This window comes from Sorex fumeus, unplaced genomic scaffold, assembly GCF_029834395.1.
Source record: "Sorex fumeus unplaced genomic scaffold, SorFum_2.1 ptg000098l, whole genome shotgun sequence".
Classification (NCBI taxonomy): domain Eukaryota; kingdom Metazoa; phylum Chordata; class Mammalia; order Eulipotyphla; family Soricidae; genus Sorex; species Sorex fumeus.
In genome coordinates this window covers 38,207,812-38,279,900 of record NW_026606155.1, presented here as the reverse complement: position 1 = coordinate 38,279,900, position 72,089 = coordinate 38,207,812, and the positions used below count along the sequence as shown (strand labels likewise).

Below are 72,089 nucleotides of genomic sequence, written 5' to 3'. Positions count from 1 at the left end.
ATAGTGATCAAACATCCATCCCTCCACCACTGTACATTTTCTACCACCAATGTCCCCGGTATCCCTAACCCCCGCCCTCGTCCCACCACTCCCCCTGCCTCTATGGCAGTTTCCCTTTTACTCTATCTTTCTACGTATGGACATAGTTTGCAATATGAATACTGAGAGGCCATCATGTTTGTTCCTTTATCTATTTTCAGCAAACATCTCCCATCCCAAACTATCCCCCCAACCATCATTAATTTAGTGATCCCTTCTATATCACAGCTGTCTTCTCCTCCCAGCTCATAAGGCAGGCTTCCAACCATGGAGCAATCTTCCCGGCCCTTGTCTATACCATTCTTGGGTGTTAGTCTTATATTATGATATTTTATATTCCACAATTGAGTGTAATCATTCTATGTCTGTCCCTGTCTTTCTGACACATTTCACTTAGCTGATACTCTACATGATCACCCACTTATAAGCAAATTTCATGACTTCATCTTTCCTAACAGCTGCATAGTATTCCATTGTGTAGACATAACAAAGTTTCTTTATCAGTTGTCTGTTCATGGGCACTCAGGTTGTTTCCAAATTCTGGCTATTGTGAACAGTGCTACAGTGAACATACGGGTGCAGATGTCATTTCTACTGTGCTTTATTGCACTCTCAGGATATATTCCCAGAACTGCTATTGCTGGGTCGTATGGAAGCTCAAGTTTTAGTTTTTGAAGGAATGCCCATATTGTTTTCCAACAAGGTTGGATCAGTCGGCATTCCCACCAAGAGTGGAAGAGAGTCCCTTTCTCCCCATATCCACACCAGCACTGGTTGTTCTTGTTCTTTTTGATGTGTGCCAGTCTCTGGTGTGAGATGACATCATTGCTGTTTTGATTTGCATCTTCCTGATGAGTAATGATGTAGAGCATTTTTCATATATCTTTGGCAATTTGTATTTCTTTTTTGAGGAAGCTTCTGTTCATTTCTTATCTCATTTTTTGATGGGGTTGGAGGAACTTTTTCTTGTACAATTCTACTAGTATCTTGTGTATATATATATCTGTATCTCTTGTAAATATTCTTTCCCATTCCATGGGATCTCCATTTTGTTCAGTTTCTTTTGAGATCAGAAGTTTCTTAATTTAATATAGTCCCATTTGTTTATGTTTATTTCCACTTGTTTGATTAGTGGTGTTTCACCCTTTAAGATGCTTTTAGCTTCAATATCATGGAGGGTTTTGTCTACATTTTCCTCCATGTACCTTATAGATTCAGGTCTGATATTGAGGTTCTTATTTCACTTTGATCTGACTTGTGCCTGGCACTGGCATTAGACAGAGGTCAGAATTCATTTTTTTGCAGGTAACTATCCAGTTTTTCCAGCACCACTTGTTAAAGAGGCTTCCTTGTTCCACTTCACATTTCTTGCTCCTTTATCAAGATTAAGTGATCATATATTTGAGAGTTTGTGACAGAATATTCATCTCTTTTTCAATGGTCTGAGGTTCTAGTCCAAAACTATGCCGTTTTAATTACTACTGCTTCGTAGTACAGTTTGAAGTTGGGGAAGGTAATGCCACCCATATTCTTTTTTCCAAGGATTGCTTTAAGCAATTTGTGGGAGTTTATTGTTCCATGTGAATTTCAGGAGTGTTTTGTCTGTTTCCTTGAAGAATGTCATAGATATTCTTATTGAGACCATATTAATTCTGTATAGTGCTTTGGAGAGTATTTCCATTTTGATAATATTAATCCTCCCTATCCATAAGCAGAGGATGTGTCTCCATTTCTTATTGTCCTCTTTTATTTCTTGAAGTGATGTTTTATAGTTTTTTTTTTGTATACGTCCTTCACCTCTTTAGTTAAGCTGATTTCAAGGTACTTGATTTTTGAGGTACTACTGTGAATGAACAGGATTGTTTTTTTTTTTTAAATAATCTCTTTCTTTTCTTTCATTATTTGTATATCTGAAAGCATGGACCTTTGGGTATTGATTTTATAGCTTGCCACTTTACTATACAAATCTATTAGGAACTTTTTTGTAGAGTCTTTAGGATTTTCCAAGTATAGTATTATATCGTCCACAAATAGTGATAGCTTGATCTCTTCCTTTCCTGTCTGTATGCCCTCGATATCTTTTTCTTGTCTAACTGTTATGGCAAGAACTTCCAGTACTATATTGAATAGGAGTGATGAGAGTGGGCAACCTTGTCTTGTCCCCAATCTTAGAGGGACGGCTTTTAGTTTCTCTCCATTGAGGATGATACTTGCTGTGGGCTTGTGGTTGATGACTTTAAATATATTGAGGAAAGTTCCTCCAATGCCCATTTTTTCTGAGAGTTTTCATCATAAATGGGTGGTGTCAAATGTTTTCTCTGAGTCTATTGATATGAACATATGGTTTTTATCTTTTCTTTTATTGATATGATTGATAATGTTGATCGATTTTCAAATGTTAAACCATTCTTGCATCCCCAGGATGAATCCTACTTGGTCATGGTATATGATCTTTTTGATGAGTTGTTGGGTTCTGTTTGCTAGGATTTTGTTGAGGATATTTGCATCTGTGTTCATTAGGGATATCAGTCTGTAATTCTCTTTGATATCTCTTCTCTGCTTTTGGTATCAGGGTGATATTTCACCATAGAAACTGAAAATGTTTCTGATTCTTCAATTTCCTGGAAAAGTTTTAAATGGATTAGGAGTAATCCTTTTTAAGGTTTGGAAGAATTCACTAGTGAATCCATCTGGGCCAGGACTTTTGTTTTTTGGGAGAATTTTATTACCATTTCAGTTTCCTTGGTGGTAATAGGTCTGTTCAGGTACTCCAGGTCTTCTTGGTTCAGCCTTAGGAGACGATAGGAATCCAGGAATTTATCCATATCCTCAAGGTTTTCGTGTTTCGTGGCATAAAGATTCTCAAAGTAATCTCTGAAGATCCTTTGAATTTCTGTAGTTTCTCTTGTGATGTCCCCCTTTTCATTTCTGATTTTGTTTATTAGGGTTTTCTCTCTCCCTTTCTTTGTGAGTCTTGCTAGATGTTTATTGACCTTGTTTATCTTCTCAAAGAACCGGCTCTTGGTTTCATTTATCTTTCAGATTGTTTTGGGGGCCTCCATCTCATTAATTTATGCTCTTGTTTTATTATTTACTTCCTCCTGCTTGGATTGGGCAACTTTTGCTGGTCATTCTTCAGGATCTTAAGCTATGAGGTTAGGTTACTTATATGGACTTGCTCTTCCTTTCTGAGGAAGAGGATAAGTGGTTATCCTCTCTTCATTGTAGAGCTATAAACTTTCCTCTTAACACAGCTTTTGCCATATACTGGGGGTCAAATTCTGACTGTCACTCAGATTTTGTGATGCTACAGAATTAGAGAGCTTTTCAGTTTCCTTTTGTGTAAAATAAAAGAGAATATTAATGGTCTTTGTTTTTCTAGGGAAATACAGATGGTTAAATGAAGCCATGTCAAGTGACGTAGAAGGACTTAACCACAGTTATTAATATAAGTAGTAGTAGTAAGCACAGTAGTAATGGAAAGTATCAGGACTCTTTGAAAAACAAAGTCTTGCTATTTTAATTTGAACATTTGAACATTATGATTCTAAGATGGGAATTTGTCTTTTTTTTTTTTCTTTTTGGGTCATACCCGGTGATGCTCAGGAGTTACTTCTGGCTCTGAACTCAGGAATCACTCTTGGCGGTGCTTGGGGGACCATATGGGATGCTGGGAATTGAACCTGGGTCGGCCGCATGCATGGCAAATGCCCTACTTACTGTGCTATTGCTTCAGCCCCTAAGATGGGAATTTGGCAAGCAAATCAAGGTCATCTTTGCAATGGATTCTTACCAAACAAACTATCAACAGTGCCTTCAGCTAAGTGGTTATCCTACACTCCACTGGAGATCTCTTGCCTGACAGGAAAGGCCACATTTCTTACTGGAGAGCTCAAAGGAGCTTGGATAATACCTTGCTCCACCTGGATTGAGTTACCAATGTTCCTTCCAGGGCTCTGTTCCTCAAGGAGAGATATTTACTAATCACTTATTTATGGAAATTAAATCTTTTCTTTTATATTTAATCCATCTTTCAGAGTTGGCACTTACCTAAAAACAAATGGATTGGCAATATCTTTAGAATTTAAATTTACAATTTACAAGGATGGGATAACTATACTTCTAAAGGCTCTTTAGTTTTGAATTACCTCAAATCTACAGAAAATTTGCAAAAGGTGGTACAGAGAACTGTTTACATTTCATCAAGATTTTCCAATTGTTAATGTCGGCACCTACCTAGGACCCCTACTCAGGAGTTGGTATAGTGATTATTTTTTTTTTCTTTTTGGGTCACACCCAGCGTTGCTCAAGGGTTACTCCTGGCTCTGCACTCAGGAATTACTCCTGGTGGTGCTCAGGGGACCATATGGGATGCTGGGATTCGAACCTGGGTCGGCCCGCATGCAAGGCAAATGCCCTACTTGCTATGCTATTGCTCCAGCCCCTAGTGATTATTTTTAAAATCAAGATATTTGAGACTCTATGAATGCAGAAAGAAGCCTTTTTAAACAATCTCCTTTCTGACAAAAAGCAGTAATTTGGGGGATATAATCCTGGCATAAATTTTCTCTTTGGAGCTGATCTGCTCCCAGAAGAGAGAAGACAAGTAAACCCAGTTCAGATTTCTTTCTGCAGGTGTTTTGTAGCTTGAAGGAGAAAGACACCCCATACCTCCCCCCAATACTGTACAGGCAAACATTATCACAAATTTTCTTATCTCACAATTGTTCTAAAAAAATTTAATCTTTTTTCCTGAAGAAATGTATTTATTCTTTCTTGAGTGATATTTTCCCCCTTTCATTTTCTCTAGATATGTAAACCTTTAATTTAGTTTATTAACAAAATTATTTTTTCTCCTATTGGTGCATTTTTTTGTCAGGTTAATTTATAGGCTTCAGGATTCAGGTGGAGAACATAGAGGATAGAGAACATGATTTCCTTCCTTGCCTTAACTTTTTTTGGTTTTGTTTTGAAGAAGGTACACTGGGCAGTGCTCAGGACTTACTCCTGTCTCTGTGCTCAGAAATCATTCCAGACAGAACTTGTGGGACCACATGTGGTTTTAAATCCCACATGGTGATTTAACTGCAAGACAAGTCCTTACCTGCTTTACTCTCTCTTTGGCTTCCTACATTAACATTTCTTTAGCTTTATCAACCATTCTCTCTATATTTACATATATATACATATATATGTATAGCACTGTAGCACTGTCCTCCCATTGCTCATCAATTTGCTCAAGTGGGAACCAGTAACGTCTCCATTGTGAGACTTGTTTTTACTGTTTTTGGCATATTGAATATGCCACGAGTAGCTTGCCAGGCTCTGCCGTGCAGGCAGGATACTCTTAGTAGCTTGCTGGGCTCTCCAAGAGGGATGGAGGAGTTGAACCCAGGTCGGCTGCATGCAAGGCAAACGCCCTACCCGCTGTGCAATTGCTCCAGCCCATATGCATGTGTGTATATATATATATATATATATATATATATATATATATTTGAAAACCCTTTGCATGTTGTGGGCAAAATAAGAATTGGCCCTTAATATTCAAAGTGTATTTCCTAAAATAGACTGTCTCTTACAAAACCACAAAATTTTATTTTGATCAATGTTATGTAACTCACTGACCTCCCCTTCCCCCCAAAAAGAAACAAAAATCTTACTGTTTTCTTAATAATGACCCATCAATATCCTTCATAGACTCAGGATCTAATCTGGGATCATGTGTCATATTTAGCAGGCATAATTTTTTGTCTCTTTCAATCCAGAATAGATTCCAAACTCTTCAAAGTCATTGGTAATTTTAAAAAAATTAATCTGCAAAATCTTCTGGGTTTGTCTTATAAACATTTATGGTGAGATTCAGATCATACATCACTGGCAGAAATACTACAGAATTAGCACAGTTCTCATCAAAAAAGCTGTGGGATCAATTAGGGATCAGCATTGCTAATCAGCATCAAAGGAATCTGGGTGCTTTAGGAAGCTTGAGAACTGAGTTGGTAAACTCAAGGTTGCTATTCAAACCACTAAGCCTTCAAGGATTATATTACAGAGGTAGTACCTCAAGTTAGAGCAGTGTTGAGATATACGGAACTGCTGAATTCCAAAATATTGGTTATAATTAAAAAGATTATAAGATTACAAGTCAGATTCCGAAAAGGATTCAGTACCATCGACCATATCCACACAATTACTAAGCTCATTGAGGTTTCTCGGGAGTTCAAGATGCCGCTGTGTCTAACGTTCATTGATTTAAAGAAGGCCTTTGATTCTGTTGAGACGGAAGCGGTCATGGAAGCCCTAGCCAATCAGGGCGTACAAACTCAATACATCAGGATCCTTCGTGAGCTCTATTGCGGATTCACTACCAAGATCTCACCATTCTACAAAGAAGTAATCACCCATATCAAGAGAGGGTTTCGGCAGGGTGATACCATTTCACCAAAACTCTTCAGTGCCACCCTCGAGAACATCATGCGACGACTGGAATGGGAAAGCATGGGAGTGAAGATAGATGGTCGGCAACTACACCACCTCCGCTTTGCTGATGTCATCGTTCTAATAACACCAAACATCAGCCAAGCGGCACAAATGCTGAACGACTTTGACCGTGAATGTGGAAACGTCGGACTACAGCTGAATCTTATGAAGACAATGTTTATGAGAAACAGCCTTGTTCCTGACGCTCCATTCGCTCTCAATGGAACCACCATCTCGGAATGCAACAGTTATATATACCTAGGTCGAGAAATCAACATGATGAATGACCTGGCACCTGAGTTGTGCAGGAGGAAGAGAGCGGCTTGGAATGCCTTCAAGAGCATTGAAGAAATAACTAAAAGGACAAAGAACCTCCAGCTACGAGCACATCTCTTTGATTCCACTGTTCTTCCTGCATTAACATATGCCTCAGAGACCTGGACCCTACAAAAACAGGATGAGAACGCTATTTGGGTCTCTCAAAGAGGAATTGAAAGAGCTATGCTTGGAATATCACGATTCACTCAAATGAGAGATAGAATCCGGAGTTCTGATCTTCGTCAACGCTCAAGAATCAGGGACGCTGTCTCATTTGCCAAGACATCAAAAATCAGATGGGCTGGACACGTAATGAGGTTTACAGACAACCGCTGGACTAGAGCCATTACTGATTGGATTCCACCGGACATCAAAAGATCACGTGGACGCCCACCTACAAGATGGTCAGACTTCTTCGTCAAGACCCTGAATGATCAGTTTGAGACTCTGCATGTTCCTAGAACGAACAGATACCATTGGGCTACGCTAGCACGCAACCGGGATGAATGGAGACGTTACTGGCACCTGCTCGAGTAAATCGATGAATGCTCGAGCGGGCCCAGTAACGTCTCCATTGGAGACTTTGTTGTTACTGTGTCTGGCATATCCAATACTCTCGGTAGCTTGCCGGGCTCTCCGAGAGGGGCAGAGGAATCGAACTCGGGTCGGCCATGTTGGCCGCTTGTAAGGCGAACGCCCTATCCGCTGTGCTAAATGGGGATTAAGTGATTAAGTGATTAATTAAAAAGAAATTGTTTAGAAATGAATGAATGAGTCAGAAAATCATGTAACTCATTTTTCCCATTGCTGTTGACTTTCTTCACTGGTTAGAGGGCATCTGCCTGGATACTCTATCATAAGGATAATAACTCTTATACTTATTAATAAGCAATGATAAGTATTTTCTGTAGAGAAACTATGAAATTATGTAAATATTCCTCTCATCAAATTTTTCACCTGTTAATTTTTATCATCAACTGATGATTCATGATTAAATAAAACTTTATCAAGACAGTTGCCAGTTGGTGATTCTCAATTCCATTATTCCCTCCAATCTCTCATTCTCATGTAAAGTATAACTTTGAATTTCTCATTAAGCAATATATTTATCCATTAATTTTTATAGCCTTATGGATTTCTCTTTTGCTTGACCTATTACTGTGATGTTTGTATCACTCAAGTTGTTCCTGTGCCGTTCTGACAGTGCCCCTCATTCTTTAAACACTGTCATACTTTTGGGCACAGCATAATATTCTAGACTTATTTTCTATTTCCTGCCACAGCTCTAGAATTTGTATTTTCTTTAAAGAGTCCTATTTTTTCTTAATGGAGAATATGGTTTAGAGACCTTTATTGTAGGGATCATTGGTGCTGGGATGTCATTAGGTTTACACCTACTCAGCTGACTAGGAAATGTATATATACGTACAGACTCATATATGCACAAGACTGCATCTGTTTGTCCATTTATTTGCCTGCTTAAATTAAAAACCATAAACTCACATTGATACTATCACTTTCAGTCTAATATCTCTTTGATCTGTTTGTAACTCTTCTGTTTGTAACTCTACACTGAAAACCTGGCTCCAGTTAGCTACAAGCTATGTACTTAGTTAGTCAGTTCTGCAGGAAACCAATGTCCCAACCATGCAGGCCACATTCAGTTGTTACAGCTAGTGATTGACTTGGCAAGTGATCTATTGTTCTTATGATTATTATTTGAGATTGAGGTAATGCCCAACTGAAGCCAATAAAATTAGCCCAAATTTTAAGATAATGGATAGATTTGTCCATTTCAGTATAAAATTAATATGCTTGATTCATGTAGGTAAAGATCCTGGAAACCAAACTTTGCCACCATTTTAATACTTCTCAGGCTTCACTTCTTTTAATCATAACTGCAATAAAAGAAAGCGATTTGGCTTTTTAATATACTTGAGTTTTTTTGTAAACATGGTTCTGAGGAGAGGTAGCATCTCAGCAGTTTGAATAACAACTATAGTTTACCTAATCAGTCTTCCAGCTCTCAAAAGCACCCAGATTCCTGTGGTACTGATTAACAGTGCTGATCCTTGGACCTGCCTTCAGAGCTTTTGATTCAGTTGCTCTGGGGAATACCTGTATTTTTATCAGGTTTATAGTAGGTGGCCCATAGGTCACCCCTTAAAAAACACTAGATTAGCATATACTCAGATTTAGGAGAGTGAAATCAGAAGATACAGTCAATCATTCTTAGTCATATGCATGGTCATTAGGATATATAGAATTTTTTATATGTTTTATTATAGTTTTGGTAATATGGTTATAAGAGTAACATTTTTAGTTATGATGTACAAAGTTACTGAATTATCACTGAAGTGCTCATGTCCTTCCACCACTTTTTTTCTTTTTAAAAGAAAAAGTAATGCTGGTACTGCAATATGTGTTAATTAATCCATATTCAAGTGTGAACCACTGGTGGCATTGGTCGGCATCAACATATTAATCAGCATGCCAACTAGTGTGTTGAAACTTGGCTGCCAATACCTGCAATGACAGGACACTTGTGTTGGGTTGTTCATCAACATTTATGGGAAAAGGCTTGCTAGTGTTTCTGGGAGAGGTGTCATTCAGGCCAGAAAGTCTGGCTGACCAGGCAGAGCTGTAGCCTCTGAGGGTGCTAACCAGGGACCAGCTTCAGGTCTAGGAGTCTGAGTGACTTGTATTCCTATTAAACGAGACTGACATGTGACTGAAGACAGATGGAGTACATGTGCTTAACAATCCCCAGCTAAAATATTGTATAATTTCTTCAGTATTCCTCAGAGAGCAAGGGCAGATGACTGAATGAAAAAAAAAAACCTTCAGCAATTTGAAAACAGCTGTTATTGAATCTTTAAGTCTGAGGGCTTTCACAGATAATGTTGCATTCAGTCACCATAAATCACCTAGATACCGGGTAAGTGACTTAATTCTCACAGTTCCACAGCTAGGAAAGGGAGATGCCAAGTGTAAAGTTTGCATAAGATCACACAGATAGCTAGGTCTTTCCCTCCCATAGGCCAGACCCAATTTTGTTGTGCAAATTGAAATCAAAGGCTATTTCAGAAAACGGCACTAATTTATAAACTTTCTTTTATCTGCATTTATGTGATGTCTTTTGGGTGATTTTATAAGGAAGGACTAGCAGTTATATTCATAACTTCAGGCCTGTATTAATTTTGATGTGTTTACTTCCACCAGCTTTTCCCCCCTCAAGATTCCAGCCCAGGTGTCCATTACTGGAGTAATGGGTCCTTGCTCCATGGACCGCAATAATAGCACTTGAGTATATTGACCCAGAAGCTTAAGTTGACTTATCTCTCTCGGCTCTTAAGAGCCAGAATCAGAACTCAAAACCAGATCACCTGATTTCAGATGATTCCCATTCCCTAAGACAGTAGGCAATGGGTGTGTGTGTGTGAAAGAACTGAGTAGTGAGTGGTATTAAAAGGTTAGATAGCATTCCTGGTCTTTACCAAATAGTCTGCCCACACTTGGTGTAAACTACTTAGGTTGGATCTTATTTTGGTTTGCTTATGTACCTCTTTCCTGGCACCTTACAACTGCAATCATTCATTTATTCATTCATTACTGACCTGGAAGCTCCACCTAAACAATGTTTTGGGTAGATACAAAAAGTCACATTAAAAATGTAATATGAACATTCATATTCATCATCAAATCTAGTCTGTGACCAAGTGTGTTAATTTACCCCTTTAGTATCTTTTGATGAGTCAACCTCAATCCCCAGTGACACCATTCTAGTATAAGAAACTGTTGTCTTCAAAAGGAGAGATGCAAGAACGTCCTACATCATTTCCCTCCCTAGTATAGTCTGGTACCTCTTTTAATACATTGAGTCTCAGTAAAATGTATAACCAGAGTATTAATATTTTCACAGTTTCTCTGAGCCTCAATTCAAACAAAGTAACACAAAGGTAGTCATAGGACTTTATAACATAATCAATTCATTAGAGGAATGGAACCCAGAGATTAGGAATTCCTAGTAGTCAGTACTGTGCTATAATTTTTCTTGTTCTTTGCCCAAGTGGAAGAAATTATTTCTTTCTTCCACCACATAAATAGCCTTGAAAAGATAATGCAGACAAAGAACAGTTAAAGCCTCTTCTCAAAAGACAGAAATGCAAACACAGTCCATGGAGAATTGTCTCCCAACAGCCTAATCAGCTGATCAATCTTAACTTCACTAAAAATAGAACATCATCTGTCTCCTGATGTGATGCAAGAAGTATACAGAACCACGTAGGAGTTCATGCCAAAGAAGGTGAATCTGAATCTAATCAAGACTAGCAATCTAGGTGCTCTTTGCAGGAAATACAGGGATAAAATTCAAAAACAGGTTGAACAAGGAGGTAATCAGCCAAATCTAGAAGACAGGAAATTATGTGGAATAATTTACCTAGCTTGTAAAAAAAAGTCATTTTAAAGATGGTAGAAAACAATTGCAGTTTGCCAGGGACTTGGTGAACAATACTACGTATGGAGCTTGTTATCCTACTCTAATCAGGTCAATTGTAGAACAATTTTTAGACTATGGGGATGACTTGAGCATGGAAAGATGAGGGTAATAATTAAAATTACATGAAAGTATTATTATCGAAGTTGGTAATGACATTAAAGTTGTGTTTTCAATAATTTTTGTCTTAGTTGCAGTACTTTTTTTTTGTAAAATAATATATCAGCATTTGGTTTAAATTACTTTACCATTGCTACCAAAAGGAGGAAGAGAGGGTTGGGGAGATAGCATAGAGAACTAGAGTGTGCTTTGTTTGCAGGTGGTCCAGTTTTGATGCCTGGAATCATGGTTTCCTGAGCATTTCAGGCAGTGAGAGCCTCCTAAGTACTGAGCAGAATGAGTCCCCAAGCATGATTGGGTGTGGCCTCCAAAACCAAAATTAAAAAAAAAAAGAGAGTAGAAAGACAAAGATGAAGCAACTTGGCAAAATGTTGGTAATTGTTTAATTGGATAATGAGTACATGAAAGTGCATAATAATATTTTCTTCCATGTAATTTTGAAATGTCAGAGAAATGAGTTACAAGCATCAAATGTTGTAAGGAACCATGAATGGGTTGTTTTAATTTAGACTTAAGTGGACCATCTTAGATTTATTGAAGTCTGTTCTTGTGGTCTCACTCAAATTGCAATTGCAATTTTCTCAAGTTTTGTTTTGTTTTGAGGCAACACCCAGCGATGCACAGGGCTTACTTCTGGCTCTGTGCCCAGGTTTCACTCCTGGAGGGGCTTGGGGGCAGCAATATGAGGTGCCAGAGATCAAACCCAAGTCAGTTGCATTTGAGTCAAGTACCTTAGTCATTCTACTATTTCTCCTGCTCCAAATTCCAAAATCTGAACAAATAGCTATCCAAATCCACTAATTTTTTATGCAGCAATAGAGAAGCACCATGGTAGATACTTGTTAAGAGGTAGCTAGCTCTATTATGTAATATTTTTCTGTATATATAACACTTAGATTAACTCTCTGAATGTGTAAAAGTTAAATTTATATATCTGACCAGAAACAGTGAATTTATGTTCAGGGTTCCATGAAAGATATTGACGGACAAGGATTTCTGTTCGTATCTTATATTTTAGACCAAGAAACTATGGCAGAGGCGTTAACCCACAATTCAAAGATTTCTGGCCCTGGCATTTAAGGGTCTGTATCTCCTACACTCTTCCTAGTCTTTGTTTTTGTGCCTCCATGTTGCTTTGTTAATGATCAGTCACATTATTATTATAATCAGTCTCCCTAGCCAGGTGTTCCTCTTAGAGGCCAATTTTCATTTTTCAAAAGAACCATCAGTCCTTTATATCTGTGCTAATCTATTTTAAATATGCTCTGTAGTAGATGAATTGATCACCATAGAAAAATGACAAGAAATTTCAAAAGTCCTTTGGCCCAATTTCCAGAAAAATGGGACAGATATTAAATTTTGTAATATGGTCAGGGATGATTCCAGTCTCCAGAGAAGAGACAGAGCAAGCCAACAGATTCTGAAAGGGTGTAAATATTAGAGCTGGAGTGAGGAAGTGAAGGTAAGTAGTGAGATAAATTCAGATTCAGAATTTGGGTGTGCAATGCATGTGGTGTGAACATGTTCACAGCTTATCACAGTTTCATAGGTGGGTGCGGGGATGACTTTCTCTGTCTGCCACTAGGAGCTTCCAATCTTAGAAACTGGGTAATTACTTGATATGACCTGTTGGCCATAATTTAAAAAAAGTACTGCCTCTAAAACACAAAATCAGAAAAGAAGTCATAAACTAGGTAATAGTAACTTTGTGAATATAAAAACTGAAGCTAGTTGAAGGAAAATGGAAGAGAAAGTCAAGGTCAGATCCTGGGCCTTCCATGAAAGGCAGTGAGGAATACCTAACAGGCAGCAGGTATATATCAAGATGTTAGAAGGGGTTGGCAGGAATGCAATATAGAATGTTAGATGGAAATCTGGAGGACTGGGATAAGGGAGTGGCACTGGGAATGGTAGAGGGAAGAAGACTTCTGGTGGAAGATATGGTGTTGGAACGTGCCATGCTTGAAACCCAATCAAGAACAGTATTGTAGGGGCTGCAGTGATAGACAGTGGGTAGGATGTTTGCCTTGCATGCAGCGACCCAGGTTCAATCCCCGGCATCCCACATGGTCTCCAAGCTCCACTAGTAATAATCCCTAGGTGCAGAGCCAGAAGTAACCCCTGAGCATTTCCAGGTGTGATTCCCCACCCTTCAAAAGAATAGTACTGTAATCACCATGTCACAAATAAAATATATAAATAAACAAAATAATTAAGTCTTCACTGTTCCAAATTTTCTGTAACTCAGTTTTTTTTTTCTTTCTTTTTTAAATTGAAGAGCACACATAATGAGAATGACCAGCAGAGGGCCTTCAGTGAATATGTACCCTATTTAATATTTGTGTGGCCTCTATTAGCCTTTTGGTTTTCTTCCCAATAGGATTTTTTTTAAAGAAAAATTTAAAAAATTCTTTACACTTTATTGAAAAATATCTGTAAAAAGCTGCACAGGCCTCTGTTAAGTCGCTGGCACTGATGGCTGGTGTTTCGTGGACAACAAGTATTTCAGCAAAAGGTCAGTAGATGGCAAACTTCTCCACCCCTTAGGCAGGTCTAACAGATCCATTCTAGAAAAATATGGGGAAAATTTGCTTCTTTGGCATGTGGTGTGTGTGTGTGTGTGTGTGTGTGTGTGTGTGTGTGTGTGTGTGTAGAGGTGGGGGATGCAGTCAGAGAGTGAGGTGGAATTCGGTGAGGTGGTATGTATCTGAGTGTCCTATACTATAAAGCATAATATGTTCCATTTCAAGTAATTTAAAAGTCACTTGTCAAGTCAGTCTGTATCACAATTAGTCAATAATGTTTGAAGACTGCTGTGTTGCTGTGGTTATCTCAGTTCCTTTGAGAGCCAGATTGGACAGAGGGTCCACTATTCCTGTTTAACTCTGTTGGTGTGTGGTTTGTGATACTCTGCCTTACTTTCCTCAATAAACTTATCTGTATTAATTAATTTGTGCCATGCTGGGGATCAAACCCAGGACCTCACATATACAAGGCAAGGCCATAGTTTAGCTCTACCACTAAACCACATCCGTAGCCTTTTGAACTAGAAGAAAGCTGCTATATTCTACAATGACACAGACTGCACTAAAATAGAGAATTACATAGGTTCATCTACTGCACAGCACGTACAACCACTCCTGCAGATCCCTTTAATGCCTTTTGGCATTTGGTATGCCTTCCTTTGGAGTGATGAACTCTCACTCCAAATGGTTCACACTTGAGAGTCTTTTACAGTAGACCTTAGGCTACTGAAGCTTATTGCCTTTGTGAGCAGAGGGCTGGAGAGGAATTCAGAGGAACTGGAGGCGATTCTCCACCAGGCTATCTCTGGTCAATCAACTAGAGATTGTGGAATATACCGATCTCAGAATTTGGTCTGGCAACTCCGATTCTAAGTTATCCTCTAGAGTTCCCTGCCACATATATTATGTTGCTTATGGGTCCGGAGAGATTGCTCAATAGATTGGGTGCATGCATTGTTTGAAAGAGCCCTGGGTTGGATCCTTGGCACCCCTGAGACTGACCCTTGAGCACAGAGCTGGGAGTAGCTTTGAAGTATTGCTGGATGTGGTCCAGAAACAAAAACAAAACTAGAAAAATAAGGAAGTATACAGAAAAAAAATACATGCTCCTCAAAATTTTCCCTGAAATTGCATTTTTTTCCTTTTCTTGTCCTGCTTCCCCTGGACCTCTGTGAATTTCTTTTGGGATCTCATCTTTAGTACACCACTTGAAATAAAGTCAACCCAGGGTCTGCTGCTGGGGAAGCTGCTCTCTAACACACTGAAACTTATTCTCCTATAAATATTGCTAATTTGGAGTGTGTTATATCATATTTTTCTCTTGCTTCCTCAATATATATGAAGATAAAAATTATATGTTATATATAATATCTTCTGATTTTTATTTTCAACTTAGTAAATATATCACGGATTAGAAAATATTCATTATATCATTGGACATATCCAAGTAAATATATAAAATTGATCTTAATTTTATTTAAAAAGTTCAACTTTGGGGCACCTTGGAGGGCGGCAAGTTGAGTTTCCCTCCCCACCCCAAGCAGAGCCCCAGCAACAGAAATCCTCTAGAATCCAGCCCCAGCCATGCAAAGGCCACTCTCCACATGTTTGGATGAGCCTCACCCATGAAGGAACCGGCAGAGGAATCCAGGTATGCGGGACCCATGGCTGAGATCTCCAAGCCTGCTTGGATCGGGACTGGGCCTCTTCCACCCAGATCCCCTGTTTTCCAGTAGATTGGCAACCACACCGACAAACTGCCCCTAGCGCCATGTAATCTCAACAGCTAAGATTCAGAGATTATAAAATAAAGCTCCCAGAAGAGAGCGACACAGAATCTTCTGGAGTGTACCATCACATTCGCGACTGCATGACCTCTTATGCTCTAGCCCACTGATGTACCTAAAGTAGCACACATGTCTTTGGTTTTAACATACTTGCTTGTATTTTTGTATATACAGGCTTAAATGGACCCAGAATGCAATACAACAACCTTCATACACTTCCCTCTTACTGTGGTGGGAAGAATTGCTGGTTGGGTGGATGTCTGAATATTCGTGTAATGAACTACTGTGAATTACCTTATGAAAATAAAATGTATAAAAATCGTAAAATTAAAAAGGTTCAACTTTATTAAAATTTCATAGTTGGTACACACTGGTTTTTAAAGTATTGCTATAAATTGATGTTGATATTATTTCCAATTGTATGTTGTTGCAATTAACCTTGTAATCTTAGTTTCCATAAACAAAAGTTGAGGTTTTCAGAGAGAAACAGTCTCTGTTTTTTTTTTTAAATGTTGTCTTTAGGGCCAGAAGGATAGTACAGGGTTGAAGGCACATGTGTTTCATGCATCTAATTTGAGTTTGATCTCCAGCACCACATGGTTCCCTGAGCATTGCAAGGTTCAAGGAAACTCCTGAGTAGCCCCAGGAAATCCCAGGCCCCATAGGGCTGAGCAGTACTGCACCCTCAGGCTTACTTGGGTCCTCACATTGAACGAGGGGACAGAAACATAAATCATGGGGAGGACTTTCTAAGCCTCTAGAGCACAGTATGAGAAAACACAGCATTAGATGTCAAAGAAAAAAAAAAAGTTCCCTTCAGGAATTAAAGAGTCAGAGCCCCAAGGTCAGAGAACATAGAGATTATGGTGTCTGCATTCTGGATTTGGATCTTGAGACCCTAAGGTAGGGAACCTGTTACTGACTGTACACTCAGTAATGGGTTTTCTATAACATAGAGAGGAAATAACATTCCTTCTTGAGTGGTGATAAGTAACTGTTTTGAAGACAACTTAGAGAAGGAAACGAGTGTATAGAGGCATTTGAGAGAACTTTTTCTTGGCCTCTTTTTTGGGTGTGAAAATCTGAGAGGAGATGATCATAGAGACACTCCAGTCAGATGTGTGTGTGTGTGTGTGTGTGTGTGTGTGTGTGTGTGTGTGTGTGTATGGCTTTTTGGGCCACACTCAGGTGCTACTATTGGCTCTATGGGGGTTGCTCTGTAGATGCTGGGGACCATATGGTACCTGGAATTAAACCTAGGTCTCCTGCATGCAAAAAATGAGTTTCAGGGGGCTGGAGCAATAGCACAGCGGGTAGGTTATTTGCCTTGCACGCAGCCGACCTGGGTTCGATCCCCGGCATCCCATATGGTTCCCCAAGCACTGCCAGGGGTAATTCCTGAGTGCAGAGCCAGGAATAACCCCTGAGCATTGCTGGGTGTGACCCAAAAAGCAAAAAAAATAATATGAGTTTTAGCCCATTGAGCTATTTCTTGGACAATTCAGACTGAGTTTTATTCACAAAGTCCCATTTAGAGAATGATACTGGGACCATTCTGAATGCTCCTGTCCATTGCCAGACTATAGTAAAATTCTATGATGAGCATGCCAATTCTCAGAAATATTTGCTGATCTTAAAGCCAAAAAACAGATTGGAGAGATAGTATAGTGGGTAAAGCACCTGCTTGCATTGCATGTGAACAACCTGGATTCAATCCCCAGCAGTACATATGGTTCCCTGATCTCTGCCAGAATTGATTCCTCATCAGAGTCAGAGTTACCCTGAGCACTACTGAGTGTGGCCCCCCAAATAAATCAAAACAAAAAACAAACTATCTCTGTAGAGTGGTTAGGAGCATATAGTTTAGGGATAATAAGAAAAATAAGAATAATGAAAACAAAATTAAGTATGAAAGTGATAATTAAGGATGAAACAAGAAATCAAAATAGTTTGATTTTTAAGTAAAAAACCCACAAATATCACAGATCAGAGAAATAAAAATAATGTTTTAATGAATTCACTGTGACCATTAAACATTCACCATCCAGCACTCTGAAAAATAAAAAGTCCCAGTATGTGCTATTTTTTGAGGTGCAGATACTTCCATCATGGTGAACATGAGCTCACTGGCCATGGATTTGAGAAAATATTCCTCTGGGAAGCCAGAATTGGTCATCCCAGGCCATTGCAGCCCTTGGCAGCTTTCAGTCCACTGCCATCTGGCAAGGAGATCCTATTCAAGATATTCTTGACTTGTTGGGGCCAGAGTGATAGTACAGTGGGTAGGGCATCTGCCTTGTATGTGGCTGACTTGGATTCAATCCCCAGAACCCATATGGTTCCCCGAGCCCACCAGGAGTGATATCTGAGTGCAGAGCCAGGAGTAACACCTGAACACCATTAGGTGTGGCCCCCACACAACAACAATAACAACAAAAAAAGATACCCACGAGTTGCTTCTTTGACTTTAGGAGACAGAAATAAGCAGAAGCAGGACCAAGCTGCAGACGGAAGTTACTAGAAGGATCTTCTCTCAATAAACAGGAGAGGAAGTTATAGAGTTGAGGAGGGTTGGAGGTAAGGAAATTTTGCTGTGGGGCCTCAAGGTTCCTTGTCTCTTAATCTGTTTACTGCCAATTCAGTGTTCCTGCATTTCTGGCTCACAGGGCAAGATGCCAGACCATGGAATTCTCGAACTTTGTTACTGAGATTCCTGCTACAGGCAGAGACTAAGGTCCTTTTTGAAAGACTTGGTTAGGTGAAGGGTCAATTTCAAGTCAGTCATTTACGACCATGTGATATTTGTGGGTCTGTTTGACTTTATTTACAACCATGCTGAAGATGGAGTGCAGACAAAGACCAGCCTCTTCTATTTCTAGAATTGTTTTTCTTTGGGGGGGCTTCTGGGATGGGTAAGGGCTCCCCTGGCAGTGCTCATTGGCTACTCCTAGATCCGTGCTTGGGGGTTGGATTATACAGTGTTGGGAATTGATCCCTGCTTTCTGCATACAACGCATGTACTCAAAAGAACTGATTAATCTTTCCTCCCTATTTCTGGAATTCTGTTCTATTGTCAAGCTGTGGTCAGTGAGTCCTGACTTCCCTAATATTATCCCTGTCAGGCCTCTCCATTTAGGCATACCCTCTCAGCTGCCTTGTTTTACTTCATTATGCTTAAGAATCATAGGACACTGTATTTTGTTTCCAACTATCTGCTCAAGGTCTCCTCTCCAGAATATAACCCATGAACCTGGGAACATTGCCTTAGTTATGGCTGTATTTTCAGCATCTGAATAGTACTGACATATAATAGAGACTAAAAAAAAATCTACTTGTTGATGTGAGATTAAGTGGACGAATAAATGAATAAATTATTGACTTACTAGGAAGTCAATTACACTTAAAAACATAAACCCACTATAAACAGTTTTCAAATATATATTGTTTACTCTGAAGTTGAATGAAATAGCATTTATTTGAAAATGAGATGTCATTCAATTTTTTAGTGGGTTTTCTTTCCTAAACTGACCGTTAGTACACTTTCTTCCAAGTTTTCATTGCCTTGTTCTAAATTAATGAGGTTTTGCAGAATTATGAAAAATAGAATTTCACTGTTTCTTTGATACAGGAAATAGTTGATGTTAGTTATGCTTTGGTGACCAGTATGCTATTGTAAAATGGGAGAGAAGTGCAAAAGAAACTGGCATTTCATTTTCTGTTTTTAAAGATTAGTGGAACCAGGGAACATTGTTTACCAGACAATGTCAGAAACACCTGTGAAAGTCACCTTTATATAAACCCCCAGTAAGGTAACACAGAATTATCATCAAAATAGGAAGGTGAGTAAAACTGTCTCACCTGGAAAAAAATCAAAACAGCACATTTCTAAAAGTACCTCAAAAAAAAAAAGACATTTGTCTTTCTCATGAAAAATTTAGAGCAAGAGGGAAAATATTTTTACAAGAGAAAGCAAGTATTTGGCCATAGACAAGCCTTTTTTTTCCTTTCCAAAGAGGAGGAGAGTTTCAGTTGAAACAAATTTACAACTTTACCTCCAGGCTCAATTTTATGGTTTTCACTAGAAACAGCTGTGTTTACTGATGGCCCTGTGCTGTCTCTGAACAAATGTGAGATTAACTGAAGGATTGGTGCTCTCAGACCACTAAAAACAGAGTGAACATTCTCTGGCTATTTGTGGAGCTCTAGGCCTTGTGTCTTTACTTTTGAAAAATTACCTCAGAAGCTATTGCTGTTAAAGGTAGATGTTGTTATTTCTGGTAAAATAGAATGTTTAACTGTGTGTTAGATTTATCTGGGAGCTTAGAAAAGAAACACCAAATCAATGTTAGAGCTCTACCCAACACAATATCATAAACACATAAATCCTAGGGGTGGGTGGGGGGCTGCTTATCAATTCTGCCCTCAGGCCCAATTGTGAAGATAGTTATATTTTCCCTTTTGAACCTCCCTGCCTATTCCTGTACACTTCCTCATCCTGAAGCATTTCTCAGGGGTGCTATCCTGCTTGGTGCCAACAGTTAAATTATTATGCTACAAGGAAATTCTTTCTTGCTTTAAAAAATTTCCACAACACCCAATAGGAGAGAGAGAACAAAAGGGAATTCCCTGTCACAGAGGCAGGGTGGGATGGAGGGGATGGGTGTGGGAGGCATGCTGGGATCCATGGTGGTGGGAAATGGGCACTGGTGGAGGGATGGGTATTTGATCATTGTATACTTGAAAAGAGAGGGGTGCGGCAGGGTGATACCATTTCACCGAAACTCTTCAGTGCCACCCTCAAGAACATCATGCGACAACTAGAATGGGAAGGAATGGGAGTGAAGATAGATGGTCGGCAACTACACCACCTCCGCTTTGCTGATGACATTGTTTTAATAACACCAAACATCAGCCAAGCGGCACAAATGCTGGCTGACTTTGACCGTGAGTGTGGAAAGGTAGGACTACAGCTGAATCTTATGAAGACAATGTTTATGAGAAACAGCCTCGTTCCTGACGCCCCATTCGCTCTCAACGGAACGACCATCTCCGAATGCAACAGCTATGTGTACCTAGGTCGAGAGGTCAACATGACAAATGACCTGGCACCCGAGCTGCGCAGGAGGAAGAGAGCGGCTTGGAACGCCTTCAAGAACATCGAAGAAATAGCTAAGAGGACGAAGAACCTCCGGCTCCGGGCACATCTCTTTGATTCCACTGTTCTTCCTGCATTAACATATGCCTCAGAGACCTGGGCCCTACGCAAACAAGATGAGAACGCTATTCAGGTCTCCCAAAGAAGAATAGAAAGAGCTATGCTTGGAATATCACATTTCACTCAAATGAGAGAAGGAATCCGGAGTTCTGACATCCGTCGATGATCAAGAATCAGGGACGCTGTCTCATTTGCCAAGGTATCGAAAATCAGATGGGCTGGTCACGTAATGAGATTTAAAGACGACCGCTGGACTAGAGCTGTTACCAACTGGATTCCACGGGATGTCAAAAGACCGCGTGGCCACCCACCTACCAGATGGTCAGACTTCTTCGTGAAGATCATGAACGATCGGTTTGAGGCCCTTCATGTTCCTGGAGCGAACAGATGCCATTGGGCTACACTAGCACGCGACAGGGACAAATGGAGACGTTACTGGCACCCGCTCGAGCAAATCGATGACTAACGGGAAGTTAAGTGATTAAGTGATACTTGAAAACCAAGCACAAAAATTTGTAAGTCTACAACTGTACCTCATGGTGTCTCACTAATAAAAATTAAAAAAAAAAATTCCCACAAAGCTCTTTCCCCTTCCAATATAGTATTCCATATCTCTACAATAACAAACAATAAACTTACATAATGAAAAAGAAATACACACAGAATAGCACATAACACAGTTGGTGGGATGAAATAAAATTATGGAGAGAAGGAAGGAGCTTCTCTAATTCCTATCAGGTTCCATCTGGTGAGCAATGGTGTGCACCAAAGAGCAGTTCTTCTTCTTCTTTTTTTAAATTGCTTTTTGGGTCACACCCAGCGATGCACAGGGGTTACTCCTGGCTCTGGACTCAGGAATTACTCCTGGCAGTGCTCGGGTGGTCATATGGGATGCTGGGAATCTGAGCCCAGGTTGGCTGCGTGCAAGGCAAATGCCCTAACCGCTGTACTGTTGCTCCAACCCCCAAAGAGCAGTTCTTAATCTTATTATGCCTTAACTTTGTCAACTGTAAAAGGGAAACTGGTAATACTGAGGCACAAAGTTGTGAGGATTAAAAATGTAAAGCATTCAAAGAAACCTTGCACACAATAAATGGCCAGTGCATATTACCAGCACCATCATCATAGGGAGTGATATCACTTAAAAATCCTGAATTCATTGTTGGGTGAGATAAATATAGAGAAAGAAAAGAAACTCAAATAGAAAAAACATTAGGATTGATTTTCTTTGCAGATAATGAACTTTGATAGAGCTTTGAAAACAATTTTAGCTCTGGCATCCTTATCAGCATATGTACCTACCTCCTGTGCCTGAAGGCAATGCTTCACTTATGTTCTCCATTTAGATTAATAAATATCAAGAACTTTTGAATAGGGTCTGGAGCAATTGCATAGCGGGTAGGGCATTTGCCTTGCACACGGCCAACCCGGGTTCCATTCCCACCATCCCATATGGTCCCCCAGCACCGCCAGGAGTAATTCTGAGCGTAGAGCCAGGAGTAGCCCCTGTGCATTACCGAGTGTGAGCCCCCCACACCAAAAAAAGCCCCCACCCCCCAAAGAAAGAACTTTTGAATAAAAGTTGCCTTTCTTTGCTGTATCCAGTGTATCTAAAACTCTTGGGTTGTCTGGAGCAATAGTACACTGGGTAGGGAACTTGCCTTGTATCTATATGGTCCCCTGAGCACTACCAGGAGTAGTTCCTGAGTGGAGAGCCAGGAATAACCCCTGAGCATCATCGGGTGTGGCCCAAAACAAAACAAAACAAAACAAAAAACCAAAAAAAAAACCACTCTTGGGAAATGATGGAAATGAAAGTTCTCAATTAAAAAAGCTGAAGAGAAACAGTGCCTCCCTAATCAATAAGTTAACACAAAAATGAAAAAATTTAACAAACACTGAATATTAACCTTAATGTATTCAACAAACCTTTATTAAAAGGCTCTGTGCTAGATGCATGTTAGAAAGTAGGAATTAGCATAGGTCAAAGCATGATCAAGGCTGGAATGTAACTTTAAAATGTGGTCCATTGAGCTGAATCAGAGAAATGATGGTCAATTTCAAGTTGTGAAGGAGAGTGATGGAGATGTTCCTAAGTCTTGCTGTCTTTAGTACTGGATGTCCATTCATCTTGGGATTTGTTTCTCCTCTAAAGTATTCTTCTCCTTCTGACTAAGGAGGACTAGTCAATGATTGGAAGCTTGCCAGAAGAGTGTGTGTGGGGTGAAGGGCACTTAGGATAGAGAAGGGATCAGCATGATAAAATAATAGTTGAAAATGACCATTTTGGACAGGAACTGAGTGTTGAAAGTAGGTAAAGGGATATAGCTCATAACCTTTCATTATCTGTGTTGCAAACCATTAAGGCACAAAAGGTGGGGGAGAGAAGAGAAGAAGAGAGTAGAGGAGAGAGGAGAAGGAGGAGAAGAGGAAGAAGAAGAAGGAGAAGGAGAAGGAGGAGGAGGAGAAGGAGAAGAAGGAGAAAGAGGAGAAGGAGAAAGAGAAGGAGAAGGAGAAAGAGGAGGAGGAGAAGGAGAAGGAGAAGAAGGAGGAGGAGGAGGAGGAGGAGGAGAAGAAGAAGAAGAAGAAGAAGAAGAAGAAAAGAAGAGAAGAAGAAAGAAGATGGTGGTAGGGAAATGGGGACCATTTGTTGTGGGAATAGTACAAGTACATTGATGAAGGGGCAAGTGTTGGAACATTATATGATTGAAATTCAATCACGAACAACTTTGTAAATGTGTTTATCAATTTAAAAAAATCTTAAAAAGAAGTATGACTGGCCAAACAATTTATATATTTCTCTGTAGGAAATGTTTTTTTTTGTAGGTAAAGGGGAAGTCTTGATAACCTTTCAGTATCAATAATGCAAACCACAATGCCCAAGAATCCCTTTGTCACCTGTGGTTGGTGGGAGCAAGCAGAGAAGCTCTGTCCCTGGGTCCGCCGAGCCTGGAGCCCAAGGTCTCAGAGAGTTCCGCTTATCTTGTTCTGTGGGTCTTCAGTCGTGCGTGAGTCTCGGCCGGAGCTGCCACGTGGGTCTGGAAAGCATCCTGGAGTGTGGCGACGGCTGGGTAGAGGAAGTAGAACGTTCCTCCAGAACGGCAATGGAGAATATTATCCATGACTTCTATTCAAATCTCTTCGATAGCCATGTCCACTTGCCGACATACCAAATTCCACAGGATGGATATGCCATTCCCAACGTTCTCCCTTCCGAAATCCGACACGCCATTTCGTTGGTAAAGAAACAAACAGCACCTGGCCCAGACAAGGTCAGACCTGAACACCTGAAGAACCTGCCGTCAGTACTCATCAATACACTGGCTCGGCTCTTCACTCGCTACCTGTCTGAATGCAAGGTTCCGTCCCAATGGAAAACCAGCAGGACCGTACTACTGTTCAAGAAGGGAGACATCCCTGACATTGGCAACTATCGCCCGATCTGCCTATTGTCTGTCATCTACAAGTTGTTCACTCGAGTCATCCTGAATAGGATTGGCAGAACACTAGATGAAGGACAACCATGCGAGCAAGCCGGGTTCCGCAAAGGATTCAGCACCATTGACCATATCCACACAATAACCAAGCTCATTGAGGTTTCTCGGGAGTTAAAGATGCCGCTCTGTTTAATGTTCATTGATTTAAAGAAGGCCTTTGATTCTGTTGAGAGGGAAGCGGTCATTGAAGCCCTAGCCAATCAGGGCATTCAAGCCAAATACATCAGGATCCTCCGTGAGCTATATTGCGGATTCACTACCAGGATCTCACCATTCTACAAAGAAGTGATCGTTGATGTCAAGAGAGGGGTTCAGCAGGGTGATACCATTTCACCGAAACTCTTCAGTGACACCCTCGAGAACGTCATGTGACGACTGGAATGGGAAGGAATGGGAGTGAAGATAGATGGTCGGCAACTACACCACCTCCGCTTTGCTGATGACATTGTTTTAATAACACCAAACATCAGCCAAGCGGCACAAATGCTGGCCGACTTTGACCATGAGTGTGGAAAGGTAGGACTACAGCTGAATCTTATGAAGACAATGTTTATGAGAAACAGCCTCGTTCCTGACGCCCCATTCGCTCTCAACGGAACGACCATCTCCGAATGCAACAGCTATGTGTACCTAGGTCGAGAGGTCAACATGACAAATGACCTGGCACCCGAGCTGCGCAGGAGGAAGAGAGCGGCTTGGAACGCCTTCAAGAACATCGAAGAAATAGCTAAGAGGACGAAGAACCTCCGGCTCCGGGCACATCTCTTTGATTCCACTGTTCTTCCTGCATTAACATATGCCTCAGAGACCTGGACCCTACGCAAACAAGATGAGAACGCTATTCAGGTCTCCCAAAGAAGAATAGAAAGAGCTATGCTTGGAATATCACGTTTCACTCAAATGAGAGAAAGAATCCGGAGTTCTGACATCCATCGACAATCAAGAATCAGGGATACTGTCTCATTTGCCAAGGTGTCGAAAATCAGATGGGCTGGTCACGTAATGAGATTTAAAGACGACCGCTGGACTAGAGCTGTTACCGACTGCATTCCACGGGATGTCAAAAGACCGCGTGGCTGCCCACCTACCAGATGGTCAGATTTCTTCGTGAAGATCATGAACGATCGGTTTGAGGCTCTTCATGTTCCCGGAGCGAACAGATGCCATTGGGCTACACTAGCACGCGACAGGGACAAATGGACACATTACTGGCGCCTGCTCGAGCACATCGATGACTAACGGGAACTTAAGTGATTAAGTGATTAAGTGACAATGCCCAAAAGTAGAGAGAGAGAAAGAGAGACAGAGACAGAGAAACAGAGACAGAGAGACAGAAGGAGAGAGAAGAAAAGTGTCTGCCACAGAGGCAGGTAGGGAGTTGGGGGGTGATGGGAGGAAACCGGGGGACATTGGTCCTGGGAAATGTACACTGGTGGAGGGATGGTGTTGGAATCCTGTATGACTGAAATCCAATCATGAGCAGTTTTGTAAGGGTCTATCTCACAGTGATTCAATAAACAAGTTAAAAAAAAGAAATACGCTTTTTATCTATCATAGAAAAAGTAAGAATATATTTTCTTTTTTTGGTGGAAGCAGGGAGAGTGGGTGTTTTGGGCTTTACCCAGTGATATTTAGGAGCTCTTCCTGACTCTGTACTGAAGTGACCTTTGGTGGTGCTTGGGGATCATATGAAGTGCTAGGGATAAAAATGGGTTGGCAACAGGCAAGACAAATTCTACACCTCCTGCACTCACTTTTAGATCCAGAGAAGACATATTCTGAAAAAGAACTGGGCATAAAAATGACCAGAGATGATTCTGGAAGAAATTTGAATATCTATCAATGAACTAACTGAATGTAAAATTTGGGTGATGACTCCTTATTTTCTCTTTCTTTAAAAAAAATAACTTTCTGTGAGAAGTCTTAAAAGGGTATTTGGGTTTTCTTTTTTGTTTTTCCAATGGTTTCATTAAATTGTTAGGAGTTTTTGGATTACTTAAGAGAATGTTTTAAAGATATGCTCAAAGTGGAGCCTAATTTTATGTCAAGCTATTAAAAGTGCCTTAAAAAGTAATTTTTGTCAATGAAATAATGTTTGGCCTAAGCATTTGTTCCTTTAAGTTCTAAGATCTACTTTATAATCTAGGAAAAGATCTACTTTGTAAAAAGTTATAAGATCTACTTTATAATCTAGGAGATCTTCACAGAATTTTGAACTCTAGTCATAAATACATTAATGAATTTCTATACTGAACATTATCACTTCTCTTTCCTATAACCTCTCATATGTGATAAGCTGCTAACTCCTAGGAAAATGGCACAAATGGGGATCCAAAGTGATAGTAAAGTGGGTAGGGCACTTGCCTTGCACGCTGCTGAGACCCAGGTTCAATCCTTGGCATCCCATATGATTCCCCGAGCCCACCAGGAGTGATTTCTGGTCACAGAGCCAGGAGTAACCCCTGAGAACTGCCATATTTGGCCCCAAAACTTAATAATAAAGTGACTCAAGTTTGTTTGTTGTTTTGCTTTTTTGCCTTTGGGGGTCACACCCAGCAGTGCTCAGGTTTTACTCCTGGCTTTGCACTCAGGAATTACTCCTGGCAGTGCTCAGGGGACCATATGGGATGCTGGGATTTGAAACCGGGTCAGCTGCGTGCAAGGCAAACACCCTACCCACTGTGTTGTCACTCTAGCCCCTAAAGTGACTCAAGTGAGTTTAACGTCTAATATCTAATTACCAAATATTCTTTAAAACCTCATGCTCACATATATAAAATCTACGTATGTACTTTGTTAAAAAATATTGGCGGAATGTCAGGGAGATAGCTAGAGTGAATGCCTAGCATGTTCAGGGCCCTGAGTGCAATCCCTGGTGTCACAGGGACTCCCAACACCAACAAGTATTCCAGGCAGGGTGAAGATGAGCTCTTCTGGGTGTGGCCCTTATATGAAAAAATTGGTGTGGTGTCAGGTCTCAGAGACAGAGCCCAGTGAATCATGCTTTGGAAAGAGCCCCCTTTCCAATGACTCAACTGGTCTAATGCTTACTTCAGTGAACAGAACATGCTAAAGATGATGTGGCATTGGATCCAGGATGAACCTTTAAAGTCTGGGCAGTTTCTGCTTTCTTCTCTTGGGATGGTTGCTTTTGAAAGTTCTTGGCTAATATCATAGCAAATTCACTACCTTGATATAGCAAACATGAGACTTGGGAACCAAGAGTCTCTGAAACAGTATGGAGAGGGGATTGTTGCTACCTCTGTGTCCCACTCAAGCTTCCAGAGGACTCCAGTTCTAGCTGCCAGAAAAGACTTGAGAGAGAAAGGCAAAAAGAAAGGCTTAGGAAAAAAGAAAAAAAAAAGAAAGGCCCAAATGAGCCCAGCTCTTCATGGTGAGATAGTCAAGCTTTCCTTTGCCTTTACGTTTTCAGGCAGTTACGCATATAATTAGCAATGTAAGCCACACTTGCTGATTCTGAGCCTCCAAATGAAAAGTGAGTGTGTGTTCTCAGAATCACTCTTATGCTAGCCTGAAGGGTTATTACAGGAAATCCAGGAACTTTCAATGTGCATGGGATGTCAGTTAGCTAAGAGCATTATTAATCTCGGTCAAAAAACTCATCAAAAAGTGGGATTCTCTCTGTTCTGGTCCTCACCAGCGCTCGTGATTTTTTCTCATCTTTCCCCAGTTCATCTGAGTCCGAGCTTGAGCTATCCCATAGTAGCTGTCCCCGGGCCTCCTGCTCACGGAACCATGTTTCCATTTTGCCTATTTTCCGGGGAGAATCGTCATTTTTTGTTGGAAGATCCCAAAATTCTGCATTCTGTGAATGTCCTACAAAAAAAAATAGAAAGTTTATTTAATCCAACTTCTCCCCTAACAATGAACAATGATGCATTTGCTTCAATGCTTGGTGTTTATGAACAAAATAATGAGGTTGGTATTATTTCAAAATTATGTATATATAAGGTTAAAGAAAGATCCCCACATAAAACCCTATATCTTGATGGACAATACTTTATTCCTATTTTATCTTTTTTTTTTCTTTGCTGTTTGGGTCATACCCGGTAATGCTCAGGAGTTACTCCTGGCTCTGCACTCAGGGGTTATTCCTGGCAGTGCTCGGGGATCCATATGGGATTCTGGGGTTTAATCCCAGATTGGCTGCCTGCAAGGCAAATGCCTTACCCATTGTACTATCACTCTGGCCCCCTATTTTATTTTATTTTGAACTTCCCAAATTAAACTCAGAGGCTTGGAAGTCTCTCCCAGTGATTCTCAGCCAATAAGGCAGGTAATTCAAAGTGAGGGCCCGAGAATAGACTGTAATACAGCTCACACCCTGCTTTGCCTGGATTACTTGGGCCACCTTGGTAGTTCTCAGGAGCCCTTAGGCCAAACCCTGTGGTGCTTGGATGGAACCAGGGTTAGGCCTTAACTCGTTATTGTCTTTCTGGCCCCTAAACCTATTTTAGGGATGTGGAAATAGGAATTCACAAATGTTTAATAACTGGAACTTGTCTGTAACCTCTAAAGAAAAAAAGTAACATACACAAAGATATAGCTAATATTTGTTGTGATATTAGGAAATACCAACAATTATTGTAGGAATAGCAACCAAAAAACTCTTCCTTTGCAGTTTGTGTTTTGTAAACATGCTTTTGGAGCCCAACTGAAGGAATTTGATTTCAAGCACAGCGCTTTTTTCCCTCTTTCTTTCTTTCTTTTTTTTTTTCTTTTTTTGGGTCACACCTGGCAATGCACAGGGGTTCCTCCTGGCTCTGCACTCAGGAATCACTCCTGGCAGTGCTCAGGGGACCATATGGGACGCTGGGAATCGAACCCGGGTTGGCCGAGTGCAAGGCAAATGCCCTACCTGCTGTGCTATTGCTCCAACCCCACCCCTCTTTCTTTCTTTCTTTCTTTCTTTCTTTCTTTCTTTCTTTCTTTCTTTCTTTCTTTCTTTCTTTCTTTCTTTCTTTCTTCCTCCCTCCCTCCCTCCCTCCCTCCCTTCCTTCCTTCCTTCCTTCCTTCCTTCCTTCCTTCCTTCCTTCCTTTGGGGGGTAGACATCCTGCAGTGTTTAGTGGTCTCTTGACTGAATGCTCAGGGCCACTCCTGTCTGTGCTCGGGGACCATATGAAGCGTTGGAGTTCAAACTAGGGTCTTGACCTCAGTTTTGTTAGACAGACACATTAAACTTTGTACTGTCTCCTAGGTCCCAAGCACAGTGCTTTTCCTAACAGAGGAGAGGGCAGGAGCCATACAAACAGATTACAACTCAGAGAATTTCAGTCAAAAGAGTGCTGTTCCCTTTGTGTCAGTAACATATTACTATATGTTGTAAGTAATTTTTTATATAAACCTGTAAAATATCTGTAAGGCAAATGGTTGATTTTATTTTCAAGCGGATGAAGAAAACAAAGCCAGATTCTGTCTCACTAGATTACTAAAACTCTCATCTTAACTTCCAAAGAAGGGAACAATAATAGTTAAGTACAGTGTTTAATAAGCAGTGTTGGAAACAGTGGAATCTTAATCACCAGAACTAGAAGATCACACATATAAGTCTGTGTTGTTGACTATACTTCACTTTTACGAAGGAAAATAAAGAGAGATCATTTTGAGAAGAAAAAGAAATCAAAGATGCAAATAAGTAAATGAGCATCATTGTTTAATCATATGCCTAGTGCAGTGGTACAGTCAACAGGTCTTGCAGAGGGAAGTATGCTTTATATAGTATGAAAATTATTATGTAGACTCACTATTCAAAAGACATGGGGGTGTACAGTGGGTTAAAGACCATTTATTTATTTATTTATTTATTTATTTTTGCAGAGTCTCAAGTTGAAATCAGGGCCTCAAGTATCAGAGTCATACATTTTACTACTGAGATATCTCCTCCACAGCTGTATTTGTTTTGGGGGTCATACCCTGTAATGTAGGGTGCAGATGTGAATTGGAGGGGATAGAATATAGTGGCTGTGCTAGAACTCAGGATCTTGCACAGGAACCATATCTCAGCCTCTAGACTATATCTAAGAAAGTAAGACTCAATTATGTACTACCCACAAAAAAATTCACTTTAGATACAAGACACATAATTTGAAACTAAAATGACAGAAAATGATATATTATGTAAAAAAGCTGACTAACCTATATCAATATCAGACATATTTGGCATCATAATATCTTCTATAATAAAGACAAACAGCAGCAATTCATAGTGCAAAGAAGTCAGACATCAATAAAATGTCAAAGTTATAAATAGATTAATAATAGTGTTTTAAAATAAGTGGGGTAAGCTGACAAAACAAAAGGAAAAAATAGCCACTCTGTTATCAAAGATGGAGTTTTTAACATCATTCTTTCCACAATTGATAGATTAGAAAAAATCATTAAGACTTAGAATTCTGAAGTTAATATAATAGCCATATTATACAATAGAGTTGCAAGTGACTATTGAAATACTAAAGGGGTTAAACTGAGATGCACTGGGTAGTGTATAATTCACATCAAATTTTAGGGTGTAAAAATAAGGTTATAAAATATATAATTAATAATATATAATAATTCAAGTAAGTTATGTTTAAGTGATATTTAGATATTGTACAGTACATAAAATATAATTTTAAGATAAAAAAGGCTTAGAGGAGGGGCCTGAGAGAGTGTACATTCCATATATAGTTAGCAAACTACAGATCTGAATCCAACAGGAAAAGATGATGCTTCTTGCACCAGAAGAAACAATTTTTTTGTCCCAAAATGGCTGCCTTTCAAAGCTACATAAGTACCCAGAGTGACATAGTACACAGTGAGGAGGGCTTTTGCCTTGCATATGGGTGACCCAAATTGGATTCCCGACACTTGGTGTGGTCCCCTGAGCCTGCTCGAAGTGGTCCCTGAATGCAGAGCCAGGAGTAAAACCTAGCACTCCTGGGTGTGAGTCAAAGAAAACATTAACCTAATAATTCTGGCATTTGTTTGTGAAAATATACATGTCTTCCATGAAGATGTACTTTCCAAATTACCTTTTGGTTGTTGTTTCTGAATAAACCCATTTTGCTGCTGAAATACAGTGGTTGTTTTTTGTTGGCAGTCAATAAAGGAAAAGATGAAGAAATCACAAACTTTATATTTGCATATTTTTTCCAAGGTTAACCTAGACAAAACTTCAAGACTTTGGAGTAGTGAAGGAGCAATACAAGAAGGGGATGGAGGTGAGGGTCTTAGAGTAAGTTCTCATATACTGAGTGACGATTAAATGAGATAATGCATGTTAGGGCTGGAACAATAGCACAGAGGGTAAGGCGTTTGCACATGGCCAAACCAGGTTCAATTCCTCCATCCCTCTTGGAAAGCCCAGCAAGCTACCAAGAGTATCCCACCTGCATGGTAGAGCCTGGCAAGCTCCCTGTGGCGTATTCGGTATGTCAAAAATAGTAACAACAAGTCTCAAAATGGAGACATTACTGGTACCGCTCAGGAAAATTGATGAACAATGGGAGGACAGTGCTACAGTGCAACACATGTTAAGGGCAGATCACGGTGCTTGGTTCCATCAGTGTTAACCTGGTATAAAATGAAAGATCAAGAAAAAGGAGAAAATTTTACTTCACCTTATGTCAGTCTTTTCTGTCCCCTTTAGTTCTGCACATCTCCCAAATACTTTACTAATGTTGATGCTTCTTGGCCTGCTCTTAAATAACGATTTTGAGTGTCTAACATTATCTCAGGAACTGTTCTTAGTTGTTTTGCCAGTATTTTTAAATTGCATGAGTTGTGTATGGGACTACACAGCATGTTTTATGCTGGCAGTTGAGAAGATGGGTTAAATAGATTCCCCAAGTAGATTTTCAATTATTCAGCCTTTTCTTGTTTAATTAAGCTATTGATTAAGCAGTGTGTTCTCTGAGCAGGGGTAGTGTCTCTCAGCAGGAGATTTTGCTTAGAAGATGATCTTAGAAGACATGGCCAGCATTTCCAATGATCCTTTAGTTCTCAATCTTGCTGATGTGGCCATTTGGCCCACACCCAGCAATCTGTGTGCATTGCTGCCTATGTTCAGTTGCAAGTGTATTGGCCCTGGGATATTACAGACAGCAGAACTTACGAGGACTCTGGAAGAGCAACATAGCTGAGGGCTTGTTGACATGGATATTCTTTGGAATTCAGAGCAATATGAGGTCACTAAATAATCTGCTCTGGTATGGCTGTGATATGTGGATTGGGCAGGGTCAAAGCGAGCAAAGTTGCAGTATCTAGCTCTTGGAGTATTCAGGGGAACCATGGTGAGGAGTTGAGACTGTTCTTTGGTTCATGGAAACTCATTGAATTTATTTATTTATTTATTTTTTATTAGCAAGAGAGGGAAAAGTATGAATTTTCATTTTATACCGGTGGGTTTCAATCCTTTATGTTTGTGGACCAGCACCAGTTGAAAACTGCAGTTGAAAACCACTGTTGATATGCTTGCTCTGCTATTACTGTGGTGATTCTAGGACTTCATTGCACAGGAGAATTACCTTGTTATTTTGATAAAATTAAGATTCTGATGAAGGTCTGAGGTTGAGCCTGAAATTCCGCTTTTCATAAAAGTTCCAGGTATGCTAATAATCTGTGGCTAATACTCTGATTCCCAAATAGAATTACTTAAAATGCCCCCTAAACTTTAGATCTGAATTAACTGTAAGGATTATTAAACCCAGCGTACCGCCCCTGGCTCCATAGTATCTGAGTTAGTCATTTGATTGGTCTCAAATGAACCCACGAAGATGCTGATTCTGGTTTCTGGGACAATGCTGAGAGCCACCAGGAGGACTGATAGAAGGAGAGCAAGATCAGAAGGAAGAAGTACAGTTAAGAGGTAGCAGAAATAGCACCACTGTATTGTGATATGATGCTGGCATTGGGTATGGGAGAATGAAAGCAGATTTCAATATCACTGATGCAAACAGGACATTGTGATAAACTGCAGGACATTGTGATAAACTGCTGCAAGCAGAGGGTTGGAAGGATGCCTCCATTTCTAACCTAAATGATGTATGTCTAGAGGTCTCACCCACTGAGACAGTGCATGCAGTTTGGGGTGGGCTGTGGAGCTGGGTTTAGTTTCAGATATTCAGGTACATTAAAGAGGGCTGAGGAACAGAGATACAGTGCAGAGTTTTGCCTTGCATGCAGCCAATTCTGGTTTGATTCCAGCAACAACATATGATCCCAAACATATGGTTCACCTCCAGGAGTGATCCCTGAGCACAAAGTCAGGAGTAGGTCTTGAGCACAATGGCTCCAAACAATCAAACAAACAAAGCTGACCTTCAGGGGAAGGTATTGTATGGCACTAAACTGACTAATACCCAATTGCCATTTGATATATCTCCATGTCCTTCGAGGTTTTAAAGCATAAAATGTACCTTATGGTTTCTGGTCTGATGTTGAGGTCTTTAATCCATTTTGATCTTACTTTTGTACATGGTGTTAGGCAGAGTTCTGAGCCTATTTTTTTGCATGTAGCCATCCAGTGATGCCAACACAATTTATTAAAGAGGCTTTCCTTACTCCACTTCACATTACTTGCACCTTTATCAAAGATTAGATGAGCATATGATTGAGGAGAGATGTCAGTGTATTCAACCCTGTTCCATTGGTCTGCAGTTCTGCCTTTGTTCCAGTACCATGCTGTTTTAATTATTACTGCTTTGTAGTACAGTTTGAAGTTCGGGAGGTTGATTCCTCCCATTTTCTTTTTCCCAAGAATTGCTTTAGCTATTCGTGGGGGCTTATTGTTCCATATAAATTTCAAGAGTGTTTGCTCCATTTCTTTGAAGAATGTCATGGGTATCCTTATAGGGATTGCATTGAATTTATACAATGCTTTCGGTAGTATTGCCATTTTGACAATGTTAAGTCTCCCGACCCATGAGCAGGGGATATCTTTCCATTTCCTCATGTCCTCTTTTATTTCCTGAAGTAGCGTTTTGTAGTTTTCTTTGTACAGGTCCTTTACTTCCTTAGTTAAGCTGATTCCTAGGTACTTGATTTTCTGGGGCACAATTGTGAATGGGATTGTTTTTTTCATGTTGCTTTCTTCTCTCTCACTGTTTGCGTATAGGAAAGCCATGGACTTTTGAGTATTGATTTTATAACCTGCAACTTTACTATACGAGTCTATTGTTTCTAAGAGTTTTTTGGTGGAAGTTATTGGGTTCTCTAAGTAGAGTATCATATCATCTGCGAATAGTGAGAGCTTGATTTCTTCCTTTCCTACCTGAATGCCCTTAATATCTTTTTCCTGCCTAATCGCTATTGCAAGTACTTCCAGTACTATATTGAACAGCAGTGGAGAGAGTGGGCATCCCTGTCTCGTCCCTGATCTTAGAGGGAAGGCTCTCAGTTTTTCCCCATTGAGGATGATGCTTGCTGTAGGCTTGTGGTAGATGGCTCATTGAAGCTAATGGTATCTTCAAAGATGCCACGCCACTGGCCGAGCAAGTGAAAACAGAGATAGATAAATGGGACTATCTTAAACTAAGAAGCTTCTGCACCTCCAAAGAAACAGTGACCAAAATACAAAGACAGTCTACAGAATGGGAAAGGATATTCACCGAATACACATCTGACAAGGGGTTGATATCCAGGATATACAAAATACTGGTTAAACTCCACAAGAAGAAAACATCCAACCCCATCCAAAAATGGGGCAATGAAATGAACAGAAACTTTCTCAAAGAAGAAATCCGAATGGCAAAAAAGCACATGAGAAAATGCTCTACATCATTAATCATCAGGGAGATGCAGATCAAAACCACAATGAGATACCATCTCACACCTCAGAGACTGGCCCACATTCAAAAGAACAAAAGCAACCGATGCTGGCGTGGATGTGGCGAGAAAGGGACACTCCTTCACTGTTGGTGGGAATGTCCACTGGTTCAGCCCTTCTGGAAAACAGTATGGACGATTCTCAAAAAATTAGAAATTGAGCTCCCATTTGACCCAGCAATACCACTCCTGGGAATATATCCCAGAGAGGCAAAAATGTATAGTCGAAGTGACATCTGCACTTGTTTGTTCATTGCAGCCCTCTTTACAATAGCCAGAAACTGGAAGAAACCTGAATGCCCAAGAACAGATGACTGGTTAAAGAAACTTTGGTACATCTACACAATGGAGTACTATGTAGCTCTTAGAAAAGATGAAGTCATGAAATTTACAAACAAGTGGTACAATATGGAAAGTATCATGCTAAGCGAAATGAGTCAGAAAGAGAGGGATAGACATAGAAAGATTGCATTCATCTGGGGGATATAAAGTAACAAAGTATGAGATTAATACCCAAGAATAGCTGAGATCAGCACCAGGAGGATTACTCCATAACTTAGAGGCCAGCCGGGTATCCTAGAGGAAAGGGCTATTCAGATAGAGAAGGGAGCACCAAATAAAGGATGTTTGGAAGATCCTCCCAGGAGGGGAGATGCATGTCGAAAGTAGACTATGGACTGAACATGTTTGCCACTCAATGCCTCTTTTGCAGACCACAACACCCAAAAGGAGAGAGAGAACACAGGGGATTGCCCTGCCACAGAGATGGGGGGATGGGGGGATGGGGGTGGGAGGGATATTATCCATGGTGGTGGAAAATGGGCACTGGTGGAGGGATGGGTATCTGATCATTGTATAATTGAAACCAAAGCACAAAAAATTGTAAATCTACAACTTTAAAAAAAATAAAATAAAATAAAGGGAAAAGAAAAAAAAAAAAAAAAAAAACCAAGAGATAGCCCTGAGCCAAACTGGGTGTGTCCCCCACTCAAAAAGTTTATTTGTTACTTATTTTCCCAAACAGAAAGATTATTCTGTAATCCATCATAGCTTATTTTTTATTTTAAAATTTTATTTTCATAAGGTTGTTCACGTTAATTGATTATATTCAATATTTCAACACCAATCCCACCACCATTACACCTTCCCACCGCCAAAAAAAAAAAAAAAAAAAAAAAAAAAAAAGCATAAAATGATACCCTTTTGCTTTGTCTCCTCCTGGGAGTGAAGAAAGAATTCTGCAACAATGCAAATAAAAGTACAGTAGACCCCTAACAAGAAAGAGAAATCTTGCTATTGTGCTTCAGCATCTGTCTTTTCCTCCCTACAATCCCATATTTTATGTCAACCTGTTCATTATATTAAAAGAGGCAAATATTAATATGAACTCTAGGCTATTTCCTCTCCCTTACCCAATCCCTTTTGGAAGTTTATTTGATGAAAAATTTTAAACACCACTCATAATAGTTTATTTTACTGAAAATTTCTATGACTCACCTAGACTTCTATTCACAGTTTCATCAGGCAGCAAGGTAAGCAACTCATCATCATCATTTCTTGGAGATTTTTGAAGGATTTTCTTGGCCTTATGATCTCTGAGCTTTTGCTTGTTAATTCTTGCTTCTCTTTGAAGACTCTTCTTTAACTCCTCCTGGGCCTGGAAAGAATCAGCTGTGAACAATCAATGTTCTCACCAAGAGAATTTTTCACTGGAATAGGTCAGCAGGTTGTTGTGAGTTGTGTGTGTTTGTGGATACTTTGCAAGTTGTGTGTGTTTGTGGATATTTGTGGTTCTCTCACCAGAATGTGGGTTTCTTTATCATTTTTACAATTACAAATTATGGAAAATTTATGCACAGACTTGTTGGGAGGAATGAGAACAAGCCCTTGGTTTCAACAGAATGAGGCCTGATTACGATGTGAGTCTTTGTAAATATTTTCTGTAGTTCACAGAATATACTGTGCTGGAGCAATAGCACAATGGGTAGGGGATTTGCCTTGTACCTGGCTGACCTGGCCGACCTAGGTTCAATTCCTCCGCCCCTCTTGGAGAGCCTGGAAAGCTACCAAGAGTATCTCCCTGGCACGGTAAAGCCTGGCAAGCAACCTGTGACATAAACACAGTAACGAGTCTCACAATGTTACTGGGACCACTCAAGCAAATCCATGAACAATGGGAGGACAGTGACAGTGACAGAACATATTCTCTGTAGTTCTCTATGGGCTGATGTGTCTGTAAGTGCAGAGGAAGTAGACTGCAGGCTTACTTACCAAACTGGGAAGACTGGAATGTGACAGTTATGGGGGACAGCACTGTAAAGGACATGTTACAAGAGATATGTTCTACATGAATTATATGAAATATAAATATGAATTATAGAGAGAAAGATACCTAAAATAAAAAACAAGTTAAATTTTTACCAAATAAAATTATTTAATCTTATTTTCCTGCTGGAACCACAATGTTATAGGAACAAACTGCTAAAACTGAGAGAGAGAAAAATAGATAGATAGATAGATAGATAGACAGATAGATAGATAGATACAGACAGACAGACAGATAGACACAGTCAGACAGAGATATACAAAGAAAGAGACTTGAGACCCTGATACACATTTAAGAGAACCAAAGGCAGAAAAATTCAAGAGGGTCAGTAGCAGAGGGGAAATCTTACTGAAACTACCAGCTCCTACAGTAGAACCTCCACTCTGGTGATTAAATTTAAAATGCTAAGTAAAGATCAGAGATGAATACTTAACAATATTCACGTGGTAGGACAGTGATTGTGTGGAGTAGATTTGGTAAATATGACAATCTTCTTCTCATATTTACCTCTTGTCTCTTACGGTTCATTTCCAGCATTTGCATCTTATGTAAATATTGTCTTTTCCCAGAAGTATACATTGGAATTTGCATCTTCTTTTCCAGGTCCTGCTATGAAAGGAGACATATATGTTTTGTTTTAATTAAAGCATACAATTTGCTTATTCAGTCATATAAATTTGTTTTAAAACATCTAATTCATTATTGACATTATCTGAGATCCAAAACTTGAAATCTTTTTTGGGACACAGCGAAATAATTTTAATCATCAACTGTAATTAATTTGGATCTCCCATGAGAAAAAGATTCACCATTGCAGTTCTCTATTAAGTTTTTAGATATGTGATATAGTTTTAAAGGTTTCTGTAGGTCTTTGAAGAGCTGGAATGGAAATACTTTTCTATCACTTACTTTGACAAGCTATCATTTTCCTTGTTGACATGCCGATAACTATCTCCCTAGAAATATATTCTGGTTAGAATGTTCAAATAAAATTTGCATTATCAACCTGCCATTAACTCCCTGTATCGTCAGTCATTGACTACTAACCTGGCTCTGAAATTAGAGGGGAAATAGGTATTGTGTGGTAGTATATATGTAGTACATTATGCTAGAATACACCCTCTATATATCAATACAATCTTGATATACATATATAATATATATTTATAATATCTAAACCATATATCTATCTAAACTATATATATCCATATATATCCAGTGGAAAAATACAAAGAGTTTTTGAGGAATGATGATATTCTTATCACTTGCTGTCACCAGGTAAGAAGCATATGGCAGCCCTGTAAACTGTGACTACGTTAGGTGAAGCTACTCTCAGGGAGTGCAACCATTCTCCCAAGAATAGTTAGGATCACAAACATGACCTTGAGGATCTGAAGTTTTTGGATATCTTTACTGAGTCAGCCAGCACATGGCGGCATCAAGTTGGCTTCAAAATCAATCAGAAGTGTTGAAAATATACTCCTACACCACAAGTTTTATTTCTATTGAGGGGAGTTTTCTCAAAAGAGTGTAATTAACTTATACAAGGAAAAAACTCTAAAGAAGATCCCATTTTAGGATTACATTTTGTGGGGCTGTGATAGTGAAGTCAGAAAAAATTTCCAGATGTGTCCCGATGAACACTGTGAGTGAAGCAAAAGGTATAAATGGAGGGTGGAAAGGCAAAGGGTTATAAAGCTGTATTTCAGCAGGTTTTAAAGCTTCTGGAATCATTGGTGTCCATAAAAAATTTCTGTCTCATCTATATCTCCCTGTCTTTACCAGGAAGCATCATCAAAGAGTAATTGCCAGGTGGAGGCAGACCCTGGAAAGGATGGACAACTTTGAAACATTCTAATGCTGAGAGTTTCATTTATATTAGTATTATTAGTAGACTTATTAGTAATTAGTATTATTAGTAGAGTTTCATTATTCTCTTAGTATTCTGTGCAAAGAATATGTAAAAGGACCACACACCCCGGTTCCATGCAGACACCACCCTAACCCCATCCACCCAATTCCTCCTCTCATGCCAATATTCACCTTTGTTCTCCCAGATTCTCGATGTTGCAGGAACCTTCCAGAAGTAAGTGTGTGTGGCAGGTCAATGGGCTCAAGCTTCTGGAAGTCCAACATTGAGAGGAGTTAGCATTTCTCATGCCATGGGATGATGAAACGTAAAAGTCAGGCATTAAAGTATCTCAACATTTTGCAAAAACAGCTCCTATTTCTGAGAGTTCAAGGAAAAGCAATTTCAACAGCATTACGGTCATTAGAGTGTAAAAGGCTTTTCAGGCTATCTGAATCTTTTTTTTTTATTCTTCTGTTGTGCTGACAGTGACATATTGATCTAAATATTGGTCAGAGAGTTAAAAGACTAAGAATCCCTTTTCTGACTGCATTGAGGATTCATGTCCAAAGTTATCAAACAACAAAGGTTATTAAAGATGAAAGAAGCACCAAGAAGTCACTTAATTTTATTCATTCCTTAACCACTGAACTGAGCTATTTTTTTCCTTAGGGACATGACCTATTTTTAAGATCTCAAAAGTAACTCCCTCAGCCTCTTCAATAATACTTACCAGTGCTTAGGAATCAGTTTACAATGAAAATGCAGTGTGCTAACAAATCTTAAACATGGTTTTTTTAGCAGGGCACGGGTTTGTGAGGAGATCATGTTGGTGTTTTAAGGGATCAGTAAAAGTGGAAAATATCAATGAACTAGTGGATCCGTTTCCAGCCGCACTTGCCTCAGATTTAATGTCCTTAGAAATTGGAGCCTTAATTACTGGGATCAGTGGTGGTGGAGAATAGGCACTGGTGGACGGATGGGTATTCGATCATTGTATAACTGAAACCCAAGCACAAAAATGTAAATCTACAACTGTACCTCATGGTGTTTCACTAATAAAAATCTAAAAAGAAAAAAAAAGAAATTGGAGCCCTGGGAAGTTGTTGAGATAGAGGCTGATGTCTTGACCTTGACATACTATGAGGTGGCTTTAGAGTGTCACAGTTCATTTGTTCACTCAGAAAGTCCTCACTGAGTGACTGCACATACCAGGCACAGTGTGCAATAGTTCTCAAAAATGAGCATGCTTCCTCTTGAAGTATACTGTCTATGAAGGAGGAAATCCAGTTATATTTTGTCATTGGTTAGTTAATAGTTGATTGGTTACTAATAAGCACTGCGAGCAGTGCTTTGAAAAAAAAGTCTGCAGGGAAGGATTATGACAATATTTAACTGAAGGACTCCTCTTCAGATATGGGGGGAAGGGATGTTATGAGTTGAATTGTATCCCCTTCAATTCATGTGTTGAATTCTTAGCCCCTAATACCTTAGAATGTGACTTTTTTTTTTGCTTTTGGGTCACACTTGGCGATGCACAGGGGTTACTCCTGGCTCTGCACTCAGGAATTAACCCTGGCGGTGCTCAGGGGACCATATGGGGTGCTGGGAATCGAACCCGGTTCAGCTGTTTGCAAGGCAAATGCCCTACCCGCTGTGCTATTGCTCTAGCCCCTATAATGAAAGTGGAGTACCTTGAAGATTGCAATTAGTTAAGGGTAGATCCTCAATCCAGTATGCCTGGTGTCCCCCTTGTTGGGCATAGATATGCACATGGAGAAGATATCATATGAAGGTGAAAGCAGAGATTGAGGTGGTGCTTTACAAGCCAAGGAACACTATAGATTGCCAGAAAATCACCAGAAGCTGACTTGAAGAAGTTCCTCTAGCAGTCTCTAAAGAAACAATCCCTGTCTACACTTCCAACTCAAACTAAATGTCTAGCATTAGTGCTCTAGTGGTGATCATAGCTACTTTTCAGACTTCTAGCTTCCAGCACTGTCTTTTATTAAGTAAAAAAATTGAGGTTCTGTGTCTTACAATACTGTTAATGATGGTTTCTCATTCACATAATTCTAACACCATACCCAACACCAGTGTACCTACTCCTCCACCAAGGACCCCGAGACTCCTCCCTTTTACCCTTCCCCCCCTCCCCAATTCTGTTGTGTGGATCAGTTCTCCCATTATGTTGTGTTTGGACTTTTTAGCTTACTGTGTATCTTTAAATCTCACATTTGAAAGAGATCATTATGTATCTATTATTTTTTTCTGACTTACTTCACTTAGCTTGATAGTCTCTAATTACATCCATGCTGCTTCAAATTGCATGATTTTGTTCTTTCTTAGACCTCATTAGTACTGTTAAGACAATATCTTTGTTATTTTAATCTACCCCATCTGTTACACGTGGTTACAGTTACTCTCAAAAACATAATAATATGAAAGAAAGAGAGAAGAGGGGAAAGTCCAAGAAATATTTTTGAGGGAGTGATTTTTTTCAATTGAAGTTAGAAAGTTGAGTGTTTAATGTGTAAAATACTCCAGGTGGGGGATGGAGGTGGTATTTTAAAAAACACCACAACTTATTAAAGATATTGTAAGAGGTGGTCAGTATTAATAAAATAGTGGTATATGTTAGTCTCTGCAGAACATAAAAATGTAGTGAAGATGCAGGAGATAGCAGCTGGTTCATAAGAACTTTGAGAGCAATGGAATTGAGGGAGAGGAAGACCCAAGAACTTATGGAACAAAGAATCTGCCGTGCCTGTAGATTTCCTTGGGGTGAGGAAAGAACAGAGAAGTATCTATGCTACCCCCTGGATTTGTTTCAGAATTTTTCCTGATTGATAAGACCTTTTGCTTTGTAGTCACAGCTACCAATCATGCCCAGAGCAACAATGTTATCTCTTTCAATTCTCATCTAAATACTGTGGATATTGTGAGAATCCTGAATTTCATAAAGATTAATAACTTGTCCAAGATTGTCAAATCAAAAAGAAAATGGTGACTTCAGGATTCAAACTTAGATCTGACCAGTTCTAAATCCCATGATATTTTCTGCACTAAATGTTGCAGGTGTCCCAGGTGTGTGGGACCCAGGGCTGAGATCTCCAAGCCTGCTCAGATTGGGACTGGACCTCCTCCACCCAGATCCCCCATCTTCCAGTATGTAAGCATTACACCCACCAACTGCTTCCGGTGACATGTAATTCCATCAACGGCCAAGACCCAGAGACTATAAAACACAGCTCCCGGATATCTTATTATCTAGTTTTTACTATGGAGAACCTGGCAGGCTACTGAAAGTATCCTGCCCACATGGCAGAGTCTGGCAAACTCCCTGTGTCATATTCAATATGCCAAAAATCAGTAACAATGATGGATCTTATTCTCCTGGGCCTGAAAGAGCCTTGAATGTGGCACTTTCTAAAATCTCAGGGCTAAGACAAAGGAGACGTTACTGGTGTCTGCTTGAGGAAATCGATGAACAACAGGATGACAGTGACAGTGACAATGATGTATTGCAAAATTGTGTTTATCATCAGAATCACTTGGAATTAAAAAAGAAAGAATTTCCTAGGCTGCATTTACTGAGTATTGAGATCCAGCCGGTATTGGATATGTCCCAGGAATATATATGCAACCACCCATGTCATTATGCAATCAACATAGACTCAAAATTAAAGAATAATCTCTGTATAGCATTATATATAGTTGTATATATTATCTACTATATTTATTGTTTAAATATATATTGTGTATACTATATGCCATATATACTATACATCACTATATACTATATATACTATTAATATAGTTAGTATATCTAATATATAATATTACTATATATAATATATAGTTAGGGCTGGAGCAATAGCACAGCCGGTAGCACGTTTTCCTTACACACAGCCAACATGGCCGACCTGAGTTTGATTCCTCTGCCCCTCTCAGAGAGCCCAGCAAGCTACTGAGAGTATCTCTGCCCACATGGTGAAGCCTGGCAAGCTACCCATGACGTATTTGATATGCCAAACACAGTAACAAGTCTCACAATGTTACTGGGCCCACTCGAGCAAATTGATGAATAACGGGAGGACAATGACAGTGACAGTGACGGTGACAGTATGCTATATATAAAAATTTAATTTTTTTAGAGAAGATTCATTTTTATTATTATTTTTTTGTGGGCTGGAGCAATAGCACAGCGGTAGGGCGTTCGCCTTACAAGTGGCCAACATGGCCGACCCGAGTTCGATTCCTCCGCCCCTCTCGGAGAGCCCGGCAAGCTACCGAGAGTATTCGATATGCCAGACACAGTAACAACAAAGTCTCCAATGGAGACGTTACTGGGCCCGCTCGAGCAAATCGACGATCAACGGGAGGGCCTTTACCTTTACCTTATTATTTTTTGTGGGGGTATTGTCTGGTGATACTCAGGGATTAATCCTCTTTGCTCAGGGATCACCCCTGGAGGGGTTCATGGGACCATTGAGCTTGCCGAAGATTGAACCCTCTTACCAATGTATAAGGCAAGAACTCTACCTATTGTACTATCTCTCTGGCTTCAGCAGATTTAGTTTTCAAGTCACAGCAGAACTGAGCAGAAACTATAGAACTGGGGTTCCCTTATGCCCTTTGACTACATGTGCCTGATCTAACTATCTTTATCCTGCACCACAGTGGTTACCATCCATAAACCTAAGCCTTTACTTTGTGTATCATTATCACACAAAGTTTATAGTTTACATTATGGTTCCACGTTGTATTTCAGTCTATTCGTTTTGACAAATGTATAATGACAAGTATCACCAATACAATGTGATATAGAATATGCCTTAAAAATTCTTTCTACCAGGTTAGAGAAATAGGTGAAAGGGCTAGAGCACATTATGCATTTTGGGGGCCTGGATTCTATCCCAGCAACACAGAGTCCCCTGAGCACTTTTGAAGAGTAACCTCTGAACACAGCACTGTGAGTAGCCTCCTGAACACCTGCTGAGTCAGACCTCAAAACAAATAAAAAATTTTCCCCCACTTATGTCTACTTATCTCTTCGTCTCCCCACCACTGATCCTATTGTCTCTACAGTTGTCTTTTCTGGAATGTCAGTAGGGTTGGAATCATGGCATATTTAGCCTTTTTAAAATTGCTTTTTTCATTTAGTAATTAATACATGATTAGTACTTGATCCTGTCTTTTCATTGCTTGATCACTTCCTATGAGCACTAATATTTCATTATATGCATGTATCACCATTTTCCTACTCTTCCCTGTAGGATATCTTGCTGCTTCCAAGTTTTAGGAACTATGAAGAAAGTTGTCATAAATAGCCATGGTCAGACTTTTGTATAGACATAAGTTTTCAATTAATTTGGGTAAGTACCAAGAATAACAATTGCCAAATCATATGTAAGAGGATACTTAGTTTTGTTTTTTGTTTGTTTGGGGGCTACACACAGCAGTGTTCAGGGGTTACCCCTGGCTTTGCTCTCACTCCTGGTGGGGTTCAGGGGGCAATATGTGGTGGCGGGGATTGAACCCAGTTGGTCAGCGGTGTGTCTTACCTATACTATCTCTTTGGCTCAAAGAAGGCACTTAGTTTTGTAAAAAATTGTTAAATAACTTCCAAATTTACAAACAGTTTACATTCCCACTAGTCAAATGAAAATTCCTGATGATCTATATTCTTGTCAGCTTTTGGTGTTGTCAGTGCTTTGGATATTATTTTGTTTTCAGTATTTTGACCATTCTAATATGTAGTAGTATCTCATTGCTGCTCTAATTTGCAATTTTCTAATGACTATGATACTGAACATATTTTCATAAACTTATTTGTCTTCTCCTACCCTATGCCTGACTGTCTCCACCAGGGCCCAACAGCTGAAGACCACCGAGGCCCAGCCAAGGCCATGCTGGGAGCACTCTCCACACACTTGGATGAGCCTCACGCATAAAAGAACTGACAGAGGAACCCAGGTGTGTGGGACCCGGGGCTGAGATCTCCAAGCCTGTACAGTTTGGGACTGGACCTGCCAGTAACTAGACAGTTACACCCACCAACTGCCGTGTAACTCCAACAACGGCCAGGATCCAGAGATCATCACACTCAGCTCCTGGGAGAGAACAAGACAGAGTCTCCTACCCTATGCCTGACTGTCTCCACCAGGGACCAACAGCTGAAGACCACCGAGGCCCAGCCAAGGCCATGCTGGGAGCACTCTCCACACACTTGGATGAGCCTCACGCATAAAAGAACTGACAGAGGAACCCAGTTGTGTGTGGGACCCGGGGCTGAGATCTCCAAGCCTGTACAGTTTGGGACTGGACCTGCCAGTAACTAGACAGTTACACCCACCAACTGCTGTGTAACTCCAACAACAGCCAGGATCCAGAGATTATCACACTCAGCTCCCGGATTATCATCTCATTCCTAATTCGGTCAAACTGGCAGGCTACCAAATGTAACATGCCCACACGGCAGAGTCTGGCAAACTCCCTGTGGTATACCCAATATGCCAAATACCAGTAACAATGATGGGTCTCATTCTCCTAACCCTGAAAAAGCCTTGAATATGGCACTTTAAAAAAAAAAATCTCAGGGCTAGGACGAAGAAGACGTTACTGGCACCTGCTCGAGGCAATCGACGAACAACAGGGTGGTCGTGATCGTGATCGTGATTTGTCTTCTCATATGCCTTCTTTTGACATTGCATTCATAAAACAGATATTTAAATTTTATATTTATTTACTTTGCCACACACTTTGCTCAGGGCTTTGCACAGATCTCTGTGTTCAGAGATCAACCCTGTTGGTGTTCAGGAGACCTTATGAGGTGGTGGGGATTGAACCCAGATTGACCATGTGCAAGCCTAGTCCATTACCCACTATACTGTCCCCCTAGAAATAGGGATTTTTTAAATTTAAGGACACTAAACTTCAATAAATTGTTTCTTTATATTTCAAAACCCTTTAAGAATACTTTTTAAAAATTGGAATCTATCCTGCCTCAGGCAAATAAAGGAACTGCATCAAAATAGAACAAAGGGCCAAAGAGATAGTAATAAGGTTAGGTTGCCTGCTTTGCATGTTACTGACCTCTGTCACCACCACATGGTCCACTGAACATCACCAGGTACATCCCTGGAAGCCCCAAGAAGCATCCTGGTGAACCTTGGCATTGCAGGGCCATAGCAGCACCACTTCTCAAACCCTTACACTGAACTGCTGGACTAGTTAACCAAGAATCACTAGGAGAGAGTGTACACTGCTTGGGAAGCCACCCTCTTATCCCCAACCCCCAAATTACAGAGGTTTTGCTGTGACTCATTTTTCATAAATTGAGGGTGAAGATGCTAATATTTCCAAATATTTAAAATAATCTTCCCATAACTATTTTTGTTTTTTGGGTCACACCTGGCATTGCTTAGGGGACACTCCTGGCTTGGTGCTCAGGGGATCACGCAGTGTCAAAAAACAAAGGTGGGCTCCCTCCTGCAAAGCATAGATACTTCAGCCCTTTGAATTATTTTCTTAGATTCTCCCCATTACTTTTTGGGGACATTTCTTTTACTTAAAAATGAGTATATATTCCTCTGTTTTCAGTCTCATTTTATTTAAATCTACAGTTCTAATGAGGATCAAGTAGTGCCGGTCTTCAGGGCAGTCTCCTTAGGCACTGGAATAAACAAGGAATGGCACTATTCCTTCAAAAAAAGCACTAGGTGGCAGCAGCTAACATTGTAAATAGGATTCCTCTGTTAATTGCACTGGGCCTCAGAAGCTTCATAGAAACAAATTGCTGGACAATTGGTTTCCCTAAACAAGACTCAAATGGAATTGCCTGAGAATTCTGGAATCATTGTTCCTGTTCCATGTCTGGGATGTGAGATGACTCGCTTCATCATCTTCCAGAGAAAATAGAATAAAAAGAATTATCAAATTGGTAAAATGATACCATTTTCATTTCATGTTATTTAAAAAAAAGCCTTGTTTAAGGGATTTCCGGCTGTCTTCGAAAATGAAACAAATGGTGAGGCCAATAAGATAAAGTGTCTGTTAGGAGGTACAGGAAAGGAGATTACATCAAACAGAAATTGTTAAACTTAGTCTGTGCACCAACCCGAGTTAATTGCTTCTGATCTTAGCAGAAAGAGAGTGGTGGGCAGGAGCAATTCAAAGAAAATATAAAATATGTTTGACACCATTATTGCAGAGAGCATCTTTTAAGATTCTGAGAATAAGCTAAAGGTGTTCAGGACAGACTTGGAACAAAATATTATACAACCAAGTAGAAATTCTTGGTCAAAGCACTGCAATGAGTTCACCTTTCAATAGCATTCAGTGAACAGCAATACCAGAAAGATGAGGGGTCAGCCTTTAGTACAAGATAAATATCGCCACAAGAAGAAAACAGAACAGAAAAGAATACTTAAATGAAGCACAACCACACGCATTTAGAGTTCCTTATAGCTCTGAGTTATTTCTGTAACTTAAAGGGACCTAAAATGGGAAATGAGATGGGAAATGAGAATCAGGCCCACCGCTTGAAATCAGGGAGAGCATGTTCTTCCAGTAACTACAAAGTATGAAAGAGATGTATCACAACCTCTCAGGATCTGTATTGCAAACCATAAAGTCCAAAAGTAGAGAGAGATTATGGGGAATCATGTCTGCCATGGAGGCAGGGGGAGGGTGGGAAAGGGGCGGTATACTGGGGATATTGTGGTGGGGAATGTGCACTGGTGGAGGGATGGGTGTTTGATCATTTTGTGATTGTAACCCAAACATGAAAGCTTGTAACTATCTCTCAGTGATTCAATAAAATTAATTTTTTTTTATAAAAAGAAAGAGATGTATCACAATGGAAGACTTATTTTGTAGGTATTATCAAAAAGTTGAACATAAAAGTTAAATAATAGAATACCTTACCTTAGAATATTTACCTTAGAATAATAAATTCAAAAGCTTAGAAGGAAATTTACTTTCTGGAAAATATGAATGAGGAAAAAATTCAGTAAGGAAGGAATGTTACTTAGATCAACTAAGAGTTCAATTAGTGAGGAAATATTTCAGTATCAAATATCAACTATTTCAGTTAGTAGTGAACTATTTGACTCTCCCAAAAGTACAGGTGGCCAAAGATTGACTCACAGGTTTTTTCTATTTATTCAAACTCAATAAATAGATCACAACTCTGATATATCAAAAACTTTAGAGAACAGAAAAAAGACAAGTATTTAACTCATTTTATAAAACTAGGATCACCAGCAAAACTTGAATTAGACAGTGCAGGAATAATATAGAATGGGTCCACTTGTGAAAATAGACGCAAAATTCTAAACATATCAATTCATCAATGAAACTATAGTTGGAGCTTATGTCCAACTATGATTTATATCAGGAATGCAAATATGGTTTAAAATCACACTAATAAAATTTATTAGCGTGATATTTTAATTTTTGGTATGACATACCAAGAAGTTAGAAGAAAACCATAGTCTTATTTAATTTTAATAGATAAAGACAAAAGAATCCCAGTAAGATTTTTTTCCCAATAGGATTTAATGCTCCGTCCTAAAAAAATCTAGCATAGTCGCTGGAAAGAAAGATGGCGGCCGCACGGGAGACTTGTGGACAGCAGGTTTGAGCCGGGGGTGGGGGGCGTCAGGGGCCTCATGGGAAGGGGAGCGTTCTGGGTCTTCCTTCACGCCCAACCGAGGTCACCAGCTGCCCCCCACGAGCGGCTCTCCGGCACGGCCACGGCCCCGGAGGCACAAGGACTTAGCACAGAGAGCCACCCGCTTGGAGCAGAAAAGCAAATGGACTATGTGTTAAACCACGCCAGCATGCCTGCCCGGAGGGGATAGGTTGTTGGCCCACTCGCCCGCTCCTCTCTGGAAAGAAAGATGGCGGCCGCACGGGAGCCTTGTGGACAGCAGGTTTGAGCCGGGGGTGGGGGGCGGCAGGGGCCTCATGGGAAGGAGAGCGTTCTGGGCCGTCCTTCACGCCCGAACGAGGTCACCAGCTGCCCCCCACGAGCGGCTCTCCGGCACGGCCACGACTCCAGAGCACAGAAACCAATCTCTTAACTATCTAACTTTTAATAGAAATACTTCCAGGGTTAATAAGTAAAATAGCAGAAATCCAAATCATTTTATTCTTAAACCCAGCTGTAGAAAGCAAATCATTTCACAACGCTGTTTCAGCATATCTGATTGGGGGGGGGTCGTAAACTCTAAACAATAATGGTGCATCTTCTATCGAAACAATGTATCTAGTCAAAGTAGATAGAGTATTAACTAGAACTCATCTGCCTCACAGGAATTGGGAGGGGTGGGAGGTGGGGTTCTATTGGGGTTCGTGGTTAAAAATAAGTATTGGTAAAGGGAAATGTGTTTGATATTTACATGACCGAGACTAAACCCGAAAGCTCTGTAACTTTTCCCACAGTGATTCAATAAAGTAATAAATATTTAAAAAAAATAAAAAAATAAAAAAATCTAGCACAACAGAAATAAGGGAAAAAGAAAGATGGTGGGCTGGAGAGATTGTATAGGGATTAAGGTGATTGCCTTGCATATGGCGACCCTCGTTAAATTCCTGGCAGCGCATATGGTTCCCCAAGCACTGCCAGGAGTGATTCCTGAGCCCAGAGCCAAATGTAAGCCCTGAAAAGTACTGGATGTGACTCCAGTAGTTACCCGTTCCAGGACACTTTGACGGTTAGTTTTATGTATTAACTTCTGTAGGCTATGGCCTCCAATTATTTAAACACAAATCAAGGTGTTTCTGGGAAATTATATTCTAGAAGTGATTATAGTCCATAATAAATTGATTTTAAGTAAAGATTATTTTATTTTACTTTTGTACATTTTTGCAGATGATAACTTCAATGGTCACTTGCTCTGCTCTTTGAAGATTACTTTACATAATTTGGTGAACCGGATTCAATCAACTTAAAGGCCTTTAGAACAAATCTGAGAAATTCTATGGATAATTCTCCTTGCACATTACAGCTTTCTCATGTCTCACAATTACAGATGTACTTCCTGGTGAGCTGCCCTATGAATTTTAGACTAGCTTTAGAAATTTCCACAGTTATGTAAGTAAATTCTCTGCAATATTTTTTAATTTGATATTTCCTTTTACTATTCCTGTTCCCCTGGTTGAACCCTGATAGAGATAGATATTAGGATAAATACTAAATAATTTAGAAAAGAATATTAAAAGTCTCCCAAGATTCTCATGGGTAAAACACTACTAGAGTGTTTCTTGTAAAACTCTGGATAGTCATCTTTGTGGTTCAGAAGACAATATTTGGAACTTATCAATATTATCTAAATTTATCAATGAAGATGTTAGAATCAGGCTACTAAAAAGATTTTTCATGCACTAAAGGAGATCTAAGTTTCACATGGAGGAGCAAAGGATTATAAATAGCAAAGACAACTCTGAAGAAGAAAACTAGAAATTTTCCATATTATATACTGTTGGATAACATTGGCTTGTCCTTGCTCCTCCCTCCCACAGGGAGTTTAAGGTTTATTGAATCTCTCTCAAAACAGTGAAAATGAGGCACACCCAATTCCTTCAGGCACTAATAATCCTATATTGCCTTTCTCTTTCCTTTATGTCATTCGCATGGTTTATTTAGCAATGTCCTTTTTGTATAGACACAAGAAGACAGTTGATGCTATGCTATGTAACATGGGAGTTAATTGACTCCAAAATAATACTTACTCCTGGGCATCTATATTTACTTGACTTAAGCCTCAGTTGCCCTTAGTTCCTAGCATTCCAAGAGCAGGATCCTGGCGAGGGACTGGATGGACCCAGGGCAAGCTGTGAGCTACCCGGGCATTGAAATGAGCTGGGCCAAGTGCCATGATACTTAACTATAAGTAAAGAGCACAGTCATGGACAAACTCTGTCATGATACAAAAAGAAGTAACTGAATAAGAACCCTGCTGGGGTTAGGAAAGACTAACCTGGCCTGAGGACTATGCTCTGGAATATATATCTAGATGTTCCCAGAAAGAGCCAACCTTTAAGCTTAATGTATCTCTTACTGTGTTAATACAAAATGACATTGCTAGAAATATAAGAAGTAAATTTACTGTGACTGTTTAAATGGATTGCTAGCTGAGGAAATGAGAAAGCAATACACCTTGGCTAGAATCCCACCCTTGAGCAGATCTCCTAGTAATCTGAAGTAATCTCCTCAAATGAGATTTTGTCCTTGAATTAATCTCCTGAAGAGAGATTAACAAAGAGAGGCTTTACCTCTCTTGGTTTTTATGATAATGTTCAAACCCACCTTTGTATTCCCACCCTTCATGATTTCTATATAACTATGCTGTAAGGGTTAAGAGGGGACTAGACTCTGTGAAAGAGATGAAGACAAGACACTGGGACTAGATGTTACAAGAAAGTAGGGACTAGACACTGAATACTAGATGCTGAAGGCTAGATGCTGAAGGCTAGATGTTGGGGACTAGAAAGTCTACGACAAGATGTTGAAGATAAGGTGAACTGAGACTTTGGAGACTTTGGTACTAGAAGGAGAACCAGATAAGGACAATGACCGAAAGTAGAGGACTATGAAACTACACCGAGACAAGGAAGAAGAGATAACGAAGGAGAGGACTTTGAGGTCTACAAGGAGACTCAATGATGGAACTCTGATAACTGGGACTACAACCAAAACGATGACTACCACTGGGTCAAAAGGGAGAGATCGGACTATGCCTGGGAGGAAAGAGAAATAAACCGGTCTGGGACCCAGTTCCTGTTTCTTCATCCCCCAGTCCTCTTCCGTCTGTCCATCTGTCGTTACCACTGTGGTCTGGCCTGGGGAGGCAGCTCTGGGCCACCTAATGCTAGAGTCCCCTGTGTGGATTCACCACACTTTTTTTTCTTTTTGGAAACTTACAACACAATAAGACTTAGCTTTAAGGTACATAATTAAGAATGTATAAAATTAATGTGGAAATATACAAGTAGGTCAATGTAAATTGTATATATGACAAAGTAGCACTGTAGCACTGTCCTCCCATTGTTCATCGATTTGCTCGAGCAGGCACCAGTAATGTCTCACAACAAATTGTGAGACTTGTTGTTACTGTTTTGTTTTTTTTTTTTGGCATATTAAATACATCACAGGTAGCTTGCCAGGCTTTGCCGTGCTGGTGAGATACTCTCGGTAGCTTGCCTGGTTCTCCAAGAGGGGTGGAGGAATTGAACCAGGGTCGGCTGCGTGCAAGGCAAGCACCCTACCTGCTGTGCTATCGCTCTAGCCCATGATAAAGTAATATTTTGAATTAATGATCAAGGGATGGTTAATTGCATAAAGTGCTGTGTTAATAGATTCATCAAACAGGGTAAAAACAATTAGATTACAATCTGACACCAGTTCACAGATGAATTTTAGTGGGTTAAGACCTAGATGTGTTAGTTAAATATTATTAATTTTAAAAATAAATAATGTTATCTTTGTGACCTTGAAGAAGACATAACTTCCTTAGCCCTCATATAAGAAACGGAAAATATAAAGATTAAGACTGACAAATCTGAAATTAAAAGGGGAAATCTCTAGGAACACACATACATACACAATAAAAAGTTGAATTATGATGGAAAAATACATTTTCAACACATATAACTAATAAAAGATTAGATCTAAGATATACAAAGAACTTTCAAAGATTCACACAAAAAATAATAGGAAATGAGCAAAGGATTAGAAAAGTCAGGGAAAGTTCCTAGGTTCATGACATATTGTCTAATACAAAAACAACATAAACTGGGCCAGAACCAACCTCCTTATCTCTTATGACAGTCTTTGTATTTATCTTTCTCTTCTCTCCATCTATTCATTCAAAACATACATACAGATCTCTGATAATATGCCAGGTACTATTCAAAACACTACAATAGATTTGTGAAAAGACCAGATAGAAATCCCTACCTTTGTGAAGTTTATACTCTAGCACTGGTGAATGGTAGTGGTGTGTGTAGAGTTCAAGAGGGGTGAAGGATTGTTGAAGGTTGTAAAGAAAATATAATACAGACATAATGAACATAACAGGTAAGAAAATTGCTTGGTTAGTTGACACTTGAAAATAAGTGCTCTGAGAAAAAGCAAGGACTGAAAATCAGAGAAATCAGAAGTACCAGGTTAGGAGTGCAATTTTCTATACATTGTCAGAATAAACTTAATAGGAAAGGTGAGGTTTTATCGAATCTTTGGAGATGAGGGTGTCATCCAAGGTGATCATCTGAGAATCCATCTTATTGGGAGTGGGGAGGGGACAATCTCCATCTTAGTTCAGACCTTAGGTGATTGGAAGAGATAGTGAATGTGTCCGTATTAGTGACAGTAATTATCAGTTCTTCAACATGGGACAGAAATATTTGATTAAGAGTTTCCTGGAAAAGACCATCAGATCTTAGCTATTCCAAGTTAGAGGATTTTATTTCATGATCTGCTTTTTGCTTGAGGAGATGTTCAGGAAGTGGAGACTGCCAAATATGCAACTCAAATTATTTAGGATGCAATTAGATTTGGTTTAATAATTAAAAATACTTTGAGAATTTTCTTTGGCAGAGATTAGGCTATTAATTAGCATGTCATGGGAACCCGGCATTTATTATTCTCTCAAAAACCCGTTTGTGGTGGAAAATGTGCTGAGCCTCATTTGTGAAGATAATTATAGTTGATATCTTTGGGAATGTCTGCCAAGTTCCCAGCGATTTTCCTCTTTTTTGGGAGCAGCCTCCAAAGTCTAGGAGGAGGGGGAAGTTCCTGGACTCACATTTCTAGTGTATAACCTCTAGTCATAGCACATTGTATCAGAGCTGGAATCAGGAGCAAAGTTGAGCCAATGAGGTCTTTCATCCAGGAATTTCGAATTGGAGCCCAGAGGACCATGGCCATCTGTCCATTTGGTTGGAACTATGAAATACAAATTGAGGGTGGCCATATTTGACAAATGGTCTTGAGAAGCAAGAAAGTCAATCTGCAAATAGGGAATAAGAAAACACACAGAAAAGACTTGAAAAGAGCTTGAGGGCTATATACTGGTGGTCTTCTGTCATTTAAACCCCAACTCTTGAATTCCAGCTCTTGAATCAATGACACAGTAACAACAAAATCTCCAATGGAGACGTTACTGGGCCCGCTCGAGCAAATCGACGAGCGCTCGAATCAATGAAGGCTCCTTTAGAATCAATGAAATTCCTTTGGAATCAATGACTGACTCCTTGCAATAAATGAGAGACTCCTTTGTTTTTATAATTAATCACATTTGCTACCTTGGCTTATCAGCTGGACTCCTAATATAATAATTCTCCAGTTCTGAAATAGTAGAGAGTGCATTTTGATTTTCCCCCCGACTACGAATAGCAAGTTTCATTGTTATTAATTCATCCAAAATTTATTCACTCATAAACTTTTGTGTGGTATATTTTATGTTCATGACTAAATATATGGCTAAATAATATTTATTACTTTTATTTACATTAGTTAATTTGTCTTGATTCTTTGTCTTTAAGGTAGTTGGTTAGGATGTGGTGCAGTGTTTGATTCTGAAATACCAAAACTCTCTTTTTGAGCTTGATTGACCTGAATCGAATCCTAACTTTAGCTGTTTTAACTTTGGAAGATACAAAAAGTATTTTCTGAACTATAGATTCCTATACAAATACTTTTTTACTTATTATAATAATATCTTTTATTTGAGTAGTTCAGCTTAGAGCATCCATAGAAACATGTACTAGATATACTCCTTTAAAGGGAAGTGCTTGTTTAGGAAAAAACCCTATGTTTCAAAATACCCAGTTTTGCTAGAGATATGCTTAATAAATTTAAAAATTAATGTCTGTTTGATAGAAATATTTTTTCTTTAAAAAATTTTGAGGGTTTTAATATTTGGAGAAAAGATGCTCTTTTGTGAAAAGGATATAATCAACCTCAAATAATGATTTCTGAATTTACAGAGAAGACAGGTAAATAAAAACCAACAGAAACAGAGATAATCCTGGACAAATGAGCTCAAGTACCACTGGGATTTGTTCCAACATCTGGGTGAGTCCTGTAGCAGGTGGGATTTGACTTCAGCTCTTTTTTACAAATGTCAGTGATAGATTCTGCTTACGAGAAAGCTCAAACCTCACCTTTTAACTGATGCTTATCTTCAAGGACCTAGTCAGATCTCCTTCCCTTTTTAGGATGAGAGTTCTTAGAATTTATAGTTCTTTAGAGGGAACTCATTAAGTATTTATTAAGGTGAATGCATTTAAAGCTCTTGCTCTGCTGCCTTGGAATATGATGTCCTCAATTTTAACAACGGGCTAACATTTAGAATGATAAAAGATTAGAAGTAGAAGGGCTGTAGAAATTATCTATAATGATGGCTAAGTGGATGGAGTTTAATATCTAGTTATATCTGTCCTCTATTGTCTTTAGGAAAGTTACTTAACCCTGAAAAATGGGTATAAAATGAAGATAATGCATCCTTTCTCACAGAGGAGCATGAGGAGTAAATGAATAACACAGGTCAAGTTGCCTAGCATGTAGATGACTTGTTGTGGAAACAGGTAGATGGTAATGGTTATCTTTATATATTTTTTGTACATAATTTTCCCATAGTCATTTACTAGTCAATGCAAGAATAAAGTTCCTTGAGACTCATCATGTCTGTGATTTTAACATACTTCCTCTTTTTTGTGGCAATGGTCTTAAGAGTGAAATTACAACAGGAAATCCTAAAGGAACATGATCATCACAATTGACAGTGTTCTTCTAAATAACACTCTCTCTTTATCTTGGTCATTGTTATTTGTAGGATAGCATTGGTTTGTCCTTTCTGCCTTGCCACATGGAGCTTAGATTTATTGGGTTGCACCCATTCACAGTGCTTCTGAGGCACTCCTATTCCTCTGTGTTTATCTGTAACCTCCTTGTGCTCTGCTTCCCCAACTGGTCAATCACCTTTATCTTCTAATCAAGCTCTGTTAACTTGTAAATATTGATTTTTCTCTTCTCCTTATGTCCTTTGCATAGTTATGTCAGAGCAATGTTCTTTTCGTATAGACACAGGAACACAGTCGATGCTATGCTTTTGTAACTTGGGAGTTAATTGACTCCGAAAAATATTCACTCCTGGTCATCTGTTTTCTGGACGTAAGACTCAGTTGCCCTTACTTCTTAGCACCCCAAAAGCATGGTCCCTATGAGGAAGTGGATGGACCCAGGGCAAGCTGTGAGCTACCCTGGCATCAAAATGGGCTAGGCCAAGTTCTTAACTATAAGTTAAGAGCATGGTCATGGACAATTCTGACATGATCCAAAAAGTAACTACTAGATTAGAACCCTGCTAGGGTTAGGAAAGATTACTCTGGCCTGAGCACTGTAGTCTGGGATCAATAGTGAGATGTCCTCAGGAAAGCTACCCTACAAAAGCTTAATGTATCTATTACTGTTTCCATATAAAATAACTAATATTAAGAAGTAGAATTAAGATGAATGTTTAAGTGATTATTGGACCAAGGAAAGAAGGAAACCCCCTAGGTGGTATTTCACCTTTGAGTTTGATCTCTTGGCTGCAGGTGATCAGGATGGGCATTGATATGTTGATTATGCTACCCCCAATGCTGGGAGGTTATGAGAGACAAGAGAGATCAGTATGGGGAGTCAGAGCGAGGAAGACAAGAGGAGACAGGAATGAGGGGCTTAGTGATATTGGAACAGTCGCATGGGGAGAAAGGAATAAATGGCAACTATCACCAACCAGCCTGGCTCTCATTCCCTCTTTTGTCCACCCATGGCATCGGCAGTCCTGAGTGGAGAAGTGGTGCAAGATCACCAAATGCAGGCAGCGAGAGAGAGAGCTGTGGGATTCCTAGTTTCTTGGTGAATACACATCTGGCACCCCAGATGGGGCTGTTAACCCAAAGGTTGGTGATTACACAGTTATTATCCCTCTTTTACAATTTTATTTAAAAGGGGATGTTACCATTGAATCCAAGAGATTCCTATGAAGTCTTTTAAATTCATCTTACTTGAAGTCTTCGAGGTGGGTGCCTTTTAATAATACTTGTTTCTCCTTGTTCCAGTGGTATATCAAAATACATGGTCCTGGGCACTTGAAGAATTGGGGGAGAAGCAAGAACAAACTGTTAAAAGTAATTTACTCTTAAATTGTGATGAATACTAGATATTTGACTTTGCTAGTTTGTGTCTTTTTTGATTAAATACTGTAGTTTGAATGTGGAGATGGAACATAGAGCAGGTACTCTGCATTAATATTAATGATAAAATATTCATAGCTATAAGAAATAAAATTTTTATTTTACAAGAAAAAAATTTCCTTTTCAGATGATCGATACAGATATTAAGTAGAATATATCAGGTAAAACTGATAAAGAAATGGTGCAAGAGTTTCTAGTAGAATTGTATTCTCCCACTTAAACTATCTCTCTAACTAGGGAAAGATATTACCACTAAAATACTACATAATATTCTCTTATAATTAAACAAGGCAGAAGTGCAAAGTTAAGCCTTATGAAAAAGTTTCAACAAATAAATCCATTTTTATTTTTAGTGTTTTATTTTTGAGTTTATACTCCTGGGACTACCACTATGACCACAATGCATGAAGCTCTTGTCCTTTTCTCTTAATAATCAATTTGTCAACATTCTGATTTCTAGACTGTGTGACAGTCTGCTTGCAATTTAAGTGGAAAAATTATTAGGAACAATGAGTTTCTGTTTCTATCCATAAAACATTCGCATGACCATCTTAAGAACTCCACCTACCATATCCTTGTTTTCGTTTAAAAAATGCTAGTCCATTAAGCATGATAGAAACAATATCAATGGCAAGAGATAAAAAACATTTTGAAACAAAAATATTTTTAGTAGTTTGACTTCTCTTTTTTATATTATAATTTGCATGTTGTCACCCCATTATTTAATATGATTCTCCTAGTATGGTATAGGCTATGCCAGGTTGTTATTTTTAAAAATAATTTCTTATACCTCCTATTAAAAAATAACAATCTGGCATAGCCTACACCATTTGGTGGAGAAATTGATGAAGTAACTTTCCCAAAATATTCAATTTGGTATTTGGTGTAGGTGGACCCCTAAATATGGGTCCTGGGAAAAGAATAATCAAAAGGTCAACCTCTCCATGTTATCTACTCTTGATGTGATGCTGTCCTTTTAAAAACATTCCCAGTTGACACTCTAATGCATTAGAATAAGCTCTTAGTATTCAGTTAGCAAAATCTTAAAATTATGGTTAGAAGATTTGAATAAAAACAGAACTTTTCAATAAAATAAGAGAAAAATTCCCTTGCCAATTGCTTAGAAAAATATGAGAATCAATAAAAAAGTTGTTAGTTCTGTGGAAAGTAGCCATGAAAATTATTATAGGTAAGATATACAAAGTAGCAAAATACAGTATAAGGATTTCTCACCAAGTTGTCCAATAATAGAAATTATTTGTGTCATTGATGCAGCACTGTACTACACTGTCCTCCCATTGTTTATCGATTTGCTCAAGCGGGACCAGTAACATCTCCATTGTGAGACTTGTTGTTACAGTGTTTGGCATATCGAATACATCATGGGTAGCTTGCCAGGCTTTGCCATGTGGGCGACATACTCTCAGTAGCTTGCTGGGCTCTCTGAGAGGGGCAGAGGAATTGAACTCGAGTCAGCCGGGTTGGCTGCATGCAACGCAAACACCCTACCCACTGTGCTATCGCTTCATCCCTGTGTTATTGATAATAATTGTTAAATAATAGGAAATTATTTGTGTTATTGATAATTATGTGTGAAAAAGAGAAAATGAACATATTACATTATATAGTCATGGTTCTCTTTTTAAACTAGGTGTCTAGTTAATTATATAGCATTTTACAGAGATGTTATAAACTAATGTTATAAAATATAGTTATGAACAACATATGCTGTATATATAAATTATATAAAATAAAAGTAATGCTATAAGTCTTATAAAATATTCTAGGATAATTTATATTTTTTTCAGCTTAGAGTTTCCAATAATAATGGGAAGAATTCTTTTATTTCTGCAGATGATCAGAATAATAAGATAGAATTGAAGGTTAAGAATAAGATAGAGTTGAAGAAGGGTGACTCATCCACTTCTCTTCTCTGCAATAAATCATTTGGAATGGATTCCAAATTCACATTAAAATGCATTCATTCCTAAAGTACTGCTTTCCAGAAGTAAATCCGATACATTAAACAGTACTGGATAGAATGATTTAAATTTAGAATCAATCTATGTGAGTGTTATAATTTAACGTAACTTTTTATAATTTTAACTGTCTTGCAAAGCTCGGTAAAAACATTGAAAGTCCTACAAGCTGAAACAGTAGTGTTTTCCCTTCTATGTGGAATGAGCAAAAGAAAAACCTTTGTACACAGTGTACTCAACACTTTTAATATACCCATAATACTAATAATTGACACTATCCAGTCTCCCACTGAAAGATGTTTCCTTACGTCTCAGTGATGTAAAGACTTTCTGAGATAGACTGGGGAGATAGCACAGGGCTGGAGTGATAGCACTGGGCTGGAGCGATAGCACAGCGGTAGGGTGTTTGTTTGCCTTGCATGCGGCCGGCCGGCTGACCCGGGTTTGATTCCTCTGCCTCTCTCAGAGAGCCCAACAAGCTACCTAGAGTATATCACCCACATGGCAAAACTTGGCAAGCTACCCAATTGATATGCCAAACACAGTAACAACAAGTCTCACAAATGGAGACGTTACTGGGCCTGCCCGAGCAAATCAACAAACAACGGGAGTGTAGTGCTATACAGTGCTGAGATAGACAAGTAAGTCTTTCACGAGCTCACCTGAGCACAGATCAAATTCATGCCAGGTTGGATAGTTACCTGCCGAGTGTCTTCCATACCAACTCTCTCGGAGGGGTGGTAGCTGTCCTTTTGAAGCATTATTCCTGTCCTGCAGTCTTGTGAAGAAATATGGAGCCTTTGTTTCCAGACTCTGATTCACTGCAAAGTTCCCAGGCTCAGCTGAGGAAATCTCTTCCTCCTTGTTCTGCAGTGGTGCCACTTTGGTCACTCTTGGGTGAGCCTTAGAGTATCCCAGGCCCATTTCACAACAGAAACCTCCAAAGGAAGAGCATAAGGAAAGTGTAGTTTGCTTTGATCAATCTGTTCTAGAAGTTTACCCTTGCTTTATAGCTCAGCAATTCCTTCATAACATGCTTCTAGCTCTGTTTCACCACACAAAAAACCCTGTGACCACTCCTGGAACACTGGTTTCCATGGAGACTTCCCTTCACCTCCTGCTTTGCCATCTCAGATCCAAAGAATCTTGTTAAACATTGACTTGGTTATGTTGCTTTTCCAAAAGATTCATGGTAGGAATGGAAACAGTTATTGATCATTAAACAAGTCTCTCACACCAGGAAGACTATTAACAGAAATGGAAAGCAGAGGTCTAAAGAAGTCTTAAACTTGACTTTTTCACAGCACCACCTTAAGAACTACCAACTATCAATGCTCATTCTATGCTCTACTTATCATCAAACAAATTTCCTTCAGTAAATGAGGTTCTGCGTCCTAATCTCAGAGATCTTTGTTTATCTTTGATGATAATTGAAGGATGTATCTTCCAAATAGAAAATTGAGTGGCTACTACATTTCCCCCCCTCTATAGATGAATGGCCTTTGAAAGGGAGGAATGAATTACATGAGGGTCAGAAGAAAATATATCCCACCACCCCAAGGGATGAAGGGACAACTTCCTTATACATGGTTCAAATAACTGTGTTTTCAAAGAAACTCCATTTGTTATGTTTTTAAAAACTCATAAATAAGACTGAAAGGGGATTGCTAAAATGTTGAATAGTATGATTTGAATAGTAGTGTTATGGGTGATTTTTACTCTACTTTTTCTGTAAAGAAAAATGACATGTTTTCAAACTCTAATTGCTTATAGCAGTATTCCTTAGGATAGAATGATGGTGGCCTGAATTCAGGTGCTTAAATTGTCTTCATGTTTTTGGTTCCTTGGAATGACTTTCAACTGGAGTTAAAACATTTGTCTAAATACTCTCTGGGGTTGCATTTAGTTTCACGTATGGGTTAATTACTATGCATTGGTTATTCAGTAAGTGGGGTTTAAATCCTAAATATTTACAGGATTCCAAATTATACTTCTAATGAAAGTTGCAGCCTTTCTGCAATTGATCTGTAATGGATTAGCAATCACTGGAGGCCTTTCAGCAATGAGAATTATGTGTTTGAACACCAACTAAGCAGAGTTGATATGTGACCTGAACTTTAATTTTCCTCCCAGTGATTACTTCTCTCTATATTTATCCATACATTGGGAGTAAGGTTGTCAATGCAACCAGACCTACTTGGTTTGGGAGTGCTGAAGCAAAACAAATGGAAGAAAAGTGGGAACTGAAATTTTTTGTACAAATTGCTAAACAAGATCAGTTAACTCAAATTTGTATCTTCACCCTTTAATCTGAAAGTTTATCAAGGTATTGTATGCTAAATGTATTGACCACTTCTGAGACAGCCAGCAGATGAGTTTCTTAAACTGAGTTGCTAATTTATTTAAATTAATTAAATTAATTTTTATATATTTTATCTCTTAATGGGATGATATCAATCTATGGTTGTAACAATCCTTTTGAAGTCATCTTTGTAATATCCTCTTCCCTCCCTCCCTTTTCCTTCCTTCTTTTAGATAAGATTATATTTTAACTGTTAGTCTATAGATGCATGTCTCAAAATGCGTGCATTCATATTCGATAGATGTATATAATAGCTCAGTGGCAAAATGTCTATCTTGCAAGCCTGGGGCTGCAAACTCCAGAGCTGCAAATTTGATCCTTGGCACCATCTCAGTTGCATTGATAGGAACCCAGTAGCTTTGCCATTTGGACACTACAGTGTATGCAGTCTCCAATGCACCACAGTCAACTGTGTGAGACCCCTGGGCATTGCAATAGCAACAAAGACGATAAAAGTGAGAATTTACACTGAAACTTACTTTCAATAGATGATCTCTGTCTAGTCTAAACAATCATTCAAAATGTAAAACTAAAGCGGACAATGCACTTTTCCCCCTAAGGCAAAGTCCTACACTTACTGATTCCTGCAAGAAGAAACAAGTGTGTGTAAAAAATTCCATTTGTGGATTCAAAGGTAAAGATGTGAGCTTCCTGAATTCAAGGTAGAGTAAAGACAGGGTGGAAGGAAGTGTGGCAAAGGAGATATATGAAAGTTTAGAGTGGTCTACCAGTCATTGGGAATCTGGCCCCAAACACTAGTTAGGAGGATTTCTCCCCTCTGGAAAAAAATTTTTTTGAGATGAAATTTGGAGGGCATAAATTAAAAGACAGATACAGATTTTTCCTGTCCCTTTATTTTTAAATTCATTTTATTTTCCATCAAATGTAAGGTCTAGTATATCATGATGACACTTTCAGTTTTGGCCCTCCCCAACATTCTTCATTACCTCCAGGAACCCTGATCTGGTTCCTGTCATTTGGCATTGCAGTGAGGACAAGACTTCCTGTCACCTATGCCTGAGCTTCTGTCAGCAGCCCAGGGGATCACCCTGCTTTTGTTTTATTATGCTCATAAGATAGAAATGATGTGTACCTGGTGACATCAAATCCTAATCTATGGTCTCTTTTTTTTTTTCTTTTTGGGTCACACTTGATGATGCACAGGGCTTACTCCTGCTCGTGAACTCAGAAATTACTCCTGGTGGTGCTCAGGGGACCAAATAGGATGCTGGGAATCGAACCCTGGTCGGCCGCGTGCAAGGCAAATGCCCTACCCACTGTGCTATCACTCCAGTCCCCTCTATGGTCTCTTTGAGGAATCTATTTTCTTTCCTTCTCTCTCTTTCTCTCTTTCTTCCTCTCACCTTCCTTCCTTCCTTCCTTCCTTCCTTCCTTCCTTCCTTCCTTCCTTCCTTCCTTGCTTACTTTCTTTGTCTTTATTTACAAAATACAGACAGAAAATGGATCAGCATGATTATTAAACAAAAGATAAAGACAAACCATTTGCTAGTCTCACATTTGCATCCTTGTTGCCAATTTATTTGTAGTCTGGTAAAGGACAGATCTTGGAGTGCCTTGCACTGGAGTAATAGAATAATAGAACAATACACTTAATCTGTTTTTTTTCCATCTGCTTTTCATGGGACATAAAAATATTACCCACAAGTGTCAGGGTAGAGAGGTCAGGTTCCACTGGATCTTCTACCAGAAATCCCACTTGAACCCATTCTCTTTTGGAAGTAGTTTCAAGAAATAGTAGAAATGTCAACTTTTTTCAGAGAAAAGAAATCCTCCTAACTAGTGTTTGGGGCCAGATTCCCAATGAGTGGTAGACCACCCTAACTTTTGTAAAATCTAGTTTGCCACACTTTTGTCCACCCTATCCTTTCTCTGCTTTAAATTTAGGAAGCTCACATCTTTATCCCCGAATCTACAAGTGGAATTTTACACACACACACACACACACACACACACACACACACACACACACACACACACATTTTCTAGCACTGCCAGAGAAGCAAAGTAGTGTCCAATACTCCCACTGGGCTGCTATTGGTTCAGCTCTGTTGAGAAGGGTTCAAATGGTTGTTACTGTGGTTTTCACTAGCCTTTTTTTTTCTTTTTGGGTCACACCTGGCAATGCACAGGGGTTACTCTTGGCTCTGCATTCAGGAATTACTCCTGGCGGTGCTCAGAACCATATGGGGTTCTGGGAATCGAACCTGGGTGGGCCGCATGCAAGGCAAACGCCCTAACTGCTGAGTTATCGCTTCAGCCCCCTCACTAGCCTTTTGAGGAGACAATGGATTTGGTTATTTGTTTCCTCATTTAAGTTTTTTCCTCCAGAGTTTAGTGTGTACCAGAAGTGGTGAGTCTCTAGGCTGGGTACAGGCTGACTTGGTCATTTAGAAATTCAGATTCTAGCTGATCCATTGTAGTCACTTCCCATGGGTAAGTCAGGATGCTAAGACTGATGAATGGGTTCTGGAAGTGACAGTCCCTCCCTTGAAGCCTCCTTTCCCTCCTTTATGATTAATGAGCATTTCAATTAATACTTTCAATGCTTTAGCATTACTATGTAGCACTGTAGCACTGTCCTCCCGATGTTCATGGATTTGCTCGAGCAGGCACCAGTAACGTCTCCATTGTGAGACTGGTTACTGTATTTGGCTTATTGGGTAGCTTTCCAGGCTCTGCTGTGCGGGTGGGATACTCTCGGTAGCTTACCGGGCTCTCCGAGAGGGACGAGGAATAGAACCTGGGTCGGCCATGTGTAAGGCAAATGCCCTATCTGCTGTGCTATCGCTCTAGCCTTTAATGCTTTGATAAAAGAGCTAATTCAGCCTCAAAGTTTCAATAAGGCACCAACTGTACCAAATCTCACTTCACCAAGGTGCAGAGGAGACACACTTCAGACAGTCTGAGTATTTTTTGTTTGTTTTGTTTTGGGGCCATACTCTGTGGTGCTTAGGGCTTACTTCTGGGTCTGCACTCAGACATCAAACTTGGCAGGCTCAAGGGACTGTATGGGATGCCAGGAATCTAACCTGGGTTGACCGTATGCAAGGCAAATGTCCCCAACCCCCCATTCCAAGCCCCCACTGTACTATTGCCCTGGTACCTAACGTGGGCCTTTTTCTTTTTTCTTTCTTTTTTCTTTTTTTGAGAAAGAAAGGAAGTGATTGCCTCCATTTTCATTTTTATTTTCAGGCAATGCTTACCTCAATTTTCATAGCCCTGGCCTTGGTAGAAGCTCTGGAATTTAGCATTCCTGGCTGTATAGAGATAACAGCCAGGTCCCTGCTGGCAGCAGAGGTCAAATGTGGCTCTGGAGGTCAGAAGAGGGGATGTTGGCAGTTACCCAGGGCACCACACATGCCACCTTCCATACAGGAACTTCCAAGGGGTAGGCACAGCTCCCCCTTGCCCAAGGGGTAGGCACAGCTCCTGCTCTTGCCCAGATGCATTCCAGATGATACTGGGCTCCTCTTTGTCCTTCATGCCAGCTGCCGCAGGTCCTTGAACAAGCAAAGAAACTGCCAGTTTCCACTTCCAATGATGTCAAATAGGACTATTACACAATCACTTCTGGTGTTGAGGCCCAGAATAGATCCCAAAACACCTAGTGATTTGATGACATTCTCACACATGTTCTCATGAGTCCTTCACCTGATCACATGAGCTGCCTCACAATGCCCAGATATGTCCTGGGGACTGAATATAACAGGGGTGGCTGAGATCCACCAGTGCCCCCAGTGCCTCTAGTCCCCTGAAGGCAAACTTCTCTGCCAGTGTCTGGCATTTTCCCTGTACCACATTTCCCTGATATGTGGGCCCAGGAGAGAATTTCATGGGATTCTCTATTCTAAAAAAACTGAAATGCAACCAATAGTAATTATAGTTTGCCCTCAAGGCCACACATAAGAACTCAGTTTTACACAAGTCGGTGCTGGACCAATCCCACTAGAAGGGTCTCATAATAGCCTTCCCCCAAACCTGAAATCCTGCTGTGTTAGCAAGTACACATGGAATTATCCTTAAGAGAGAAACATCCATGCACAGACTTTTGTCACATTTATCATCATTATTCCTGGAGGGCAGGCCAACATCTGCATGAAAGAAGAAAGTTTTTAAATTTTCAGGCTAAATGTGGATGCAATGTGAGTAGTGGAAAACTGGCATCGGCAGCCCTGCAGGGCATGCAGAGAAGTTAGAGTTTAGAAGATTAAGATCCTAGAAGATGGCCTTGGAATTGAAGGGAGAGAGGCCATGATGTGGTGCCATGTAGTGACCTGGATGTAATGCCATGAAGTGAGATCCAGAGCCTAGGGGGCAGCCAGCACAAAACACATGTAGGAATAGGAAGAGTGGCAGTCTAGAGAGGGGGTGATTTGTTAAGATCAAAGAAAAAAGAAACCTTTATTCTGGGAACATGCTCGCAGAATTTTTGTCAGGTGATTTATGAAACTTGCACTCGTATAGGGTGCCCTATAAAATAGACATCCAAAGGCTATTGTTTCAAAAGCATATGTGATTTTGATTTTGGGCCACCCAATGGTGGCTCAGGCTCTGCATTCAGGGGTCATTCTTAGGAGGATTGGGGGATCATATGGAAAGCCAGGGGTTTAACCTGGGTCAGATGTGTGCAAGGAAAGTGCCCTACTGACTGTACTATTTATCCAGCTCCCTCAAAAGCACATCTGAATGCTTTCAAAGTACACTGCTTTATTGGGGGTATGAGGGTTGGCTTCGTGACTGAAGTGACTGTCACACAGATCTGAGACTCAATGTTTGATCCCTTGTGCTGCCCCATTCACCCAGCACCACCCTGCAGCTATGTTGTCTGTAATCCCTGGCATTACAAGTGATTTCTGGCCATACCACAGCTAGGGGTGTGTGAGTCCCCATGATAAGAATGTGCAAGTACCACAGTCATATATATAGGTGAACTATATTCACAGAGAAAACATTAGCAAGATGGCAGGGCAGTGGGGGGGAGGGGAGAAGAATATTGCTTTTTAAAACATTATATTTTATCTTAATTAATGCTATTAATTTAGATTCTCATCAGGGACCAAAGAAATAGCACTGGAGTAAGAATCTTGCCTTGCATGTGGCCAAACCAGGTTCAATCCCCAACACCTTATAGCCTCCTGAGCACCACCAGAGTGGTCCTTGAGTATAAGTAAACCCTGAACAATACTGGGTGTGACCCCAACACATGTGTCCCCTGCGAGAATGATTTTTTTAAAATATAATGTCAACACAACTGTTCTTTAAATTTAATCACTGTGAATTATAAATTTCCAAAGTTATTCATGCTTGTGAAGTCGATGTGCCCCCACAGGTCACTTATGTGAGGCAGAGAGGAGAGAGATGGTCCCTTTCTCCTGATCTGCTTTTGCCATCTGAGAACTGGCTGAGAAGGCTAGGACTGAGAAAGTCTGCAATGAGCCTCTGTGTGGTATGGACCTCAAGTCCCATCAGCTCCACAAGGTGGCCGTCAAGCCATACTTGATGTTGCTGGCTTGGTCTTCTCAGCATTGAGGTTGGTCCTTACCACCTGATTTCTAGAGGATCCTGGTCTCAATCTCGAGTGAGGATTTGCTCTTTGTAGAAAAGGAAAGTCAGTACTAGGCCTTACCCAGGGTTTCCAGGCACTTTGCCCTGTTTTGCATAAAATAATTTCAGGAGTAGACAAGCAGAGAAGTAAAACAGATTTATTTGGAGGGTTTTCACAAGGGGGAAAGTATCCTGCCCGCATGGCAGAATCTGGCAAATTCCTCGTGCCATATTCAATATGCCAAAAACCAGTAACAATGATGGGTCTCATTCTCCTGATCCTGAAAGAGCCTCGAATGTGGTATTTTCTAAAATCTCAGGGCTAGGACGAAGGACACGTTACTGGTGCCTGCTCCAGGAAATTGATGAACAACAGAATGCCAGTGATACAGTGAATAAGGGGGAAGGAGAGAGAAAGAGAAAGAGAGAGAGAGACAGAGAGTGAGACAGAGAGAGACAGACAGACAGAAACAGAGAGAGACAGAGAGACAGAAAGACAGAGACAGAAAGACAGAGAGATGGAGAGATACATTCAAAAGAGAACATGGGCTTCTCCGAAGGCAGAGAGAGCCCCAGTACACATATAAAGAGGGGAGATATGGGTGACACATGTGCTCAGGTGCCACATATGCTCTGCCACACAGGCACAAACAGCACATGGACTCAGGCAGCATATGCACATGCTTCCTTTATTCAAGTAGCTCTTATAGTGTTTCTCCAATATGCCCCATGTGTGACTTTTTAGCTAGGTAAGAGTCTGTTGATAGGGTTGTTGCCAAGGGAAGCATTTCAAGTTCCTTCATTTGAAGAAAATCTTGGATACATCTAGGATAGTCTTCTTTGAAACTCCTTTTCTTGACTTTTGTTCCTGTTGGATCTTCTCTCTCAGAGGGTGGGTCCAGCCTTCTCTGGTCTGGGCTAGCTCCAGGTCAAGGTCTTATCAGATCTTAGAGCTTGGGCTCACAAGGTGGGGTCTGGACAGCCTTACTGCTAGGTGTTTTTTTTTTTGAATTTTTAAAAATTTAAAAATTTTTTATTAGTGAAACACCATGAGGTACAGTTGTAGACTTAGAAATTTTTGTGCTTGGCTTTCAGTTATACAATGATCCAGTACCCATCCCTCCACCACTGCCCATTTTCTAGGTAGTTTTACTACTCCCTAGGAGTTCCATTGTCATGGGGGCCCTGCCCTGTCTGGCTGCTTACATCAATTGGGTTTCAGGTGTACAATGTCCCAACACCAGTCTCTTTACCATGTCTATTTCCCTCCACCAGAGTCCCCAGTAGTCCCCAGACTATCTCCATGGCAGGCACGTTTTTTCTTTTATACTTTTAGGCATTGTGCTTTACAGTCCTGTTATTGAAAGAATATCATGCACGTCACTTTGTCTCCATTCAGCGGCCAGTCCTTCTCCAGAGTGAGCACTTCCCTCTATCATTGTCATAGAGGTCCATTCCCTGATATAATCGTATAAACCTCACCTTCTACCCCACACACTCCGGCAAGATTCCTACTAAGCATCAATTTTCCTCTCTGTTTCCATTGTCTTTGGGCACTAGTTGTTCCCCTACTACTATGTTTCTTGGGCTGGAACAATAGCACAGTGGGAAGGGCATTTGCCTTGCATGCTAACCTGGATTCGATTCCTCTGTCCCTCTTGGAGAGCCCAGCAAGCTACTGAGAGTATCCCGCCCGCACGGCAGAGCCTGGCAAGCTTCCCATGGCATAATCGATATGCCAAAAACAGTAACAACAAGTCTTACAATGGAGACGTTACTGGTACCTGGTCCAGAAAATCGATGAACAACAGGAGGGCAGTGCTACAGTGTTACTATCTTGCTTTATAAACCACATATGAGTGAAATCATTCTGTGTCTGTCTCTCCCTCTGATTCATTTCACTTAGCATGATACTCTCCAGATCCATCCATAGCATCATCTTTTAAAATATGCTAATGAACTCTAACTTTTAAAGGATTCTATATTAAATGTCCTGTGACTGCTCCTTCATGATCCCTATCTTAACAAATACGGAAATGGAAGTTGGATATTCAACCCCTTTCTCAAAGTCACAGAAAAACTTTTACTAGGTCATGAATTCAAGAGCTCAGGCTAGTCTTGCTTCCAAGTTCAATCTGTCTCTTATGGGCTGGTAAATCACCAATTCTGAAAGGCAGCAATTAACTATACCATTGTCTTTGTACCCACGCTTTAAGCCCTTCATGTCAAACCTCTCATTTCACAGATCCTTGTACTTGACCTTTCTTCTGCCCCAGGCTCTTTGGCAAGTACTCTGTGTTTCTAATTAGTGTTAGATTTTCAGTATAAAAAAAAATCCTTAGATTCTTATTTATCTTCTAATGAGTTTTATTATAGGCACAAAAAACAGAAGAGCGCTGACCATTTCAGACCTTCTATCGGTTGAGTTGTAATTGTTGATATTGTCACCTATATTGTGAAGTTTCAAGGGAATTATTTCAAATTCCTTCATTTGAAGAAAATCTTGAATACAGAAGTTCTTTCCAAAAGTCAGAATGAATGTTGAGGGGACTATTCCCCAAGTGCTGTAGCTTGTCCATACCCCAAAAGCCGAGACAATTCTCTGCTCATGAATAAACTTGTTGTCCATTCACTCTCAGTGCTTGACTGCCATCTTTACTTTCACTCCTGACTCTCGAGCCAACACTGCCTGGGAAGCTATCTACAATGGCAGGGGGAGACTTCCATGTTAGTTGTAGCATTAACAACTTAAAATTACTTTTTAGTGTTCTTTCTCCTCTGGCTGTATCCTAAAGTTCTGTCTGATTGCAGCTATATCCTGGCCTGGTGACTGCTCAAGCTGTCACTGGATTTCACAGTATCATATGATATTGATTGTCTACCATCTTTAACCATATCTTTGGTACATTTCTTCCCTGGCCAAAAGCTTTCTTTTTCTTTACATTTTTTATTTGATATCTCTCGAATCTGTATCTTTATCTTGCTACTCTCTCAACACACAAGCTTCAGTGTTTATCCAACTTTTAATAGAACAAATACAGTTTTTCCCCAGATAGACACATCCAGTCTTGATCCTTCCTCATGATCCATTATTTCACTTCCAACTGTCTACCTAATATTCCCAGTTGGATGTTTCCCATCACTTCAATTTCCATTATGCTTAAACTTAACAGAACCATCTGGTACTGTTTTAGCCCATCTGTCATCTTTTGAGCATTTCCTATCTCTGTATATGACATCACATTTCCTAATCACCCAGTTTAGAAATCTTGGAATTACAGTGGATTTATTTTCACTCACCTCTTATAAAATAATCCATCACTTAATCATGTTTTATTTTTCTTTGAAAATATTTTTATAGATGGACTGTATACATTTATTTATTTCTGCTTTTTTCTGACCTATCATGATGAAGGCAATAGAGGAATGTTCTCAAGACAAAACAGGGAAAAGAGAAAACCACATATTTGGAAAGTATGTGGATGAATAATGAATTTACTTATGCAAAAAAAAATATATAGAAAAAGCCTAAAGGTCAGCTGAGAGAAACAAAGAAGTTCTAATGACATACAAATTTTTATGTCCCTGAGAAATTCAATGGCCCTGAAATTTGAGGACAAGAGCTATATTAAGAAGTAGGGGTGAAGGCAAGGAAAAGGAGAAGAATCTTTGAACTCTAGTGCTTTTCTTTAATATTTTATACTCCAGAAAATGAATATTTATTCCCTAGGAAAAAGGGTTTTAGGTCTGAGGATTAAGACCTAAATCTTAAGGTTGTGGATTGGTGCTGTAATAAAAACAGAAATCATTGAGAAGTTTATATATAGAATACTGACACCTTTTCCTCTGTTGGGTCCCAGAGTTCAAGCATCCCTGAGGAGAACAATGCAAGATCCCTCTATAAGAATTTTGTTTATTTTTGTTGTGTGTGTATGGTGATGATGGTGGTGGGAACAGCTGGCTGTAGTCAAGACTAACTCCTGGTGGGGCTGGAGCCATAGCACAGTGGGTAGGGCATTTGCCTTGCACGCAGCTGACCCGAGTTCAATTCCTAGCATCCCATTTGGTTCCCCTAGCACCACCAGGGGTAATTCCTGAGTGCAGAGCCATGAGACACCCCTAAGCGTTGCCAGATATGACCCAAAAAGAAAAAAAAAGACTAACTCCAGGCTCTGTGCTCAAGAATCATTCCTGGTGGTGCTTGGGGATCATATGTACTGTCTACACAGTAGTCCACCACATGTCTATTCCTAACACTTTTAGTTTTTTTAGACTCTTCTGTCCTTTCTCCTTTTCTGGGGTGTCCAACCTCCTCTGGGTGGAAACTTAGATTTCTGCATTTGGGTGATACCTCATTTTCTCTATATCCAAAGAGCTCAGGATTTGCATCTCAAAGGAATGTAGTCCTCATGCCTTTGGGCTATTTTAGAGCTGGGCAATTTCTTTCTT

The 72,089-nt window shown here is 39.8% G+C and overlaps 1 protein-coding gene across 1 annotated transcript; it reads right to left on the bottom strand.

Moving 5' to 3' along the window:
- Positions 1–28,083: 28,083 nt before the first annotated feature.
- CCDC198 (coiled-coil domain containing 198) lies at positions 28,084–60,637 on the bottom strand. The gene is made up of 6 exons (XM_056134350.1): positions 60,415–60,637; positions 57,546–57,628; positions 39,677–39,754; positions 38,141–38,239; positions 36,805–36,964; positions 28,084–28,319 (listed from the first exon to the last, which is right to left on the bottom strand). Exons 1-6 carry the CDS (start codon positions 60,635–60,637, stop codon positions 28,084–28,086), a joined length of 879 nt encoding a protein of 292 aa, XP_055990325.1.
- Between the last annotated feature and the right edge of the window lie 11,452 nt (positions 60,638–72,089).

Coding starts and splice junctions, on each gene's coding strand:
- CCDC198 (XM_056134350.1), bottom strand. CDS start 60,637: ATGGGCCTGGGATACTCTAAGGCTCACCCAAGAGTGACCAAAGTGGCA. Junction 39,755..57,545: donor ACCCACCTCGAAGACTTCAA/GTAAGATGAATT, acceptor TTGGACTTCCAG/AAGCTTGAGCCCATTGACCT. Junction 36,965..38,140: donor TGAACCGTAAGAGACAAGAG/GTAAATATGAGA, acceptor GATTCTTTCCAG/GCCCAGGAGGAGTTAAAGAA.